This window comes from Silurus meridionalis, chromosome 1, assembly GCF_014805685.1.
Source record: "Silurus meridionalis isolate SWU-2019-XX chromosome 1, ASM1480568v1, whole genome shotgun sequence".
Classification (NCBI taxonomy): Eukaryota; Metazoa; Chordata; class Actinopteri; order Siluriformes; family Siluridae; genus Silurus; species Silurus meridionalis.
Window position 1 is genome coordinate 6488565 of NC_060884.1, and position 60559 is coordinate 6549123.

Consider the following 60559-nt stretch of genomic DNA (forward strand, 5'->3'; position numbering starts at 1 on the left):
AGTGACCAAGTATGTCTCCAAACCTAAACTGTATTGAGCACCTGTGGGGCATCTTCAAGTGGATGTTATTATGGAGGAGTGGAAGAGGATCCCACCAACAACCTGTGTAGCTCTGGTGAATTGTATGCCCAGGAGGATTAGGCCAGTGTAAGATAACAATGGTGCTCACACAAAATATTGACACTGTGTCACAAAACTGTGACAAACCTTTTTACACAGTTTTGACATGCTCACTTAGGGTGTACTCTCTTTTGTCATTAGTTATTTTGACAATAATGGCTGTACTATCTAGAAAATCTGTATTGCTATACAAGCTGCATATGGACTAAAATATATCCAATTTTCATTTTTCTTTATTTATTGTAAAATGAGAACATATAAAAAATGGTTTCTTAAATCAAGGGTGTACTCACTTTTGTGAGATACTGTATTTGAATTGCACTATAACAAAAAATTAACAAACACACACATACTAAGAGGGAAAGACTTTTATTTCTGTGGATACTCAAATTTGGATGCAAACGATGACACTGATCAAACCAACACGTTTATATTAAATAATTTTACCAGGTTTATGATTTTGTCTCTTATTTTGTATTCATTCTGTTACTATTCCTGTCAAATTATGTAAGGTGTAAAACTCATCAAAGCCAGTTTTAGTGTGAACGTATTCATTCTCTGAGATGACTCAGAAACCCACAGCATGGTGGCAATAAGCCTGTACAAAGACATAAATAAAGGATGAGGATTGCGATGGGACCTTTCAAATCATATGCACCTCGATATGCAAGAACGCTCAGTCATGCAATTTGACCACGATAAAAAAAAAAATAAAATAAAAAAATCTTGGAACGCCCTAAACGCAGAAGTCTGCAGGAGAGATTGTAACACTTTTCAGAGCACTGTGATATTACATGTTAAATGGAAAGCCCCAAATGTGCAAAACACTTGCTGATGCTCAGAATGTATCAAACATGAGTCGGATTATGCGTTCAGGTCTTCAAAAGTGTATTAGTAGCCATAGTCTAGGATGCAATTGTCATGCTAGGCTATGCTAGTGTTTAAATATGTTAAATATAGTTGTATTTTTTTCACCACTTGAGTGTGCTAGAGTGTAAGCAGAACTGTGAAACATGCACAAAAAAAAAGAATAGTTGATAGACTGGGGAAAGCTAAAAGAGCGTGACCCATCTTCTAAAATAAGTGGGGATGTTCTGGAGAACGAGCAATATGAGTGGTTTGGAAGTCCAAATGTCGACACTGAAAGGTTTGCTCGGTGAGGCATGCAGTTCTGACACTTGTCCATTTTTGGCCAAACAGAGCTCACTGGCTGATGATTCTCTGAACCCAAGCACAGGCTGGAATGTCTTTGATCTTGCTGAGCGCTCACACACGATCACACACAATCACACACACACACACACACACACACACACACACACACACACACACACACACATTAAAAACAGTCCGTACTTTTTTACCATTGCTCTGTAAAGAAAAGCGCATGAATGTTTGCATCGGTGTAAGACAGTCTGTTTTCACAACAAAAGCAGCAAAGAAAGAAGAGATTTAAGAGATTCGAAGCTCCCACAGGATTCAGTCTTCCATCTGTTTCTCAACTCGTCCCTTCTCGTCGTCATTTCCTCATCTGCCGTGTTGCTCACTCCTCTTCTTCCTCCTCTTCCTCCCCATCACCTTCCTCCCCCTGCATGAACTCCACCATCAGTTCAGCTGTGCAGCTGGCTTCTCCCAGGCTGTTCACCGCTTTGCAGGTGTATTTGGCGTCGTCGTCGGGACACACCTCGGATATCACCAGGCTGCAGTGGCCGTCCTCTTCATAGTCGATCTGGAAGTGACGTGTCTCCTTGATGGGCTGGTCGTCCTTGTACCATACCACCTCAGGATCTGGGTAGCCTGATGGAAATACAAATATATTTTCTTTAAGCTGAGTCAGCTCACATTTCTCAGTTCAACTCCTATTAATAGAGAATAAAGAAAAAAAAGCCTAAGATTTGTATTTTTGTTGTTGTGCTAGGAAAGATATGTTCTTACAGTATATTCACGGTATGTGTCAAAGACCCCCTTTAACAGAGCAACTTACATTTATCTCATTCATACAAATGAGCAGCTATAAGATAAAGAGCTATTCTCAAGGGCCCAGGAGTGGCAACCTGGTGTGGCTGATATTTCAACTCATGACCTTCAGAGCTAATGTCCACTGCCTTAACCGCTAAGCTACAGTACCACCCATCCTTTTCTATGAATATAAAAATAGTTACTGAGCAAAACCCCTCACTGCCTCACTTGTAAGTGAGATGTAGCACAGTGGTTAAGATCTTGGACTTCTGATCAGAAACCCATGAGTTCAAATCCGACCACCACTAAGCGGCCACTGCTGGACCCTTAACCCTCAACTGCTCAATTGTATGATTTACATATGTTTCTCTGGAAACGGGCGTCTGAAAAAAGCCGTAAATGCACATTTGTATCCTATTTGAAAAAAATATGTAGATATGAATGAAAGTTAATACATAATATAGCTTATCATTATATCAATAATTGCATGCTTGGGGATCGTGCTCACTAGATGGAGTAAAGCTTGCTGTTCCCAGCACAAAAAGCCTATGAGATGATTCATGTAATGATTTTTTCCTATAATAAGGAATAATAATGTGCTACACATAGATTTCTGGAGGTGGCAGCCTCAGTGTAGAACTGTTTCAAATAAGGGTGTGAGGGTATATTAAATTAAATAAAAGTCACGGTTTGGTTAACGCAAGTACATTATTTTGGTTAAGTCAGTACATTAACGCAGTTTTTTATTATTTTTAACATATTTGATCATCAACCTTTGAACAGTTTTTAAACAATTTTAAATAAAATGCCTGATTGTTTAAATAATATAAAAAATAATATTTTATACAAATCAAATAGAATAAATCAAATGAATACAATATACTTTTTATTATATTGATGAAATTGAGTCAATGAAATTGGCACAAATTAAATTGATTAAATAAAATCAAATAAATGGAAATAGTTATTAAATAGTTTACAATAGATTAAATAGTTTACATTTGTTTAACTCCATTTGGGTAATACAAATGTGTGTGTGTGTGTGTGTGTGTGTGTGTGTGTGTGTGTGTGTGTGTGTGTGTGTTTTACATTTAATATTTAATTTTCTAAAGATATGTTCTGCTTAACTGTTCTACTTAATTTAGCATACTTTTAGCATTCACTTCCTGGATATGGAATTTGGGATTTGTCTCGAATTTTAACAGAAATTCTTGAAGCTGGACTTAAAACACTAAAGCGTTAGCTGTTAGCCACTTTCCTGTAAGCGCTAACGCTAGTGCTATATATTCTTTAATGTTTTCATGCATGTGCAAAACAAATCTTATTTCCGGTACAGATTGAGTAGCCACAGTAATGCTAACTCTAGTTTTTTTTTTTATACTCCTGGCATTGTGTATGTTTTTAAGTTTAATAATAATAAAAAGGTGCGAGATGGAGACAAAACAAACTTGCGGTCCGCCACTCAATACATTCCTGAGGGAACTCAGGTTTTAACTAGGTTCCGTGTAAAAAGAATTGCTAGAATTAACAAAATTTAGAATTAGAAGAAAATTAGAATTACCCCTAGTTTTGAATGTAGAGATCCAAATCAATATATTTAAGTAAAATGTTAAATGTGAACCAAAATGTGGTATTATGTTTAAATAAAGAAATTAATAACCATATGTAATTATTTACAATTCAAGTATAGAAAGTAAATTAAGTGAATTAAAGGTGGCACCCCAATGTAACTGTACATCTAATATATGAGAATTAAAATACATAATTCATATTTAAATACAAATCTTCTTTTGCATTACTGTGTGAATCCTACTGGATCACCAGTAAATGTGATTACATTTAAACATTCCCAATAGACCCAGACTCAGACCTGGAGACAATTATGGGTTGAGTTTTAATTACCCTCAATCTTGCAGTCGAAGCGGGCGGCACTACCCTCCACCACCTCCACGTCCTGGATGACGAGGGAGAAAGTGGGAGCAGCAGGGGTGTGGTTTTCTTCTTCTGTAGTCTCTAGGAATGGTGCAGGTGGTGCTTCTGATTGCACATAGAAACATGCTCCCTGTTATACCCTTGGCACATTCACTTTCTCAGTTACTATCGCTTTGAGATTATACAGTATGTGTTTGGTGGCTATGTTAGCCTGATACATTACCTTCAGTTGGCGAGCTTTTTTTTAGTCCGATTCCTCCTAACATTCCCATGGAGCTGAATCTGGAGATGGCTCGCACTGCGTTTCCTGTTTTCTGTAGAGCAGAGGTAGGAATGTGAGTTTCATGAACACAAGTGAATAATCAAAAAATACTTTCTCTTGATTAAGGTGTTCCACTTTCTATTCTTGTGTCATCAATCGTAAAATTGAGACATCGAACCTGCCATCGGCGTCTCAGTATGTACTTCTTCATACGTTCTTTGGAGAGCTGCTTAGCTTCCATGTTCTTGGTGTCCTGTTTAAGCCATTTGTGCTCCATGCACTGTGCGCACGTCAATCTGGCTCTGTAGCATGAAAGATGATTTCATAAATGCAAATACACCAAAAGCACTTTCCGTGAAGAAATCAGACAATTAAGAGACATTCTTGCCACCATTACAGCATGTTTAGCTAACGAGATTATACTTTTGACTTTACTTCAGATTTTTCTTCAAGAGGTTGCTGATGAAGTCCTTGGCTTCCTCTGAGATCTCATCAAAAGCCTCATCTTCAAAGTCCCAGGTTGCTGAGGTAACATTTGCAAGCGTTTCATTATCGTTGTCCCCCATGAATGGAGAAAGACCACTGAGGCTAAAATGAGGAAACAGAAGGATGGGTGCAGGTAGTTACGTTTCTCTAGTGTGATAATGGACCAAATGGAATTAGTTCTCATGAAGTTCTCATTTATTCCTGTTCAGTACACAGCATACAGTTTCCTTTAAATATAATTAAATGCTTTTCAACACAGTGTTTCAAAATGTTTTGAAAATAGCTTAAAAATTGAAGAAGTCTGTTTCACATACAGGATGTAGCAGATCACCCCAATGCTCCACATATCCGTTGGATAGCTAATCTCCTCATAGTTAATAACCTCAGGAGCTACAAACTCAGGTGTCCCAAAGAGAACCTTGAGGGAACCGGAGTTCACTATGACAGAAGAAAACCACCACAATCAGCTCATCTCAAATGACAAGTAAGAACGTTAAGAATTCTACATCACATTTAATGGTTTCATGGGATATGCCTTAATACACAGTTTGCACTTGACTGACAGACTGGAACACCTTTCCCACTAAGCCAACTGGTTTATATTAAAGGCGATACATTTTCACCAGGTTTGAAAGCAGATGAATACCTAGCCTTCGCGCAAGGCCAAAGTCGATGAGTTTTATCTTGCTGCCCGTCTTGTTGACACACATAATGTTCTCCGGCTTGAGATCCAGGTGCACGATGCCTTGCTTGTGGATGAACTGAACGCCATCGATAATCTGGAGCATGTACTTAATGACCTCACGCTCGGACAGCTCGAAATCTTCATCCACGATTCGCTCAAACAGCTCGCCACCAGAGATTCTACAACACAACAAAAGAGACAGACTGATTATCAATCAGAGAATACCAGAAACACAATTGGTTGTAGAGACACCACTTTTATCAGTACTTTCCATTAAACAAGTGAGGCTCATTTCTGCTTATGGTACAGTAAACAAATCCCACACTCTAACCGAGATTCAAATCGGGGCCCTTTTTTCCATTATGGCTGCCAAGCTAAGGTTGTGCATATTGTGCTTTCACTCCTCCCTCACTCAGGCTTGTTAACACTATATAAGGAGAACAAGCACTTCTCGAATCATACACCACTGTCTCTGCTGCTCTCTCCATAAAAAGCCAAACTGGTGATTTAAGGGTGTTGGGGAAAGAAAGAAAAGGGATAAGGCCTTCTAATGAGTTCAGAAGCACCTGAGAAGAGAACAAAATGAGAAACAAGAGTGGCTTTTAACCACAGAATGTGATGAGTCAGGGAGACAATAATAAAGAGTTATATTACATTCGATAGAGTAACAGGTTCATTAAATTTGACTTATATAGTAACCTATAATGGGCATTTAAGAGTCATGTATATATTGCACAGCTATTTATTCTTTTTGTAATATATATTTTTGGTTAACAATGTATTAGTATAGGCATCTTTTATTTGTACTAGATTTTATTTTATTGCAAGTGTTTGGGGTTCTAAGAAAAATCATTTCACTACATGTATACACTGTAATATGTATCTGACAAATTGGAACACACACATACACCCAGTTACAAATATAAATACTAACATGGACCCAATTTACCTTTGCAGGTAGGTTTCCACATGCATGTCTTCCACTGTACACTTTATCCATGCACATGCTTCTGTTTCCTGTATTATAACTTTGAAAGTTGTAATTTACTGTATGTATTGTGCCTTACTTACGTCTGTCTTAAGCTGCTGAGGGATACATAGAGTAAGAATATGATAGCATAGAGCTTGTTTTGAATGGTATTATATACTGTATATCTTGTATATGTATCTCGTGTTTCTTTGTTCAAGTAAAAATTCTCTGGTGCCCTGTCTGCTGTTTCTCCTGGTCTAAAAATGTTATAATGGGGCAGCATGATTCCTACCCCAATGGATGTTTACTAGCACTTGCTAGCACTTGCTAAGTATATTCCTTTCACATAAATATCCTTGACTAACTAACAAAAAAATTTCTTTCTTCAACCTAACATACTTGTTGTACCCTGTTTTTGTACTGGTCTTACATTTCCATAACCATCACGATGTCTGATTTGCCCTCGAAGGCATCCACACACTGCACAAGTTTGGGATGGTGGAGGCTGTTCATGATGCCGATTTCCTGTCGCACATTCTCCTTCTCCTTCTGCGAGAAGGCTTTAATGAACTTGCCGGCCCACACCTTTTTGGTCGACTTCTCCACCAGTTTGAAGACCTGACCGAATTTGCCACTGACAAAGAAGAGGCAGAGAAGGAAAGTTAAAAAGAAGTGCAAAGAGAAGAGATACAGATTTTTTTATTTGGGAGGAAAGTGCAGTTATGTCTTACGTTCCCAAGCGGTCCTCTACGTTGTAAAAATCTTTAACAGTGCAGTCTTTCTTTATGACCACATCTCTGTATTCTGGCTCTTTATCTGAATCTGAACAATCAGGAGAAGAAACAACTGAGTTTTGCTCTCTGAAAGAGGGATACAGTATAGCAGTAAATTCCATGGTTTACATTTGTAGAAAGTATATGGATGTAGAGATGCATGGATTAGTGGAAGGGTTGAAAGTTTACTGGAAAATAAATGTAAACATCTGGCAGACTGACTGGATTGCATACCGTCATCTGAAGCTGCAGCCTCGGCTTCTTCTTCTTTTTTTTCTACGGAGAAAAAAAAACGTCAGTACACATTCCCATATCTACATAACCCATGTTTCTCTTTTATTATACCATAAAACTCTAAAAGCAATGCTCACTAGCTGTCACTCCCTCTTACCTGACACCACAGGTTCTCCCACAGTGACGGGTTCTGACTCCGCGCTGGGTTCACCAATGCCGTACATGTTAACGGCACTCACACGGAACTTGTACTGGCGGTCAGGGAGCAGCTGCTGAACATGGTAAGAGGTGCTGTTGCAGGACGTGAGGTCACTCCAGGTGTTGTCCAGGGAGTTCCAAATTTCCAAGTTGTACGATTTGACAATACTGCCCCCATCATATGTGGGTCCATACCAGGAGAGGGTGAGTGAGGAACGGCGGATGTCTGATGCAGCTGGGACACCCGCTGGTGGATCAGGTTTGTCTAACATAGAGATATGCAATGAGAAGAACATTTCAAGCTAAGTCCATAATTTAATGTCTGCTTCCTGGAAGAACATCTGCCAGGAAGCTATGGGAAACAGAATAGCTTTGAATTAGCAGCAATATGACTTTGTGACTTATGAACTTTATGTGATGCTCTGTTTTCTGATCTCAGAATTTACCCTTCCCATCCCTTAATGTCTAATCTCAAATACTGTCAGCGGTGTTTTGGCTATTTTGCTACTAATTCACTTTGCCCTGGGCAATGTTTTCTATATTCTTTCAGTTTGGTGCCATTGGAAAAAAAAAATCACAAATTAAATTGAGTTTGTATGTATGTATGTTATTTCTGTTGCACAGACCAAGTACAGGAAAAGAACTCTTGAGAAAGGACTCCTGTTTAAACTGCTGTTTGTATTATTATCAGTTACAGGTCAAACACAGTTCTCAAAAAAACATTCCACTTAAAGGCTTGTTTATGGGAGGAAACTAGAAGACCCGAAGAAATCTTAATTCTAGCTGGCTCCCTGGTGTATTTAAAACCGAAACCAGGTGTAAAACTCCTTACAAACATCAAAATGTCTCTAGTTGATGTGCCTTTATTGCAATGTCTGATTCAGAAGTTAAAAGAAAACATGTCAAATATTGGAAATCTGATTCAACTTGTCCTCTTCATCCTTCTCCACCATCACAAATAGTTGAGTCTCTTACCTACAATAGTCAGGTTGAGTGAGGTTTGCTTGGTGCCATATTTATTCTGCAGCTCGAGTGTGTAGCAGCCACAGTGGTCCTGGTCACTCGCTGCAATTGTCAATTGACTGCTGTTCTCTGTGGTCTCTATAGTGATGCCGCTACTTCCTGTCAGGATCTTGAGTGTAAATAAAGAGGCAAGATGATCAACGAGTCAAAAACCAGAGAGACGAAAATAACAGTGTATTCAGTATATTCTGCTATTGTAAGCAAATCATAATCATTCAAAAGACCATATAAAGTCACTGCAGCAAGTGATGACTAATTCCACTGTAACTGGAATGCTGAATATTTGATAGACAATAATATTTACTACTTTTAATAGATCAGTTTGTTCTACAATCTCCATATTTATTCCTTATTCATTCCATTCTTCATTCTTACCGGTTTTTTGAATTTGAGCCAGTTGCAGGTGATGGGTGGAGTGCCTCCAAAGTTACAAAGTAGCACCACTTTCTCTCCTGCTCTGATCTTAAGATCCCCAGGGAACTGAAGAACCTGAGGAGGAGAGGCTGCATGCACAAATGGGTTTTAATAAATCTGTTGCATTAAATTCAGACCTACCTTACATGAACATACTACATACTCCACATAATATTTTCAAGTATGCTTATTACACTTAATATGTATGTATATACTGTATGGTCTGAATATTGTACATGGTAACGCTATGTGGCATATGCTAACGGATTACGTTATGTTTCGCATTCATGTGATTCAGTGAGAAATGGAGAAAAACTTTCACCTTGTTTGGTGGGAGACTTTGGGGCTGGTTTCTTCTTTATCCTGGCTTCATCTGGATAATGCACACAATGTCGCAGATGTTATGATAAATAAGCGCTACAAATGATCACTTTGGTTTATTTTAGACATGAGTATCACCTCACAATATGTAGCCAGTTCATTTGTTTAAAGCCCAGGAAAAAAAAATCCATCTATCTCCAAGAAACATTCTTAATGAGGGAGTCCTCTCTCAGGAACTGCTTCTAAACATGGTGGACTAATGGAAGATTAATGCCATTCTGGAGGTCATACCGGAGTATGTCTACTTGAGCTGCATATGTACTAGTCAGCATTTATTAGAGATCGGAGAAAGGCTTTCCTCTGCCGCTTAGCATCCGACTGAGAAGACTTGCCTTACGGATACTGCCTGCTGGAATTCTCCTATTATGGGCATGCTAAAAATAGGGGCCCCAGGATCCAGGAAATGGTGCTGGCGCACTCCCCAATATTTATTCTAGCTTTGATAGACGTCAAGAAACAATGCAACATATAAACCTCACTAATGCTTAGGCGTAGTGTGAAGACATAGACCGAGGAAGCATTTAAAGAGGCACTGAGCAAAGAGAAAAATCTAGTTCTAATCCATTTCAGAGTATTATGTTCCACTTTCAATTGCAAATACTTCTTTTCTGATTAAAAGCACCCCTCACATTCCCTTTTTTCATTTCCCATGTAATCAGGTTATTTTGTTGTGAAACTCGTCCACGAGTTATACAGTTGAATCATAAGCATCTTGGATTTCATCTCTTTCACAACAAATGAACCTGACTGGAAATCAGGCTCCAATCAAATCTGCTTGTTATGTTTCCGGGCCTAGATTTCTCTTGTGGTTGAAACCAAAAAGTATGAGGATTTAATAAGTATTTTAAACCAAGATTAAACCAAGTAGACCAAAATACTTTCAATGCTGTCTCTTTTTAAACAAGCAACCTGACATTTCAACAGACCAAATACCTCTTCAAGTGGCATCATACAGCCATCTTGACCTGCCATGGCACTGTCCCTTTCCTGGGTTTAGAGTATCATAGAAACGTATTTAAATACATCCTGCTTCCCACAAGCTCCCCACATATCCCTCAATAGAAGAGAACAGCATCAAGTGTACATTGGATATTCTATATTTGTAACCATGGAGCATCATAGTTATGTTCATATTCCATGTTTGGGTCCAAGAAGAACATGAAATTCATGATACCAGGAGGACTGCCATGAAAGCCTTTAAAACCAATAAAAAATTATTCACACCATGTAGTGTTTTTCAGAACCTACTCTCTGTTGTTGGTATCGAAGAGGAGCTTTTCTTGTTTTTCTTCTCTGCAGATGGATCTGTTGGATCTATAAAAACACACAATGATCATGTTAATATTCCTGCCAGTGGTGGTGCAGCAGCTGTAAAATGAATGCCGTAAATTGAAAGCAAAATGTAGATAAAAAAACATAAAAAATATATTTTTTTGAGACACTGACCATCCACCTGAACCATGCAGTAGCATTCGGCTTTTCCTTCGCCATTCTCTGCTTTGCACATAAAGCGCCCCTCGTCCTCAGGAAGGGCTTTGTCTATGGTGAGTGAACACTTGCCTCCTAATATATATTTAAAAAAAAGAAAATTAATAAAAAAGAGATACATTTCATAGCTACTTTGCTATTCTAGTTAGGAAATGTATTATTATATTATTATTAAGAACATTTTCAGTTGAATTGGATAAAAGGGCTATGCCAAATGTTATTTTTATGGTGTTTACACTGGCTTTTAAAGTGTTTATACAGTTTATACTTTTATGGTGTTTAACTATAGTAGATGTCTGCTAGTTCCTCTTAGTAGGTCAACTCTTGTTCAGTCAAAACAAGCCTCTCAGTACATTTTTCAAGTCAAATCAAGAACCCTTTAATCCACTTAAAGCTGGCGCAGTACACAGTGAAATGAGACAACGTTCCAAAACCTTGGTGCTACGTTATATAACATAAAACAACATAGAGCTACATCACAGAACACAGAGCTAAGGACTAAAGTAAGTTGTCAAGACAGTGCAAACAGACTACACAAGACAATGTGGGCCAGTAAACCTACTGTATGTTATACAATGGATAATTCGAGATAATATTTATACACAAAGTTGGTTAAAAAGAAAGGGCTATCCTAACTTCTGGATAAAGCAGCAATGCAGGATGTCTCTAATCTCTTGGCATGCCCCAGACTTGGGGAATCCTGCATTGCTATTTCTAAACCTCCTAGCTGTGCCAGAGTGCCTGAGAACATTGGCTTCTTTGTGTTTGCAAAGAGTGTCAGTCGTTATTGAGCCCCCATATCAAATGGCTCAATAGAGATGAGCTAAAAGATCTGAAATAGCTGCACTAATTTGAAGTCACCCATGTGTAGCCTAATCCCTGATTTATGACTTTGTTGATTTACAGCCTGTTGAGTATCTGTAGGGATTATTTGAAAGCACATTTTAAGCTTCATAATTCTTTTTCGAGTAACTTACATCAGAAGCATAAAGCCTAAGTGTGAAAAAGTCTGAAATATTGAGCATAAGAAGTCTGATTTAAAATTAGCTTTTTGCCCAATAACCAATGATTCTTACTCACACGAAACTTGAACTGTAGACAATGACAATGAACTGTAGCTGAATCAGTAAATATGTAGTAAGCTAGTAAGAAGTCATAATTTATTACCCCATACCTTCATTGGACAAGACAATAAACTTCGACGGCTTCACAACTTTCCCGTCAAGTGTCCAGGTGATGACAGCCGGAGGGTCAGAGATCACTGTGCACTCTAACCTCAGCCGCTCTCCATCCATCACGGTTAAATCACTCAGAGGCTGCGTGAACACCGGTGCTTTGCCTGTGCCTCGCTTCTTACCATCCTCTCCATCCACGGAATTGACTACGCTCTTCTTTTCTTCTGAAATACCATCCACATCATTATCTTTCTTCTGACTGATGCTCCCATTTTTGTTCTTTGGTTCCACTATCACATTCTCAGTTTTCTTTTCTGGGCTTGGAATGATCTCTTTTTTTGTAGTCCCTGCATCATTTTGTTTGGGAGTTTCTTCTTTTTCGGCTAAACTGTTCTTTTTGATGTCTGGTGCAAAATTTACACCATTGATGTTTGTTTGTTTGTCCTTGGTGATTGCTGCTGTAAAAGCTGGGTCTTTCACGCTTGGCTTCTCTGATTCAATATTCTTCTTCTTAGAGAGAACAGACCTGAAGTCGGCAGGTGCACTGCTGTTATCCAGCTCTTGCGGAGGTGGTTTGGGCGAGCCCCCTTCTTTCTTCCCCAACACTGACCTAAAGTCTACTTTGGCAGGAGTATTCGTCTTGATATCTGACCCCAGCTTAGGCCCTGCACGGGGCTTAAGGGCTGCCCTGAAGTCCATCTGTCCTCCTTAACCAATAGTTTTTTTAAATGTTTATTTTATAGTTAGAGTTTCCAAGGGAACGTCCACAGACGTATCCTTTTTTGTGATGAGTTCTGGGGAGATCCTGGTCGTTAAAGAACTGTGTGGAGGTCCTGCTCCGTCCGTGGCTTCCTGCCGCTCTGTTTGAGCCACTGTTGGCTCAGATGCCCTGGAATAGAGTGAGGGAGGAGAGAGTGGACAAAAAGAGAGAGAATGATATTGAGCAAGAGGGATATACAGAGGGAGGGAGAGGGTTGTTGGGTGAGGGGGGGTGAATGGTTTGAAAGCTTAGTCTCCATTCTATAATAGGTTAATTGGAGATGGGGACATGTTTTCTAGTCTGTATGGCATCATTGGGGACCTCTGTTGCCATATTAGGAAAACACTTCCAGTACAAAGGCTCCCATGCAGCAAGACAGCAAATCAGAGATAAATAGTTCAAGAAAGAGCATATACTACTGACTCAGGATCAGCATATCAGAGATGATGTGAAGAGATGTGGCTGGAGGGTAAAGTTTCCAGTTCTGACCAAAGATCAGAGGTTACTTTTTTTTTCTTTGAGGGGGGTTTAAAGGCGGAGCCTGAAGAATCTCTAAGACACAAGTTTAAAAGTGTGGGCGATGTTTTTTGATAGAGATGAGAATCAACATGTTTATTCAGCAGACACTAACAAATGCACACTAATATGGAAATTTTTGTACAAGCCCGAGCACTGGGATCACAACCTACAAAAATACTCAAATAGGGAGAAACCAAGCAAGAGGAAAGTGAATTGAGTTGAAGGGTTACTGAAACAACATATAATTGTCATTAGAGTAAGAAGGAGACAGATAAAAAAGGATTGAATGATTTGATTTCGTGTTCTCTCTAAACTTGGACAGAAACCAGAAGAGAAGTGTTCTGGGTTTTCCATGGGCATTTGTTTGGATGTGCTTAACCTGTTGACCTCTCCATTAACGGGAGCCTTATTGGACTATTCGGCAATGCATTCCACCAATCAGGACTGTGTCACATGTCTCCCACAGTTTATGTTAAAATGTTGCATTGGCTGCCTTATATGGCCATAAACATCTGTGTTACACTGCTTGGTGTATGCAGCTGAATATGTGTGTGTGTGAGAGTGTGTGTGTACTCAAAGAATGGTTTAGGGAGGACACTTAAAGATCATTTGCTAGAATTAATATCTTAGGTCAGTGGTGTTATTACTTTGACAAGATGTTAGTAAATCTTCACTGTTGCAGAAAAGTAAAGGAATTCCTCATTGCTCACATGGCAAATGTCAGGGATTTAAAACCATTCAACGCTAAAGTAGAGCTCTCTTTTTATAGCTGCAGATCTTTTTTTTATTATAGATCAGAATTCCCCTAATTTAGAGAAGACTAAAGGTGATTAGTACTAAACAGTTTTACTCTTTAGTACTAGTATTTACTAGTTTAGTTTCTCACAAATTGTATATATGGAAGATGAATCTCAGTATTGGACGTTGGAATTTTAATCAGAATGTCATAAGTTCCAATCCCACCACCACTAAACTGCCACTGCTGGGCCCTTAAACAAGGCCGTTAACCCTCAACTGCTCAGTTGTATAAATGAGATAATTATAAGTCACCCTGGATAAGAAACCCTTCCTAATGCTGTAAATGTAAATGTAAATATATAGATATCAATAGACTGACCAAAATTAAAGAGCCCCCTAGAAAGCTGTTTATGTAAATAAACCTAAAACACAAGGTATAGTATGAAATAAGAAGGAAGATCTAACTGGCATATAACATTATGAGTCTAATTCAATTTTAATTCAGGAAACCATGCAAGCTAACCATGATAGATACAAGTTAGCATAGAGCAGGTACACAGCAACAATATGCAGATTAGCATCTACTGGAAGTGCAAAAAGTAGCATTGTGCAATGACAATATGGAATAAAGGATAAATGCAATAGAAATTTGCTATAAATAAGCTGAAAGAAGGCCTTCCCTGTTGTTCAAGAAAAAAAAAAAAAAGTAAATATTTGGTCATTTTAGTATTTGCTGCTAAGACGCAGTCTGTATTTGATTAGTTCTGGTCACTTTCTTTTGGATAACCAATATAAATGGCACCATTAGCGTTTATAGAGAAATAATGGTCAAAATGCATTACATAGTCAAACATAGTCAACATAGACACCTGTCCATCAAAGTCATATATGTCTTACCCCAAATTGTTGGAAAAGTAGGCAGCACAAAATTATAATATCAGTATTCCTTTCCAGTGGTGGACAATAACAAAGTAAATGTAATTTGTTACTGTACATAAGAAGCTTTTTCACATATGTGTACTTTACTGAAGTATTTCCATTTGAGAATATTTTTACTTTAACTTCACTACATTACAAAATCAAATATCATACTTTTTACTCAACTACATTTTGTGAAATCAGTCATTCCTTTTTTTGTATAAGTGAATACAAACTTGGTCAAGCACACACTCTTTTTTAAAGTTGTTTTGATTGGTGCTTGGTGGTATCTACTTAGCACAAACATACAGTTCAGCATCAGTTCAACAGCAAGCAGAACATTTTGAGAGGAATAAATGATAGAAGAAACTCCTGACTCGAACTTACCACAGCACCCGTTGCCTTATTTGCATGATTTTTTAAAGAGTAGTTTTTGGGCTCATGATCATTTCAATAGATATTAATGTGTGTTTGACTAAATAATATTATTCTATTAAAAGATTGGTGTGCTAAGAGTAACATTGCAGTTTTTTCACTTAAACTGAGTTGATTAAGCGAAGAGTCTTATGACAAAAAATATAATAAGACATTAAAGCTATAAAAATCATAGTACTTTGGATACTGAAGTACATTTGAAGACACATACTTTTGTACTTTTACTCAGTAAAGTAAGTAAAAGTTTAACGGGAGCAATTTCACTTTTCCTGGAGTAACATTTTACCTACTGTATTTCTATTTTAACTCAAGTACAAGGTTTGTGAACTTTATCCAAAACTGTTCCTTTCATTACAAATGGAAGTGGCCTAAACAGAGCGCTGACCCCAATTCCACTGAACATTCTTCTGAATTCTTTGGAATGTACTGGAACTCTGACTGTACGCCAGAAATTCTAGCGTGACATCAGTACAAAAACTCACTGATTCTCTTGTGTGTGAATGGACTTAATCACCATACCCATGGTCCAAAATCTAGGAGGAAATCCTTCCCTGAAGAGTGGAGGCAGTAATAACAGCACAGAAGAAGCCAACTACATGCAAGACTTTGTCAGCATGCACATAAGGCTGTGATGGGTAGAAGGCTGTTTGACTATATAGTGTATGAAGTAGAGACTGAGGCTGACTTCTTTTTAACCTCCTACTGCTACGGCAGACTACTGCAACCTGTTCCTGACAGTCGCATCAACAGTTTTAGTGTGCATTAGAAGTCATTTATTTAAGCCTGAATTGCTGATGCATTTAAAATAGTGTGTCATCAAACATTCAGAAGGTGCATGACAATATAATGATACAATATAATAAACATGAGGACTGCTTTCTCAAACAATTAATAGAAAAAAAGCTACATGACTTTCTTTTCCTAAATGCTTTTGGAATATAAACTATAGGGTCAACAGAAGGAGACCTTATGTTATGTGAATTGTAACAGAATTGAAAGCAAAATTATTCCATACTTTTAATGACATTTGTCAAATCTGAAACAAAAGTGGCCATGTGTCTATTTTGTATTCATATATACAAAATATGAATTATGTGTTTAATGCACATTATTAATTAATTAGTGTGGTTAAAATTATTTAATTTGCGTTTACGTGTTAAATTTAACAGTCATATATATATATATATATATATATATATATATATGACTTTCATATATATGAATTGGGGTCAGCGCATATATATATGTATATATATATATATATATATATATATATATATATATATATATATATATATATGACTTTCATATATATGAATTGGGGTCAGCGCATATATATATGTATATATACATATATATATACATATATATATGACTGTTAAAATTAACACGTAAACGCAAATTAAATAATTTTAACCACACTAATTAATTAATAATGTGCATTAAACACGCATTAAACACGCATTCTGTTTAAATATTTTTTTTGTTTAAATATTTTTTTATTAAAAATACTATATAAATAAAGAAATATACAAGGGACGAAATTAAAACCTTCAACGCATCACATTTATTTACGGCATTTCTTTACTCAGATATATGAAAAAAAAAACCTCCACGAAAAAAATATTTTAGTCAGAAAACTTTTTTTATTTACTGATGCCAAGTCCCAAATCAATCCCCAAAATTGCCAATGGTGCACACATCCGGCAATTAAAACCATCCGTGTGGAAACATAGCCAAAGTTCCGTTTGGTGTCCTGATGATTTACGTAAAATCGTTTACGTTTTAAATGCCATAATTTCTTTCAAACATTTACAAGAAAAATTTGTCTCTATGTTGAGTATGGTTTCACTAATATTAAGCATACTTTGGAATAAAGCATCCATATTTGCCCATGTCCATGTTGAGTCGAGAATTAAAAACTATTTATTCATTTTTCTGAACAGAGACTGTATGTGATTGGTTTAGTATTTCAATTGCCAAGAACAGCACGTCAGAGAAGTAATTCTCAGAATGATAAACAGAAAAATGAAAGGAGTTCAAGCCAAGGAAACAGCACAGATCTGTTACATCACTAGAAAAAGCACTGGTTGTTTGAAAGTCCAGTCCAGTGTTTAAATAATTTGTGTGTGAATGGATCCAGTTTGCTTTCAATTAGAAATGTTAAATGTTAGAACTGTATATTTATTATCTCTAGCATTTAGATGTTTTGGCTACTATTTCATATCACTGAATTAGTTATAGATACTCCATTAATCATCGACAGGACTCCTCAGTCAAATGTCTGGCAATTCAGGCATATACAAAATGCCTGAGGTGGTTGGCCATCTGGGTGCTGTTAGTTAGTAACAGTTAGTAAATTATCAGGCAGGTACATGGCCTGAACCCAGACACTCTACTTAAACCTTCAATCCATAAAGTTTCCATTGTTCTAAATTCTCCCAGTCTCTTTTTAGTAGAGTCCATTGCTGCCGTAGTGCAGAACATTAACCAGACGTAAGCGAGTAAGCAGACAGTGTGCGTCTCATTTTTCTCTGTCAGACAATACACCTTTTCCTGAGTTTTTTTTTGCAGAGCCACTCTACTGTTCGTGTCCCTCTTGGCCACTGATCTGAGCCCACGCAAGTGCACTTCTATTCCCCTGCATTCAGTATATAACACAGTTTTAAACAGACTCATACTTTGTCTTAAACAAGAGCAAAGCTTTGGAAAGCATGGCATATTAACTCTGACAGGTTACGATTAATTCCTCCCTGACCCATGCTCTATATCTCCCAGCCCCCCTTGACAACTTATAAGAACAATCATATTAAACTAGTGCTTGGATTAATTTCAGTCTCAGGATGCACACTGGGCCAAGACAAAAAACTTTGTGTTTAATCTGTTGAAGCAAAATATTTTCAACAAATCTCACTTCCTTGTCATTCCAGATATCGCACACTTAATAGCATTTGCATACTGTTTCCTTTTTTTCATTTGAACTTTATTAAAGTTCATCAAAGCTGACTGAAAGCTGATTACATGATGTTCTCAGACAGATCCCTGGAAAAGTACAAGTATAGAAATAATAAAAACAAAAAAAAAGGAATGTTCCAGATGAGAGGGCAGGCAGTTAATACACAGTTAATGTGATTAGAGTAGCCTGCAGGAATGATTACTAGCAAAGTGTGTGTGTTTGCATTAGTATACAAGTATGTTTATTCTGGAAACTTCTGACTTTATTTCAAGATGTTCCTACTTGTGTTCTTTCGCTTTACTTGTAAGTTTGTGTAAAGCATTTGCGAAGTGAATGTAAATTGCAACTGTATTAACACTTTGTTAATACACACATCTCACCATTAAAGATCTGGTCTTCATCCCAGATTTAGCACTGCAAACATAGTCCTGGTTTGAAATGTTTTAAGATTCAAGATTTTCAAAAAGTGACCATAACATTATAAACTAATGCCAAATAGTCTGCTAAACATGCATAATGGAAAGCAATATCTATCGATCGTGAGGATAAAGGAGTAAGTTCCTTTTGAAATGTAGAGTTCGACATTTACTCACATACTAACAAGAAACACACCTTGGCAAATGCTTCGAGCTGTGCAAGCAGCACAATTTAATAAGCAAACGAGTAGAAACGTTCTTTTGTGCACATGCATGCCAAGACATTTGACAAAGTCATTGTATAACATAATTGTTAACAAATAGCATTATAAAATAGTCATGGTTTTAACCCCATTGCTTTTGTTAGATGTAGACAGGGTGAACAGAGAGTTTGTTAATGTGTGGTTCCCACTGTGAAGCATGGAGGAGGAAGTGTGGTGATGCTTTGCTGATGACACTGTTGGTGAAAATTGAGGGCACACTTGTTACCAGTAAGGCTACCATAGCATTTAGCAGCGAGAACCACCCCATCTGCACTTAGTGGGACCAACATTAGTTTTCTCACAGGACAATGACCCTAAGCATGTCACTAAGTTATGTAAGAGCTATTTGTCCAAGAATGAGAGTGATAGGGCGTCTACAATCACCCGATCTAAATCCAGTTGAGATGATTTTGCATGAGTTGGATCGGAGCGTGAAGGAAAAACATATCTGGGTTATATAACTCATTTTTGTTCCATATATGTTCATAAATGCCTTTAATATTACCATACACTCTTGGTAACAGGGTGCAGTTAAACTTGCAAGATCTGTGGTAAAGAGTATGTTATGGTAAAGAAGAGACACATTCTAACAGGACATATGCAAAGGTCTGATGGGATATAAAGGGATCCAGACGATAGACACTGGTTTGAGCATTACAGTATATTATTTAATACTATGAAAGCAATATTAATCTGAAGAAGCAACAATAAACTCTATTTTCACTTAGCAGGTAATACTAGGCTATGTTAAATTTCTCCAATACTCAGTGCTGCATAAAAGAGATGGTGGGATAAAGATTAGGAGGGAATGCCCAAATATGTACCATAACCCATAGTGTATAACTTATGTCAGAAGTGTAATGAAGGAAATGATCCACTAGGTTTAAGATAGAAGAGTTTCTATCCTGGGAGAGACTAGTGTGGGGGTACAGTGTTTAGACAACATCATGTGTGGTCTTTTAGGTTTTGACACCAGCACCATATATGTCCATAGACAGACCTGTACCTTTTGATCAATCATGGTTGTGCAGCCTGCGATATGTATGCATATCAGAGATGGAAAGTAATGAATACAAATACTTTGTTACTGTACTTAAGTACATTTTTCTGGTATCAGTACTGCTTATTCATTTTTTGGACCAGTTATTGCTTTTACACAAAATGTTTTACACAAATATCTGTATTCTTACATTTACAAAAAAGGTTCGGTACTTTAGTTTTAATCTATTTGGTGAAAAATTTTTCTCATTGCGCACTGTTTTCAGCCCATCAACTTATTTCTTGTCATTGCTCGTTTTTTTCAGTCTACCACTGGTGTATCATTTCCTGGCTCTCACACACCACAGATGTAGGCTAGTTTACACATAATCTAGATAACAATAAGCCAGGCAAAAGGCAACAAGTATGGATACCATGCATGAGACAGAGGGAGTCAGCGATGTAAACATGACTGAGAACAGAAACATTCCTGATCACCTGATCATCATCTTTTCTCTGTTTGTGTTCTATATGGTGGTTGTTCATCCTGGATACATTCATTAGATAACAAAATTTAAAACAATGTGAAAAGGTCCAGTTACCAGTGTGACACTGAAACAGTTAGCAAGTTGGCTAGTTTTTACTTAAGTACATGTCAGAGTCCAACCTTCTTTACTTTAACTTGAGTAAAAAGTGTAGTCAGTAGTTCAACTTTTACTAGAGTCTTTTAAAACATGAGTATCTGCACTTCTACTTGAGTGGAGGATGTGTGTACTTTCGCCACCTCTGATGAGTATGTACAGTATGCGTATGAGTCAGCATTACCTAGATTTCCACCTGGAGATGAAAATATAATGCACTATAATGTTGAAGCTTATCACAGATTTTCTCAAATCAATAAAATACTTGATTTAAACTCAAAAACCTGGAGTGGATCCAAAAATATCAAATTCAGAATATTTAAACAATATAAAAGTATTGTGTTATAGTATTAAATGTGAAATTTAAAATGTATATAATAATAACAACAATGTAATTCATAACCTTCTCTCACAATGTTTCTTATTTGGGTTAGCATTTAATTTTTTTGTTTGCTTCTTAATTTCTTTCTTTCATTCTGTGTTTGGGACATTTGCTGGGGGTGAGCAAGGAACAATTACAGAAAGGGATGTTTTTTTGCCATTTCTTCAGGCACCTTGGGTCCAAGGGAGACCTTGACTAGCATAGACTGACCAGGCCACATACAACAATATATATAAAACACGGACCAATGAAATTTCAGAATTCTAAAATAAAACTCAAAGGTTTTCAGTTGTGTGGATCTGAAAGGTAAACAGTGAGCAGGCAGTTTGATTTGTTTGTAGTTGGAGCAAGACATTTAAACATTAACCATAACCATAAATCCACAGTAAATATTTGTGTGATTAAAACAAAAATCAAAAATGCCTTTTCCCCTCCAGTTTGTGCAATATTTAAAAATGATATTTTAGTCCTGATGTTACTGTATATATCATCAGCACACCCAAAGCATGTGCAGAAACATACTTGTTGCTACTACCAATCAACATCATAACAGCTTGAATTGTTATGAATGATGTTCTCTGATTTTAAAACATATATTAGGAAGAAAATAACATACAATTGTTGAAAAAAAAATCACCCACAGTTACAAGATTAGACAATTTCCTCGTTCTGGGCGAAAATGTAAATTGGAAACAGACATGCTTTATGATTAGTTATGTGTATTACATAGAAAGATTTTTTTTTTCTCATTCTATGCAAAAATGTTGCTGTTCTTTTGATATTTTTTTACTTATTTTAAATGATATCTTTCTTGCATTTCTTAAATTATATTTTTCTTACATACTTTAGAATTAGTTGAGTTCTTTCATGCATGAAAAGGTTTCTTGGACATATACTACCATTAGTACTGTATTTATTTTTCTTATTTACTTCTTCAGCAATTTTTATTATTATAATAATAATAATAATAATAATAATAATAATAATAATAATAATAATGAACAGATCTGTACTCTCACATTTCAAACATTAACTAATATCGCCTTAAGGGGGCGCCGGAGAGCTGTAAAGTCATGATGGGCGGGATCAAATCATACTACTGTTATGATTGGTGTAGAAGGTCAGGGTGGGCGGAGAATCTGGGCGTGCTTTTAATTACTGTAGTATCCAAACTTCCGCATTCGGGGATTTTTACTGGATTGAATGAAATCAAGAATTCTGTACTGGGTTTTTACTAAATCGAACTTAAAAACAAGATCGTGTCTGGTAGAACAAATACAGATATTTAATACGCTCCAGCTTGGCTACTAGGTATAAATATATATCTATAAAAACAACACGAGACAAGGAATATATTTGAAATAATCGTCGCATCTATTGAGGTTATCTGCGTCTATACCATAATGATGTTAAAGGCAATTATTCTGATCGGCGGCCCTCAGAAAGGTGAGTCGTGTTTGTGAGACCTGGATAACATTTTGCTGTGCACCTGTCGTGTGAATGGAAATGTGGAATACGGAGTTTACGATGACGTGGCGCTGAGAAATAAATGACACGTGACGTCACTGTTTATAAAGCAAGCACTATTGTGTCAAGAAATATTACAATATAGAAATAGAATAACATACAAATAAGTAAAGGAAATAGCACTTTTCGTTAATATATCAGACCATGAGCCATGTTCCAGTACTGTCACTATTATATATATTAATATCTATATCTATATCTATCTATATCTATCTATCTATCTATCTATCTATCTATCTATCTATCTATATATATATATATATATACATACAAACACATTACCCGTCAAAAGTTTGAACACACCGTCTCCTTCGGTGTCTTTTTTTTTTCTTTTTTAATACTGAAAACATCCAACATCCAAACTATGACAGAACACGTACGGAATTATGCAGCAAACAAAAACGTGTTAAATCCCGAATATCTTTTATATTTTAAATTCTTCAAAATAACCACCTTTTGTCTTATCTTGAATCTTGAAGAAGGTGTCGAGTGCTTGTTTGCTGCTTTTCATTCACTCTCCGGTCCAAAACCATCTTACCTGGATATAGATTGGGTGATTGAGGAGGTCAAGTGTTCTGACACAGCACTCCATCACTCTCCTTCTTGACTGATAATCTCATACACAACATGGAAGAATGTTTGGGGTCATTGTCCTGTTGGAAAACAAATGATGGTCCCACAAAGTGCAAATCAGATCGAATTGTAAGTCGCTGCAAAATTCTGTGGTAGCAATGCTGGTTAGGTGTGCCCTCAATTTTGACTAAATCACCAACAGTGTCACTACTTAAAGCACTTATAGGGCTATTGATTCTCTACTCACCCTGTCCTCTGCACAGGACATCTGATGCTCTAAAGCAAATGTCACAAATGATTACTTGACAAAACCAAACTGAAAACCATTCCAAGTGACTACCTTGTAAATCTTATGAAAGGATGCCATGAGTGTGCCAAGCCATGATGAAAGTTAATTGTAATTATTTTAGAAAATCTGAAATATAAAACATATTCTGTGTTGGTAAACCCTTTTTTTCCCTGTAACTACATTAGACTGGTGACATTATTTACAGCATGTGTGCAAGACCGAGGAATATGTCCTTATTATTTTCTGATGCTTATTTCTAAGTTTCTTTGACTAACCTGTAACGCTGCTGCCAAGAAAAATAAAAAAGCATGAGTTTTGGAAACCAGTCTGTGCTTATATGATTTCTGTTGCAACTGGAGTTAGCGAGTGGCAGGTGAGCGGCAGGTCAAACGTCAGAGGAACCTCATCCATATTTATGATGGTTCCCAAACATTTCACAACTCTCCGAATGATTACAGCGCACATTGTCTCAGGTCAGTGGAGTGTTGACAGGCTGAACACAGAGATGTTAAGATCCATAACTACAAAAGCTGGATTAAGAGTGCTCACCATAGCAGATCTATACATGTGCTGCTGTGGAGGCGGAGGGTAGAATGGAAATCCATGTAGCACACATAGAAGGTAGATATTTAATCAGAGTTACATAGATGGAGAAGCACGCCAGGTGTGAAAGAGCTGAACTAGACATGTAGCTTATAAGTAAATATTCTGTAACTTTGACACAGCTGGTTGCATGGCTGTGCACATTATTGGAATATAAATTTGTGCCTATTTCTAGGAACTCGGTTCCGGCCTTTGTCGTTTGAAGTGCCCAAACCTCTCTTTCCCGTGGCTGGTGTGCCCATGCTCCAACATCACATCGAAGCTTGTGCCAAGGTAAGAAATCTTAAGCACTCTGAAGCCCTCTATCATTAATGCATTATCACAGCCTGTTAAAGAAAGCAGCACATTAAGACTCTTTATTAGATTATCCCACCATTTCATTCAGATATTTGTCTCATTATATGACTATGAACTATTGAACCAATCCAATAAACTTAAATGCAGCTTTAAAAGAGAGGGAATAGAAGTAAAGCCACTGATGGCGTCTGGAATTTGAAATTCCCAATGGTGTTGAAAAAAAAATGCAAAAGCTTGTGTGAAACAATTTCAATATAATTGGCTGCTCTTCCTCAACAGGTGCCCAATATGAAGGAAATCATCCTGATTGGGTTTTACCAGCCTAATGAGGAGCTGAACCGCTTCATAGCCTCTGCCCAGCAAGAGTATAAACTCTCAGTAAGGTAGGCAATCGGGATAAACCTGTTACTTGTTATATGTAGGAAACATAACTTCACAGACATGCTGTTATAGGAAAAGACTCATCAACATGCTAGTATGATGTAGCCGAATGCACAGCAAACACCCTGAATTGGATTATTTTCCAATAACTGCATGTAGCAATGTGTTTTATTCACCTTATACCACAGTGATCTGATTTGGACAATAATGGCTGTAGGTTGAGTTATTTTCAGGGGACAGTAAATCTATACTGCTATACAAGCTGCACAATTATATTGCCAAAAGTATTGGGTCACCTGACCTTTCCTGCTATTTGTGGTTCTATAACTGTTACCACAAAGCTGAAGGCACTCAATTGTACAGGACGTCTTTAGATGCTCTATAATAAAATTTTTAATTCACTTGAACTTGGAAATCCAAACCTGTTCCAGCATGGCAATGCCCCTGTGCACAAAGTGAGTTCCTTATAGACATGGTTTACATGCTGTGGAGGGGAGGATCTTGAGTGGCCTGCTATAGAGCTCTGATCTCATCCCTACTGAACACCTTTTGGATGAATTGGAACACTGACTGCACACCAGGTCTCCTCACCTACATCAGCACCTGCCTTTTGTAATACCCTTGTGGCCGAACACAACTATCCGTAAGCACACTCCAAAATGTAGTGGAACAGCTTCTTGGATGAGTGGAAGGAATTATAAGAGCAATTTGGGACAAAATGTGGAATGCAATGCTCAAAAATCACATACCGTGCTTATGACCAGGTGACCCAATACTTTTGGCAATATAGTTTATATATATAGTTTTCCTTAATGTAAACCAAATTACATTTCCAAGGCTACAAATGCCAATGTATTTATGCTGATGAAATATAAAAAGGTTGGGAACCCCCTAAAACTATAGCAGCTATAAAGTCTCATCTTCTCACCAGATCCTCCTAGCAAGTAAATTCTATTTAGATCATTTAATTTCTATCTTTATTTAAATATTTGGAACCATCTGAGTATATTTGATTTTGTTTTGTTGCAACATGTTTAGATACCTACAGGAGTTTGCAGCACTGGGCACAGGTGGTGGCATTTACCATTTCCGAGACCAGATCCTGTCTGGGGGACCGTCTGCGTTCTTCCTTATGAATGCTGACGTTTGCTCCGAGTTCCCTCTGCAGGACATGCTCCGTTTCCACCACCAGCGTGGAAACTCTCACTGTGGAATTATTTTAGGCACTACGGTAAGTAGTGAATGATTAAGTGAGGTTGTGCTGAGGTTGTACATCAGGTATAGGCATCATACACTTTTGTTGTCTGTTCCTCCAGGCTAACAGAAAGCAGTCTATGAACTATGGATGTATTGTGGAGAATCAGGAAACAAATGAGGTATAAGGAATATATCTATCTATCTATCTATCTATCTATCTATCTGTCTGTCTGTCTGTCTGTCTGTCTGTCTGTCTGTCTGTCTGTCTGTCTGTCTATCTATCTATCTATCTATCTATCTATCTATCTATCTATCTATCTATAGGTATACATGCATACATGTTATTATACAATATTGTGTTAAAGATAGAGATATTGAGTTCCTCTTGTACTTCTTGGGCAGGTGCTTCATTTTGTGGAAAAACCCAGTACATTCATAAGTGATATTATCAACTGTGGCATCTATTTGTTCACCCCTGAGATTTTTGCCCACATCGGAACAGTGTTTCAGAGAAATCAAGAAGACCGACTGCTGTAAGTATCGTTCAAAGCAGCGGTTCATAAAAAAAAAAAAATTAAAAAAGTCAAACAAAAATAAAATACTCCTTATCTCTCCATAGAGATTTGTTGTCCATATTCAAACTCATTTCTAACCAGCCATTACAAACGTTACATTTCCACAGAGAGGAGCCTCCTTGTGGCAGGCAGTTGCGAGAACTCATCCGCTTGGAGCAGGACGTCTTTACAATGCTGGCCGCACAGAAACAACTGTACGTCTACAAAACGCAGCACTTCTGGAGCCAGATTAAATCGGCAGGGTATGCACGTTAGCGTTCGGTCTTTTCCTTCATGTCAAACTGGAACATTTCTAACACTGTACATGATTTGATTGACAGCTCAGCGATATATGCAAGCCGTTTGTACCTGAAGCGGTATAATGAGACGCATCCGGAAAGACTGGCCAAAAACCAAGATGGAGGCCCAAAAATAATGGGTATTATTATTATTAGTATTACTACCATTATTCTTATTACAATACACCTTGTGTAGAACCAAATAAGAGAATACCTTCCACCTACAGGGGACGTATATATCCATCAGACTGCTTATATCGACCCCACAGCTGTTGTAAGTATATTATGGCAATCTTCAAACATCAGGCTGAAGAGTGTCCAAGGAGTTTTATGTTATTGCATAACCTGTTTTTAATACCTCTTCAGCTGGGTCCTAACGTCTCAATAGGGAAAGGTGTAATAATTGGCGCAGGAGTTCGAGTGAGAGAATCAATTGTCCTACACGGCGCTACGCTGCAGGTACAGAAGCCTAGTATTCCTCAGATGCAGAGTGTACCTACACGATCTGATTTTTGTTTTTATTAGTTTTGTGTTGTCCTGCTGTTATGTTTCGTGAGCGCATTTCCACAGATTTTGCAGTATTACAGGTCCCAAAAGAAAACGACTGAGGCAATGTGTTGTGAAAGCCGGAACGGGGGGGAAAAAACATGCATGATGAATAGGATGTGCATAAAAAGTCTTGCATTCTCTTGTTCCAGGACCACTGTTGTGTACTTAACAGCATCGTAGGCTGGGACAGTACGGTCGGAAGGTGGGCGAGAGTGGAAGGGACGCCAAGTGACCCCAACCCCAATGATCCCTACGCTAAAATTGACAGCGAGACTCTGTTCAGGGATGGAGGTTTGACTCCATCAATCACAATACTGGGTAACGTTTCTACTTATCAAGCTAAACGTGCAAGTTAAGGGTTTTAGGCTTTAAATTAGTTGCGTTTTGTTACCATAGTCAATAACAGTGGATGAAAGAGCGGCGTGATGCGACGAAGATGTCATCGAAAGCGATCAGTCGTTCATGAACTGCGTCAGATCAGAGAGCGATTTTTCTCATTTTGTGTTCGCCACGCATCATTCCCTCGTAAAGTGAAACCCGCAATAGCACAGTACAGGAAACAGAAGTGATTAGTTCACCGCCTGAGTCTTTTATTTGTCATATGACAGCCACATAGGCTCTGTGCAGAAAAACAGAAATGATTAGTTCACCTCATCTTCTGGTCCGAGTTTTTCGTTCATTTGTCACCTAAAAGCCATACAGTCTCTCTACAGGAAACAGAAATGAATGATTTGGACTGGAGACGAAATGGAGGTGAACTAATCATTTCTTCTTCCTGTACAGAGACTGAACAAATTTGCCCTCGGCCACTATATCATTTTTTCCTGTTTCAGAATATGATCAAAGTTACCTTAAGTAGAGCTTAAGTAGAACTTGCCTATTGAAAATGAAACATAAATTTTATTTTGCTCAAATGAATTAAATGAACAAAGTAACCATTTTTTTCCCCCTAAGTTTAAGGAAACACGACCATAAGATTTGTGTGTTTTTTGAACATCAAATTCTCATTTAGTTTCCATTTTCTGATATAATAATCACATTTCTGGTAAGATGAACAACTAGATTTGAAAGTGTACTTGTGGAGATTTGTGCTCATTAAGTGACATAGATGGTCTAGTAGTTAGGATGCGGCGCTCTCACTGCTCCGGCCCGGGTTCAATCCCCGGTCAACCCCAGCCATTAGGGTTGCACAAGCCAGTGCACGCTTAGTGCCGGTCCCAAGCCCGGATAAATGGGGAGGGTTGCGTTAGGAAGGGCATCCAGCGTAAAAACGTGCCAAATCAAATATGCGGATCATGAATATGGATAATCCGCTGTGGTGTCCCCTAATGGGAGAAGCCGAAAGAAAGTGAAAAGATTTAAGTCAAATAAGGTACCGATGTAGGATGTGGAGGCATGGGTTCATCCCAAAGATGTTCAGTAGGGTTGAGGTCAGGGTTCTATAGCAGTCTACTGAAGATCTTCCACTCGAAACCATGCAAACCATTGCCATGCTGGAACCGATTTGAGTGTCCTAGCTCAAGTGAAGGGAAAATGTACTGCATCCAAACACAATTGTGTGCCCTCAACCCTCATACTGTATATATAATCTCACATCACATTTATATATAAGCATGTGTATTAGCATGCATAAAGATTGCTCAACATTTAATATATGTACTGTTTCTTATTGGGACTCCATCATTTGTTTCCATTTGATACACACGCTTAACAACTGGACAGGTTTATGGTGGGGGGGTTTCTATTTAGATTGATGTAATTTTTATGTAAGGAATAAAACACCACCGAGCATATTGTCATTGGAAAATCACCAGGGAAAATCTTTCAGCAACATCATGTCCTGTAGTGTTTTATTTCTCTTATACTACAGCATTTTCCCACCTTTTTTTTATTTTACATGAACTAATAATTAATTAATATAAATTACATTTAATTACATACAATTTTGTTGAATTTAGTTGCATCTTTAGCTGACACGAGACTCCTTAGAAATGTGATCCATATAGAAATTAATACACGCATTTTAAAATCGTTTATATTGTGTGCTAGTTGTTCCTAGTGTATGCAAATTTTTTTGCTAAAGAAAAATATTGTAAATTATGGATCAGTCTTCAAATGCAGGAATAAACTAAGACTTACAAAGTAAAACTAATATCTATGAAGACTAATAATGGGAGTGTTTCCACTAGATGGAGCTGTTGCTTTCAGGCACTCAGCATCCATCCAGGTACCACACTGCAGTCAGAGCCGTTTGATGGTCAGAAAGAAATCTGAGAGAAAAGGCAGTCCAGTCAAGCGTTTCATCAGCGATCTGCATTTATATGACATTAATTTAAACCTCTGATGTAGTGTTTTTTCTTCCTCTTTTTTTCCCCCCTCAGGTTGCAATGTGAATATTCCATCAGAAGTCATCATTCGTAACTCGATCGTACTTCCTCACAAGGATCTCAACAGGAGCTTCCAGAACCAAATCATCCTCTAGAGAACCCTCTTGTCTTAAACTTGCGAACAGTAAATTAGAAACAATATAGTGATTAGACAGAAACATATGCAGTATTTGTTGTCTACTGTTTTAGGTGTTTGTTAACCGCTCTGATGGGTTTTTTGTTCTTTTTCTTTATTCTTTATTCTCTGTTTTTTTGTATGGAAATGTATTGGTATAAAGCACATTAATAAGGTGGTCTTATGAATCTACATGGTAAATGAATGTAAGTATTGTAAGTAATAAATTTCCTTCCCTAACATTTAAAAGCCTATGAGTTATTTTTAACATGGTGGTCCCATCTTGGATGCTGAAGGTCCTTGATTCTGCATGTTTACATGAAGTAAAATGACTTTTGTGAGACTTGTGCCCTGTGTTCCCATACTGATATTTAACAAGTGAGCAGAGTGAGAATGCATTTGAATGTATGTGGTTTTGACTGAAGCATTAATCATTGTATACAATGATTTCCTAAAGGTTTGTGGAATAATAATGTATTCCTAACCATTACCAATAAGTACAGAAGAAAGAGTGACAATAACTTTACCAGTTAATACAGTGCCATTAACTTTACTAATAAGTATAGAGTAACATTAATATTACCAATGAATACAAAGTGAAGAGTGTCAGTCACATAAACAAGTCACATTAATAAGAACAATGTTCACTGCATATAGCCTTTACATTTATTTGTTATACATAAATATTTACAGTACAGACCAAAAGTTTGGACACACCTTCTCATTCAAAGAGTTTTTTTTATTTTCATGACTATGAAAATTGTAGAGTCACACTGAAGGCATCAAGGGCTATTTGAACAAAAAGGAGAGTGATGGGGTGCTGCGCCAGATGACCTGGCCTTCACAGTCACCGGACCTGAACCCAATCGAGATGGTTTAGGGGTGAGCTGGACCACAGAGTGAAGGCAAAAGGGCCAACAAGTGCCAAGCATCTCTCGGGGAACTCCTTCAAGACTGTTGGAAGACCATTTCAGGTGACTACCTCTTGAAGCTCATCAAGAGAATGCCAAGAGTGTGCAAAGCAGTAATCAAAGCAAAAGGTGGCTACTTTGAAGAACCTAGAATATGACATTTTTCAGTTGTTTCACACTTTTTTGTTATGTATATAATTCATATATAATTCCACATGTGTTAATTCATAGTTTTGATGCCTTCAGTGTGAATCTACAATTTTCATAGTCATGAAAATAAAGAAAACTCTTTGAATGAGAGGGTGTGTCCAAACTTTTGGTCTGTACTGTACATATTTAAACCTATTTACACTTGTCAGTTTGCACAATGCTACTATTTGCACTTCTGGTAGATACTAAGCTGCATTTCGTTGCTGTGTACCTGTCCTATGCAATGACACTAAAGTTGTGTATATCTGTCTAACATTACCATTAACAATAACAATGAGTACAGAGTGAAGTGTCATTGACTTTACCAAAGATTAAAGAGTGTCATTATTATTACCAATGAGTTCAGAATGAAGTGTTCTTAACATTACTAATGAGTCCAGAGTGAAGAGTAGCACTGATATTACCAACGAGTATAGAGTGAATGAAGATTGTCATTAGTACACAGTAGCATTAACATTAACAATGAATACAGAGTAACATTCACATTTTTTACTGCCTAGAGCAATTATAATTTATTTATTGTAGTTGCTCAACAGCGTCCTCACATTTTCACTGCCTATAGCCTTTATTTTTATTTGTTATATATATTTACATATTTATCTGCACTTGTCATTTTGCACAATGCTACTATTTGCACTTCTGGTAGATGCTGCAAACTGCATTTCGTTGCTGCGTGTCTGTACTATGCGATGACAAAGTTGTATCTGTCTATCTTTAACATTACCAATGAGTACAGAGTAACATTAACATTAACATTTTCACTGCCCAAAGCATTTCTAATTGATTTATTGCACTTGCGTAACAGCTTCCGCGCATTTTCACTGCCCATAGCATTTATGTTTATTTGTTGAATATATATTTACATATTTATCTGCATTTTTTAGTTTGCACAATGCTACTCTTTGCACTTCTGGTAGATGCTTAACTGCATTTTGTTGCTGTGTACCTGTACAATGCAATGACACTAAAGTTAGCATTAACAATGGCATTAGCATTAACAATGAGCACAGAGTGAAGTGTCATTAACTTTACCGAAGAATGAAGAGCGTCATTAATATTACCAATGAGTTCAGAATGAAGTGTTATTAACATTACTAATGAGTACAGAGTGAAGAGTGTCATTAACATTAACATACAAATGAGTACATAGTAGCATTAGCATTACCAATGAGTACAGAGTAACATTAACATTCACATTTTGCACTGCCCAGAACATTTATAATTTATTTATTGTACTTGCTTAACAGCTTCCGCACATTTTCACTGCCTATAGTCTTTATTTTTATTTGTTGTACACATATTTACATATTTATCTGCACTTGTCAGTTTGCACAATGCTACTATTTGCACTTCTGGTAGATGCTTAACTGCATTTTGTTGCTGTGTACCTGTACAAAGCTGGTGTTGAATCTGCGATGATCGCAAATGTTGAGCTATTTTGAGTTGCTCAGTAGCTCCTAGTTTTATAACCACAAATGACTGTAAACGACTGTAGAAAGAACATTACTTATAATCTTACATTCCAGTGCTCATGTTAGTTCTCACTCTCCAGTGTTCTGTGTTCTTGTTCAAAGATTTATGATCACACTCTTGATGTCACCCAAATGAGGATGGGTTCCCCTTTTGAGTCTGGTTCCTCTCAAGGTTTCTTCCTCATAACATCTAAGGGGTTTTTCCTTGCTACAGTCGTCATGGCTGCTCATCAGGGATAAATACACACCATTCACCTTAACTGTTAAACTCTGTAAAGCTGCTTTGAGATAATGTGTTGTGAAAAGTGCTATAAAAATAAAATTTACTTGACTTGACTTGACTTGACTTACTATGCAATGACAAAGTTGTATCTTTCTGTCAGTAATCTTACCAATGAGTTCCGAATCAAGAGTGTTATATACAATACTAATGAGCAGGGATGAGCAGTATTTATGATACATTTATTTCAAATGCCTCTGATTGGTGCCTGCTCATTTGTTTTCCCAGACATGTTGGGATCAGAACACAAAACTGATCCATATGGAAGAAGGTGGTGAAGGTAAGAAACGTGCAGGCTGACAGCTTTTAAATAGGAGTCCAATGGTCGATAAATAAATATTTGATTGCCGAATATTGTACCCTAATTAAAGTAGCTGTTTGGTAGGATCATGATTTTGCATACCATTGCATGAATGACTTCCTGACCCATAATATATTATTATATTTATGATTAACAATCAAACGATTTATTATTTAAAAATGAGTTGCAATGAATACAGGTTCCATCAGTCCAACTCGTGCTTTTTTATTTTTCTTGGCAACAGCGTTACGGGTTAGTCAAAGAAACTTAGAACTGAGCATCAGAAAATAATAATGAAATATTCCTCGGTCTTGCACACATGCAGTAATACTGGAAAAATGCGGGGGCAGGCTATTCCCAAAATGCCGCTCTGCTCTTAAAGAAACCACAAAATATTTCACCCGTTACACCGTGTAACAGACACTGTCTTTCGTTAAAGCCTGTGTAAAGTTCATTAGTTTCAGTGTAGACACCTGCGGCTTATAGACAGATGCCGCTTATTTATGTTCAAAATAAAAATCTTTGTCAAATTCAGTGGGTGAGGCTTATATATGGGTGCACTTTATAGTCCAGAAATTACGGTACTTAATCATCTAATTCAGTGTAATGGTGAAGAACAGATCAAATAGGCCAATCAAAGGAAAGTATTTTTTTTGTATCTTTAAAATACAAAATACAGTAGTTTATTTTGATACATGGTGTGGCTGCTGTATTTTGTTTTAATACACTTAAAGTTAAGGTATTTTGGTTTTTTTTTAAATACATTTTGATTTATCTTTGCCCAAACCTGCCAATCAGTACAGAGTGAACAGTGCTATTAACATTACCAATGAGTACAGAATGAACGTATAATTAACACTGACAATAAGTACAAAGTGAGGAATTTGAGGGGAGCAATATGAAAACCATAGCCATATGACTAACAGATTGTCGTGCCTGATGTTTGTTCCTTTTCCTACTTTTTTAATGAATAAATAGAACATACAGGAGGCAAACGCACCGCTGCTTCTTCATGTCGCTGGTTTGTTCAAAGTTTACATTATTCAAGTTCTGTCATGGATTCAAGATGGCAGAGCCATATGGGTGAACAGATTTTAAAGACAGTTTTTCAGAGTACCAGTCAACAACGTCGACATCGCTGGCTGAGAATTGGACTGCTGTTTTTGCCTGAATGAAACAAGTACATATGGAAACGTTTTAGTATAGGTCTCAAAGTTAGACCTGATCTCGGAACAAGTTGCACTGCTATTGCTAATTGATCTTTCCTTTGGTATGGCTGAGGGCTGTTACACCAACCTGAACTCTGCCAACTTCGTTTTCTTTGGGTTTAATACAATCCAATTATCATGTAAAGCCTGAAGCTCACCAACCTGAAACACTGTGTATCTGAATCGGAAAGACAGAAAGAGTGTGTGTATGTGTGTGTGTGTGTGTGTGTGTGTGTGTGTGTGTGTGTGTGTGTGTGTGTGTGTGTCAGAGAGAGAGAGAGAGAGAGAGAGAGAGAGAGAGAGAGAGAGAAAGAGAGAGAGAGACAGAGAAGACTGCCTAAGACATTAACTTCTCAAAATCCATTTGTGTGGGTGGCAGAATGAAGAAGAAACTCCACAAAGTTTAGTGAAGAAGAGGAGATTAAGTGGATTTCTTTTGCCTTGATGCGTCAAAGCGACAGCCGCATCCAGAGCCCTGTACACTTCACACCACAGGCTAAATAATACACAGCCATGCTTCCAAAAATTCACCTCATTAGCAAAAAAAATAAATAAAAAATGGGTGATGCAACCAACTTTACTTGCGTATTTTCATATACATGCGTATTAGCTTAAGCACGTATTCTGGATACACACAGCATTCTTGATGGCTGTTTGGAGAGTTCGGTTTGGGTGATGGTTCAGCAGATAGCATAGATTTTTAGCAACCACCTAGTGGACATTCATTGATTGGTAAATGCAATTAAGATACTGTTTGCTCCTTTTCCCAAATACTAGAGTTTGCTCTTGATTAAAGTGCTTAAAAAGGTATATCTTCAAAAAGAAACAGTTTTAATTAAATCTCATTATACCTTATAGCATAAAAGAAAGAAATTAATTAAATATTATTATTATAATAGAAAGGGTTTAGATATAAATATAGCTTGGAAATAAACTCCCAGCCTTACAGGTCATCTACCACACACAAGGCCTGAGAAAGGCTGAAAATCACAGCTGATCGCAGTCACCCAGCACACAGCCTTTTCAACAAACTGCCTTCGGCCAGGCGGTACTTCATTCATTCATTCCAGAACCAATAAGCTGAAGAATAGTTTTTACCCTCAGGCTATCAGAATCATCAACAAACTGTAATACACTCTCAACGCAGACCACAACGTCCAACTGACTTTGTTATACATTTCATTCATATTTGCACCTGTTTGACACACCGGAACGGCACAATTCTTAATTCTCAGAATTCTTAAAACACTGTTCTTTGCACCTTACTTGCAAACTACGTATATTTGCGTATTTTTGCCCACCTACTGTATTATATATATACATTCTACTTGTTATCCTCTCTTTTCCATATTTCTATAAAAAAATACCTCAGGCTAATATGTCATATATGTAAATATTCATATCATTTATTTAATGTAAATTGACACTTTTGTACTCACTTGTAAATAATTATAACTTTCTTATGCCTCATTATTACTGGATATTACATGGATATAAAGAGGGGTTACTGGATTTACCTTAGCCTTTCTCTCAGATTGAACAACCTTCAAACACCTCTGACATCATTTCATCGATGCCATTTTTTGGAACTATTTTTTTGCACCGTTATTTGCAAACTGCATCGACACTGCGTGAAAATCGCTGGAGATCAGCAGTTTGTAAAATACTCAAATCAGCACATCTGGCACCAACATACATGCCATGGTCTATTTCTTTCCCCATTCATGATGGATGTGAAGGTTAACTGAAGGTCTTAAACTGTACCTACATAATTGTGAAAGCGTTAGATAATTGCAGCAATGAGCGAGTCTATGAAGCGGCCTGTTCCTAATAAAGTGGGACATTAAGTACTAAATTGTTCAGCCTAAATAAACATACAAAAATCATTTCCTGGTTGAGCAGTAAAAAATAAAAGGAAAGGAAAACATTTGAAAATATATTCACGCATTTATGGTCAAAATGAAGCGAGTGCACGTAGACAAGGAAAAAAGAAAAAAGATTGGAGAACTTTTCATGTGGCATTTACCAATACAGAATTGTGAATCTCGAACACAAAGATAGTTTGCAACCTACTTATATTAAAACAGGCATTCAGAGCAGGAGATTGGATATTACAATTTTTTCGGGTTCTCTCTTAATCCCAGCGAGTTCCTCCTAAACAGGAAATAATGCATTCTTACCAGGCAGATAATATGTCATTCTGTGAGATGAAAACCTCCCACTCGCTCTCTGTAAACATGGTTGCTATTCACCGTGTAGATTGGAGCCGAAGAGGGTTTAATGGCCCCCTTTGTCCGAGGCCTCTGAGCAAGTTTGCCTTCCTTACACAACATTCAAAATCCCAGTGTGAAAAAAATTAAATGATGTAGACAGTGCCTTTTGAATTTGTTAAAAAAAAAAAATACACAATTCTGTTGGTGACCAATGTCTGTGAGTGTTTTGGTGTGTGTGTTTGTGTGTGTGCATGCAAGAGAGAGAAGGAGAGAAAATAGATGAATACATAATAGCTCCGCCAAGAGACCATTGCAACCTTTTGGACAAAGTAAAGAAAAAGATTCAACACACACATTTCAAAAGGATTAATTCAATCTATATTGGTTTTAATGTTAATAATTGAGTTTTATGAAGTTGCGATGTTTTTTTTTTATTGTCATATTTTTGGAAAAATCGAAACAATAAATCTTTGCTACCAGTGTACAAGCACGCTAAAATGAAATTTGGTAGATAGGCAAAGTATATGAATATGAAAATGCATTTATTTATTGATAACATGGTTTCGGTTATCTCAGTCTTTGCATTCACGTGTTATCAGTGTGGTTATTATCAGTGGAAAGGTTTGTGAATTCCTTTGCCACTTTCATAGAACCTTGTTTGCCGTCAGTAACTGGATTTTGTCTGTCGAGAGAAATCTTCTGTGAACATATTGGCAGTCGGTGATGCGTGTGCTGTGGATCAAAGTGCTTAACATGTTTACGCACATACACGCTGTCTAGACCCCTGGCAAAGATAATGCTGAGTGTATCTCGGAATGTTTTTTTTTTCATGTTTACGTTTGTTCGATATCCAAACCAACTGTGCATCCCATCCAGGTTCTGTCCCTGTCTCCGAGATGGTCCTAGGAAATACAGCTAGCCTGAACAATACTTATTAAACATAAATTATTGGTTGGATGTCCTCAGGATTTTTCTTAAATAATAATAAAAAACTCTTAGTTAATATTAAAAAGTTAATATAAAATAAAACAAAATGTATATTTACAGAATAACAGAACACACAGTATACTGTATATAAGATCACTATATAATGTAGCTACACACACATAATGCAATTAATACTGGAAGACTAAAAGTCTAAACTCAAAGTTTTCCAAATTTTTAAATAATTGAATTTTACGACCTAGTCAATATCAAACATGCTTGAAGGCTACACTTCAAATGCCAAATCTGTAGAGAGAAATAAACATCCCTGGCAAATTTTTAATCAGCTTTCTTTACTTAATGCTTTGTAGGAAACTGTGTGATACTGATTTGCACATTTTGCTAACCAAAGCCCATAGAGCTATCAGCATTTCACAGATCAATACCTGACCTGTGGAAAATCTGCAGGTAAGCCATTAGACAGGTGAAAGAACTAGGAGCATCTTTACTAAATAACTATATATCTTGAAACACACATTAACATAAGCTAATAAACCTAGAAAGATACTGAAACCCAAACAACATTTGACTAGCCAGCTATCTTGCATTTCTTTATGTAATGGTAATAACCAGGTTGGTGTTTGCTTTAACATAGCTCACTTTTTTGTTTTGTCAAAGCATATTTGCAAAAATTCTGAACTGAGATTAAGAGCATTTTCAGATTAGAGTATGTTTTGGATCAGATCTGAAAGGGAGCTTTCCTTTTGAACGGAGTTCATAAACAAACCTCTTGGAATTAGGAACATCAAGATAGCACTGTTTTATTAACAAGAAACATTAAAGTAACACAGTCTCTTTGGTATCAGTGGAGCTGATGGAAATACTTTTAGAATTTTCTTAGCATTAACATTCTATCATCCTGTCTGCATCAACGTAGTTCAATTTTGAGGGCTCAGCACACCTTCTTATCCTTTTCCCTTCTGTGAACTCCATTTGATCTAAAGAGTTTGAGCCCATTTATGAGAAGTGATCCTCATTTAGATTCGGTGTTGTTTTGATGAGCTAGCTCTTTTTTCCATGTGCTATCAGATACGATTGCACATCATGTCCACATCAATCCTATAGTCCTAAGGGTTTCTGAATAATGTAAGAGAATCTCCCTTCATGAGTATATTTATAATTGTCTTTGCTCTGATTTGAGATTAGAAGCTGTCAGACTCGATGAACCCCACTCTTTGGCGCAAACTAAGCTTAGTGCTTAGCCCACCCTCGCTGTGCTAGCACCTGTCAGGCCTCTGGGCTGTGAAGACATTTTATCTCCTACAGCCAAGTTGGAAATTTAATTAAAAGTCTCCTGGCTTTGTAGTGCTGTGTGTGTGTAGAGGGAGTTCTAATCATCCAGCCATGTTTTGCTGATAAAACCTGGGTCTGATGTTGCATTAAAATCCATCAACAGATGGATGCATTTGATACATTTAGCTGAAGGTTAGCTAAGTGACCTGAAAGGGTTACGCCCAAGTAAATGGGAAATGACAGGAAAGGAAATCAGAAATGCATTGCCCTACTAATTAATTCATCACACTACATTATTTATGGCTTAACACAATTAAGACAAATAGCACAATACAATAAATGCATTACAGTATACAGTTTTTCACACTTTTTTCATTTTTTTACACAGACAAAAATTGTAAAAGAAATTGTTTATGATTTGAGATCGGCTATCTTCTATCTAGAACATATAATGTGAAGTTCTTTCCAGCAAGACAGACAGTGACAAACCTCTGGTTTGGGTAGTTGCATAGTAAATGATAGATGAGCACCAACACCAACAGGTCACTCTCCAAGTTTGTTGACCTGGAACTTTGGTTTTTCCTCCAAATGCTGATTGAGAGAGTTCACTTGTTTGAGAGAGATCACTTGTGAGGGATTCTTCTTCCTTTTTATAATTGAAAAATAAGATTTTTTTCCCCTTCTGCAAACCCTGGATCTTTTTAGACAGCATGTTGCTGATTAACATAATAAAATGATTATTGTTATTCGTTGTACACCTTTGGAGACAAGGTGAGAAAGGCACGATTGAGATGATTTGGACATGTGCAGAGGAGGGACATGGAATATATTGGTGGATGAATGCTGAGAATGAAGCCACCAGGAAGGAGGAAAAGTGAGAGGCCAAGAAGGAGGTTTATGACTGTGGTGAGGGAGGACTTGCAGGTAGTTGGTTTGAAAGAGGCAGATGTAAAGGACAGAGAGGTATGCAGAAGGATGATCCACTGTGGCGACCCCTAATGGGAGAAGCTGAAAGAAGAAGAAAAAGTTATTTATGTACACCGAACAGGCATTTCATTATGGCATTATAACATTATGACCAGTAAAGTGCATAACACTGATTATCTCTTCATCATGGCATCCCTTAGTGGGTGGGATATATCAGGCAGCAAGTGAACTTGTGTGTTAGAAGCAGGAAAAATAGGCAAGTGTAAGGATTTGAGCGAGTTTGACAAGGGCCAAATTATGATGGCTAGACGACTAAGGCAGAGCATCTCCAACACTGCAGCTCTTGTAGGGTGGTCCTGGTCTGCAGAGGTCAGTATCTATTAAAAGTGGTCCATGGAAGGAACAGTGGTGATCTGGTGACAGGGTTATGAGCAGCTAAGGTGCATTGATGCACATGGGGAGCGAAAGCTGACCCTTGTGGTCTGATCCAATAGACGAGCTACTGTAGCCCAAATTGCTGTATTTAATGCTGTTAATGCTCAATGGGTCAAGATTGTTTTGCCAGCAAAAGGGGGACCAACACAATATTAGGCAGGTGGTCATAATGTTATGCCTGATTGGTGGACATAATGTTATGCCTGATCAGTGTAAGAGAACACAGCAATTTCCTTTTTTTTCAGGTTCTTCAGGATCTTCAACATATTCACTGACATAAAGAACACGCATTATCACACACGCTATTATAAAATATGTTGTACAATTTAGCATGTAATAATGTTGGAAGTCCTTGAGTCCTTGAGCATAATGGGAGTCCATCAACCAGTGTGTACAATAATTTCAAACTATTTTATGAATCATTTAAACCTTCTTCTTCTAGCTTACTGTATCATGTGATCTTGTGTTCTACCTAATGGTTGTTTTTCATGACCGTTATACAATAGTTGGTTTGTTAGTATGGATCTGATTTTGTTGACTTGGTCCTTTCAAGTGGTAATTGTGGGTGAGTCAGAAAGAGACATTTGACCACTCTAATAGTATCCTTTTAAATGCACGGGCCATTAAAAGATCCTATTGCTAAAGATCATGCTCTTTATGATGCTTTTTTGACCAGGACCCAGATTTGTCCTGTGAACAAGAACCTTAAGAGGCTGTAGTAGAAGTGCCATCCATTCTAAAAGCACAATTCAATTCTATCTTACAGAGTGGGAACCTAAGCTCATAACTCCTAGTTGCTTGTATATCTCATCCCACATACAGGTCTATGCCTGTATCTCTGAATGCTTGTAAGCCTTAGCATTTGGTCCTGGTTGCTTAGGGACTGTTTCAGGCCATCCTCCAAGATACTTGATCTATGACTGGCTTTTGAGATCCCTGATCTATTAGCAGTTCCTGCCTGGACAATGCCTTCTGCCAAACCCTGCTTTGCTAATGCCATCTGAACCGTCTGCTCCACCATGATTCTCTGGACTCAGCAATATTCACTTTAGTCCCTTGTATTAACAACAATTCTTCTTATTCTTCAATTCAAATTTTGCCTCAGTTCTACCGCTCTCTTTCTTATTCCTGTACAAAAAAATAACTAAGGAAATATAAAGCAGGCATCTTGATTATTCAAAAGCTCCATGCAGAGCGGAACCCATTTATCACAGTGAGTCCATCAAGTTTAATATCTGTAACCTTATGGAGATAACCATATTATATTATATTGTTAATTTTGCTGTTAAGAATGGTGTGGTGGAGCAGTGACAAGCTTTGTTGCCTAATAGATCTACGGTCCCTTGTTTGACCCTGAGCTTAGTTGCTGTCTCTGTAGAGTTTCTCTAACTGATATGTTTTAATGTATAGGTGAACTTGTGTGAGAGTGTATGTTCAATGATCTTTTATCCAAACACCATTTCTGCCTCATGCCCAGTGTTCTAGGGATAGCTACTGCATCCACAGTGACGCCAAAGTTAAAGTGGTGAATGAAGGATGAGTGAACTTTGCTGTTATTGGGTGGCGAAATGTACTGTACATCGTGTTGTGCAGAGGAGAGCTGTGCTATTTAAGGAAGCCATGCTTGCAAATTAGTAAATAATATAACCTAATGTTGTTTACACTGCACTACTCAGACTTTTTATACAGTAATTTATTCCAAATACATCCAAAAACAATCCATCCAAATTTCTTTTTTTACTGTAAACAGCGAATCCACACCTACTTTATGAGCACAAAATAGGATAAATAAGAAGTCTTTCAGTCTTTGAAAAATACCTCTTGTTATTCAATGTCAATACTGCACTGAAAAACATGTTTATGAACCAATCTCAATAACAAGGGTGCTCTACATACAGATAATCACAGCTGTTCAGCAATGTTTGAAATGGAGAATAAAGTAAAGTACTTCCTTATTACATTTAATGGTAAGCTTTTTTTGGATGGAGAGATGCCAAAGGCCTTGGGTACTATATTTGAGTTAAAAAAAACCTTTGCAAGCATTTTTTTAACTGTGTTTTGAATAAAAGTAATTAAAAAAAACCCTTGACAAATGTTTGCATCTATGTTTGGAAAAACAGCAATATAACAACATTGTTGTTAACACGATATATAAAATGATATAGTGTAAAAAAAAAAAATGTATCAAAAACAAAAAACCCAAAGTTACACTTCAGATCAAAGATACTGCAAGTCAGAAAGACAGAATAGAGTGAAACAAATGGGTCATATCAGAGACCAGGAAAGCATGAAGGCAATTGTAGAATTGGCGACTGCACAAAATCCTAACACCGTTCCACAATCCTTTTCTTTTCAATTGATTTTAAATGACAGCACCTTACATTGGGCAAAATCTATTTCCCTTTACAAATAGGCAGGGTCTTGATAATTTGTCCGAATGCGTCAGTTTATAAAATAAAGGTGCAAGAACAGGCTGGGTTTCCTTCCCTAACCTTTCTGAAACCGGTGGACAGGATCAAAGAAATGCAGCATGGGCTTAATGAGGAGTTGTTACTAGTATTTCACTCACAGCCAGTGCATGGAGTGACCAATGAGGTCATTAAGGCAATGTATAAGCCATCAGTCTGGAAGAAACAGTTTCCTCACTAATTTGGAAGCTTGTTTTTCATTTTTTTTCCCATTGTCTTTTCCACCATGCCAAGATGAAATGTGAGGAGAGACCTTTGTTTGCATTGCGGTGCAACACACAGTTTCGAGTAGCCTTACAGTAAAATTAGCTCCCTGATCACTGTTTAGTTTCAGTGCAAACATAGGGCAAGCGTACTGTACCAGTGTATTAGCTAGACTTAACTTTCTAAGTGGAAAAAGCTTTAGTTGAATGTGATCTAATCAGCTGACCACATTAGTAAGAATTCATGCCTTCAAATCTGCTATGCTACCTTGTATGTAACATGAAAAATCACTTTTGTTCACCCATTAGTGCATTATTTCATTTGTGATTATTTATACTATATAGCTGAAGTTTTGCGGACGCTTGACTATCACAACCAGATGTGCTTCTTGAAAAATCATGGGTTTAATATGGAGTAGTCCCACCTTTGCTGCTATAACAGCTTTTAATCTTCTAAGAGAGTATTTAACAACCCAAACATTATTGAGGTTGGGTACTGATGTGGGGCAAGAAGGCCTGGTTTGCAGTTGGCACTCTAATTAATCCCAAAGGTGTTCCATGAGGTTCAAGTAAAGACAAGATTGGCAAACCATGTTTCAATGGCCCTTGCATTAGGCAACTGGCAGTGGTTGGTCAGTTGTTAAGATTTTGGTTTACATTCAAAGGGTTGTTGCCATGCTGGGACAGGTTTGGGTGTATAATTTAGTTTCATTTAGAGCAAATCATTCTACAGTATAAAAAGCCACTCTCCTTTGTGAGCTTCCAATGTCACTTCAAGAGACAAACCAAAAGAGATATGTGCAACTTGTCACTAGCTAGGGTGAACCCAAGGTTACCAGGATGATAAGATTCACCGATTCGCTTCGGAGCATCAGCATAAAAGTTAACGATGTGATGCATCGGTTTTAAAAAGTGTGGCATGCGGAAGTTGGCATTTGTATTGTGATGTATAATTTTTTAACAATTTTTTATAGATAAACAATGAAGTATCAATATATATTTAGTAGTAGATTTGTTGTACTTTGATTATTTAGAAAGTGACAATTTGTGATTGATTTCTTCTCGCTAAACTGTTTCTCAAGTGCATTCTCTCAGCTCCACTGCTGCTACGTGAATGTGACGTATCACAAAACTACTGAGACCGAGGCATGTTCTGAGAGTTACATAGAATATCTTTTTTGTGAAATTTTAGAATTCAGAAGGCACGTAAATACCGTATTTTTCGGACTATAAGCCGCTTCTTTTGTCTTAAACAACGAAGCGGCTTATTTATGAATTTTTCCTGGTTTTTTCCCGGTTTCACAAACTTCAAGCCAAAAAACTGAACCCCATAACATTAGACCAATGAAATTTCCAAACGGAAACGAAAAAAACGCACCTCACCTGTGTTCTGAGCTGCACGACATCGGGAGAAAAAATCTTTTTTTTAAACCCACGACGATGCCAAAAGATAAACTCCTGAGAGAAATAGTTGTAAATGGAAGGAGGAAGACAGTGAACAATGACTTTCTTGGTCGGCTACTGTTTAGATACAAGCCGTTGTAACGCATTGAGTCTGGGTTAAGGGAGAGCTCGCTAACTCCAGTTGCAACAGAAATCATATAAGCACAGACAGGTTTCCAAAACGCATGCTTTTTTATTTTTCTTGGCAACAGCGTTACGGGTTAGTAAAAAAACTTAGAAATGAGCATCAGAAAATAATAAGGACATAATCCTCGTCTTGCACACATGCAGTAATAGCGGAAAAGTGCAGTGCCGGGCTATTCCCAAAATACCGCTATGCTCCTAAAGGAAGCGCAACATATTTCAACTGTTACACCATGTGTAACGTGTCTTTCGTTAAATCCTATGTAAAGTACATTAGTTTCAGTGTAGATGGCTTATTTATGTTCAAAATAAAAATATTTGTGAAATTCAGTGGGTGCGCCTTATATATGGGTGCGCTTTATAGTCTGGAAATTACGGTAAATTTATGATTTGCTATCTGTTTGAACCAAAAAAATAAAAGCAAACTATCTGTTATATATTAGATTGCATAACATCATATTTTTTTCCATTGCATTGTTTTGCATTAAATCGCATCGTGTTAAATTTAAATCGAAATTAGATTGCACTGCATTGTAATAGGGGTGAATCGTATTGCATCGCATCAGTACTTTACATGTATGTTTAATGTATAGTATTGTTGGCTATGCATCAAAATGCGAATTGCATCAGCTTTAGTTATGGAGACGCACATTCCTACAAGGTTTTACAGTATGTGCAGCTTCTCATATATTGCACTAAAGCTTGGTGCATGTTAGTCTTTCCTGAGTTCATCTCCACTTTGCTCTGTATGACACATTCTTAAAAGTGTCTATTGTTACCACAGTCCATAAGTGTAACCTACTGTCATTACCTGCCAAATCCCACTTCCCTTGGTTGTCAATGTTATCTTGAAAAAAGTCATTAAGAGACTTGTTCAGCTTTGGCAGGCAAATCTGTTCTCTTGCATTGCCCTGGGAGACAGAATCAAGAGATTTGGTGTGGGTTTTGCATTTTACAGCTAGCTGAAAAGTCAGCTGAATATGTTTAGTAGCCTTGGAATGTCCTACACATGTATATTTTTACATATATAATGTTTTAAACCGCACATATTTTCCTGGTTGTATATTGTGTTCTCTTTTTGTCACAAGCAAAGTTTGGTAAGCAGATCACTCAAAGACACAGACACATTGAGCATCTAAAATAAAATGCTATTTATTTATTTATTTAAGTTGCATTTTATTTAATATATGACAAATGAAACATAAAAGTAATAAACGCGATCATAAAAACAATCTCTGATTTTATACCCGCCTTTATTCATAGCCCACAGACTAAAAGGCTATTCAGAAAACCGGCCCATCCATCAGTCATTCCATTTTTAATAATATGCTTTATTCGATAGGAAAAAAAAAGGCAGCCAAATATTATCACATTTGAAATGATCATAACCTAATTTTACATTATATTGAGCATATTATTCTGTGGCTTGTCTCAGGAGCCCTGTTTTAGAGAGTTTGAAAGAGCTTAGTGCCTCTGGGGAGGAAGTGAATGCTTGAAGAGTGTTTTCTAATATGTAGGATATGTGTAGGCCAGCAGAGCAGCATTTCAAGTCAGGTCAAGAAGCTTTTTTAATTGTAATTTTTATCATATATAGCTGACGCAGTAACATCTTGCGTTAGACGGGCAATTAAGATGTAAATCACTAGGGTTATAGTATAGACAGCAATAGAGAAGGGTAATACAAAAAAGCAAAGTCCATTAAAAGTAACTTTAAAAGTCCAAATTAAATGTTCGGGTTGAATGTAGTAGTAGTGAAATGTAGTAAAAGTTACTCCAGCAAAAGTAAGTTAAGTGTAAGGAGGTCTGAATAGGTAGGATGTCAAGAGACGAAAAGTAACTCTGGATGAGATGGAGGGGTGGAGGGAGGAGCAAGTCAGATACGAGAAGCGGTTAACAGGATAAACATAGCACAATGATAAATAAAGCTGAGTATAATTGAAAGCTGGTGAAAAGAAAGCTAGAAAAAATGGCACATGTTGTGGAGAAGGTTCTCTGGTTTGTTGAGGCAAAAAAGAGTGACAAACTCTCCTGAGGCTCTCAGTAAAGCATGTCGGTGGCAGCGTCACATTGGGAAAAAGCTCAGAGTTGAGGACAAAAACAAGCCAAAGCATACTGCCAAAGCTACACTAGAGAGGTTCAAAACCAAGAACCTGCTTGTGTTCGAATGGCCCAGTCTCAATCCAATTAAGAATCTGGACCAAGACTTCCCTCACAAAATTGACTCTCTTATCTGACAGTGTTTGAGTCATGCTGTCAAGAACAATGGGCCCCATAAGGCATACAGCTGCAATTTCAGCTCAATATGGTCCTACCATGTTTCTGAAGACTTTTGGTTTACAGTTAATTAACATTAGTTTAAAAATTGAGAAATAATTTACTTTAAAATTTGATACATATAATAAGAATTGGAAATGATACCAATTTATTTCATTTGAATTTCAAATCGTTGAAAGGTAAAAAAAAAGGTGAATATTTAATCCAGGGCACAATATTAAGTCAGTCACCACATCTAGTCTTACTTGTACTCCTGCAGTATTATAAGGCAGTTGAATGCACTTGAGAGATAGAGAGAAACAAGTTCAAACTTAAGAGCAGTCTCAGTTACGCTCTCTTGGACTCCTTTTTACAAGATGGTTGCGGTGTTATCAAAATTCATTCCCCAGCTGAAACAATCTTGCAATCAGAGCCAAACTCTTGACCAAAAGTCAATTGTCCAGGCAAATTTTCTTACAAATGAATGATGGGAGTTTTACATGGGCTATTAAAGCAACTAGGATATCATGTTTTTCAGAGAGGGAACAGACACAATCCTTGTTAGAGCTTCACAGCTGACTGGGCACTGACTAATTTGGGGAGAGGTTTAGAAGGGTTCACTTCAGAGTGGAAGTGGCTATACAACCTACAGTACTATAATAAGAAGCCCATAGGTGATGTCTGAGAGATCAAAGCAGGAAGGAGGAGCAGAGAGAGATGAGAACCGAGAAAAGGAAAAAGACATTTGGAGCAAGGAAAATGGCTTTTGCTTGAAAACGAATTTCATCCATTTTACCAAGAACAATCACAAACTAAAAGATTCCTTTTTGTTGTCCTGTGGGATAAAGAGGTGGTGCTAAAAAAAAAACAAACAGGACAGTTGTAAATATTTGACAGGAAACACAAGCAGAATTGCTACAGACTGGTGCTCCATCTGTGTGTACAATACACAAAAAAGGATGTAACCTGTCAGTGGTATGATTTCCTTTATTTAAAAAAATCACCATGAGATTTTTAGTTTAGTCTTACAAATGTAAATAAATAAAAAAAATTACAGAGAAGCCAGATAAGTATTATACCCACACTCATAAATTACATAAAAGAGTCCCATTTAACACAGTTGCACATTTTGACTGTACAGTATTCAGCAGTGGTGGGCCGTGCATTTGGTACCTGGGCCACCTCTTAATATCACCACTATCACGTCGCAATTATAGAAATCATCAATACTATACAAAAACGCAAAAAAAAAACACGTGGCATTACAGTATTTGTCAAATAACATGACACAAACATAAACATTTTATTAAAATACAACCCACTCACCAGATATGCATACTTATAATTTGCATGCTCCTCAGAGGTTTTAATCCAGTGGTACCGCTCGTATTCACTGGTCTGGAAGTGGTAACCAAACCCTTTCCCGGGTTGAGTCAAGCTAGCTAGCTTTGGGGTTGGCCGACCTCTCCTCAAAAGTCTAGCTTTGCTTGGAATTTTTTTTTAAGTATGTCCGAAACCAAATCAATTTCTCTTTTTTAGTAGGCATAAATAAAGTCTAACTCCGATGTATTAATGTGTGAAGAGCACTATAAACGTGTTTTGCCAGTTTAACTCGTCTGTAACAGTTTCCCTCTGACCAACCAATCAGAGGATGGAAAAATGCTGATGCTATTCTGGGCCAGATTGCTGAAATCTGAATATGAAATCTGATTGGTTAAAGAAACAGAGCTATTTCTTAGGAAGACTATGGTAAAAAAAAAAAAAAGGCCTGACTTTGCAGGCCCTGGGCAGATTAGATTGACATGGCAGGACATAGAGGCTAAAAATACACGTACTGGATGCAGAGCAGCCAAGAGAAACACTATGAAATGAAGAGAATAAACTGTTGGGAATAAATTAAAACAATTTGATGGAACAAATATTCGAATTTAGGTCATAAATGTAGTTCAGTGCTTCTAATAGTGTTTAGGCCAGCAGAGAAGGCTTTGCTGGACCTTGAACGCCTGCCACTGGTATTCAGTTATAGACGGAAAATGATCAACCAACTGTAGATGAGGATGGGTTTCTTTCTGATTCTGGTTCCTTCCTAGTGTAGTATGGCAGTCTAGGTACCGCCCTAGTAAACGTGACTATCGCCTGAATAACTGGTGTGACAGCCTATTGGCTGCCATTCCCCGCATATTTAAGACGTTGTTTATGCCACCTAAGTGTGCATGATCCAATCATTGTCGTTTGTGGGCGGGTGCACGCAGCTTTGTGTTTAGGATTGGCGCCACTTTGCTGTTGGGTACAGGCTGTCTTTCACTCCAGTCTGTGTATGCACTGATGGAACATCTGCATATTTGCAGCTCGTTGCTTTTGGATAAAACTGCGAGTAACTGAACCTGTGTGTTTAACAATCTACTTCTGGTGGGGGTAATTGTTCGTGAGCATTTCATCATTGTGGACTGCAGGGCAAATAGGTTACTCCTTTTACCACATTAAGACTGCACTGTTTGTTCTGCTGCTATTTTTTTTATTTTATTACTCTGTGATCATCTGTATTGGATTTGTCTGTTTTTGTTTCGTTGCCCCACGCTCATGTTGGTGGCTTAAAGGAAGGCTAGTTCGTGGAAGAACACTCAATATCTGGTACCTGGGAAGATTAATTTTTTGTTTCCTGTTTGACTGTATTGATTTAAGTATTTATTGAGATCTTTCAGTTTCCTACTTGATTAAAGTTGCTGTTTTTCGTAATTTGATTTGAACCCTGATTTTTCGTTTGTTTGTTTTCAATTGTTTCCCTTTTGGTTTTATTCTTCTCTTGAACTCTTTGTTGAGTCATTGTGACTAGGTTTATGAGCTTGTGGTTCCAACCTAGCGGAGTTCCTGCCTCTCTGAACCTTTGTGGCCAGTAAATGGTCCATACTTGTCACTCATGGTTTAAACTTAATCCAATGCAAATTGTTAAATTGTATGTGTGTTTTGATTAATTGTGTTTTTATATTCTTGTTTGTTTTTGTTTATTTCAGGAGCTGAAGGCGTCCAGTGAGGAAAGCTAGCTGTTTTGACCCTGTGGTGGTGGTGTTTCTCTCACAGAGTGTTTTTGCCGTGACCATTGCATCCCTCTCACTTAGTGTGTGTGTGTGTGTGTGTGTGTGTGTGTGTGTGTGTGTGTGTGTGTGTGTGTGTGTGTGGCGTGACTGTGTGTGTGTTTGTGCGGAGCATACTTGGGTGAGTGGGATGTCTTAAGATACTCACTGTGCAGCTAGCCACCCTACTGGTAAGCCTCAGCCTGAAAGTATTTTATTTCCTTTATTTCATTTCTGCCTGGTCAACAGTCTTCTAGATTTTAGCTAATTATTCTTATTGAGAAATAAAAGCATTTTTGTATTTATATACACGTCTCCTGTGTTTAGTGGAAACAAACCTACTGTGCTCTATTTTGGGTCTAAATTTCCCCGTTCATAGAAACGGGGTGGCGTAGTCAGCTTTTCGTTCTAGTTGTATACTAGTGTCAATTCTTACAATCACCGCCCCACCACACTTTGGCGAACTCGGCAGGATTCCACATTTGACAGAGACGTGAGTGTATATAGAGTTGTTGTTTTTGTTTTTCCTTGTTTTTTTTTTTGTTTTTGAGTATTGCAGGATTGTTTTTTTTCCTTGGTGTAGAGTGGCAGCAGGACAGCAGTGCACGTCTTGTATTAAACCTAGCCCTTATTGTGGGCGTATTTTTCACCTTTCATTGGTAAGTGCCTCTATCGTTCAAGTATGGAAGAGGAGTTACAAGAGTTAAGGGAGATGATTGCTCAGTTAAGAGCAGACAATGAGAGGTTGCGTCAGGAGCGTACTCCTGTGCCCCCAAGTCCCAATGACTTATCTGCTTCTGACCCTGAGCCTTCTGTTTTATCACAACCCAGTAATGTAGATGTCACTAGACTAGAACGATTTGTTTTTGTACCACGAGACAAAAAGTGTCCAAAATTTAATGGCAGGGTCGGCCTTAGTATTGAGGAGTGGGTTGAGGAGGCCCAGGCTTGTATGCGTGCCCGTCACCTTTCTGATACTGACAAGGCATTCTATCTATTTGACCACTTAAAAGGGGAAGCAAGGGAAGAGATTAAGTATCGCCCAGAGGTAGAGCGTAAAGACCCAGACAAAATTATTTCGGCTTTGCGGGAACTGTATGGTTGCTCGCAGTCATATGTTTCTTTGCAGGAGACCTTTTTCTCGAGAAAGCAACAGGAGCGTGAGAGCCTGTTGGAGTTTTCCCTCGTCCTGATGGGTCTCCTTGAGCAAGTGAAACAACGATCACCTCATGGTATGCCAAATTCAGGTGTTACTACGGGACCAATTCGTTGAACATGTTTTTGATAGCGCCCTGCGTCGTGAATTAAACCAGTTGATACGTCGTCAACCTACGTTAACTTTGTTAGCGGTGCGTAGCAAAGCCATTAGATGGGAGCGGGAGGGCATGCCAGGAAGTACAAGGACCAGAAGTGAAGTCATTCTGTTCCATCAGTTCATGGGCTTCAATATGGAGTACAAGGGGATCCATTTGTTGGGATGAGTAGGTCATCTGGGAATTCAGAGATGGCTGAATTGAGGGATATGCTCAAATGCCATCAAGCACAGTTGACTGAACTTACACAAAGTTTTGCCCGTATACAGGCTCCCTCGTTTCGGGGTCAATCTTCCCGACAGGGACCAGTTATCTGTAGAAGGTGTCAAAAACCTGGGCATTTTGCCAGAGACTGTGACGAGGAACGTGTCCCTTCTCGCCCTCAGCTTTCCTCACCCTCTATCCCGTCGAGAGCTGGAGGTAGACGGCCTGGCCCATCAGCAACGTCGGAAAACTAGCCCCCATCGTGCTTCAGGGCCATAGCACGAGGTAACTGGCTCAAACGTTTCAAATATGTCGCACTTAATGTCATCGTGCCCACACCTTGTCGTTTCAGTTGGCAGGGTTCGAGTGCCCTGTCTGGTGGATACTGGCTCTATGGTAACTACGATTACTGAGATTACGAAAACGATTACTGTTTTCGTAAACATTTCGAACCATGGGGCCAGGATCGACTTAAATCGTGCCAGTGGTTGCAGCTTAGAGCCGCTAATGGTCTTTCAATTCCCTATATTGGGTATATGGAGTTGAATATCGAACTGTGCGAACAAGTAATGCCAAAATGTGGCGTGCTTGTTGTGTGGGATCCTCCTGGTGGCTTGTGTACACGGGTCCCAGGTGTTCTGGGAATGAATGTCCTTAGTCGATGCTACCAGGGGCTTTTCGGACAACATGGCCCGGCCTTGTTTAAATCACTCTCAACTACAGATGTTCCAAATTCTGTTTTACAGGCACTGCAACATTGTCGTCGAGTTGATAATCAGTCGCCTGTGGTACGTTCAGGAAGGGTTAGAGTATGAAGACCATGTCGCATCCCAGGTGGCATGATGAGGTTTGTGGCAGCAACTTGTTCCAAGCAATATGCCAAAAGTACTGTTCTTTTTGAACCCCCTGACGCCGGGTTACCAGCTGGTCTGTTGGCTTCTCCTGTACTAGTGCAGGTTACACGAGGTACTGTTTATTTACCTGTGGTAAATGTGGGAACCACTGATGTGTTGCTCTATGCTAACACTGTCCTTGGTACCCTGACTAATGTTTGTGTGGTTAGTTTGCCTTCAGGAGTTAGTGAGGTCCGGTCGGGGGCGGCCACAGTGCACTCTCCAGCTGGTGAAGTCATCCCCGGCGTTAAAGAACAAATTGACGCACTCGACTTGTCTGTTTTATCAGAAACAAAACAGGGTCAGGTAAGGGACCAGCTTTATAGGTTTTAGTCAGTGCTTTCTACTCATGAGGGTGATCTAGGATGTACCGGCCTGATTTCGCATGATATTCCCCTGCTAGATAACGTCCCCGTCCAGCAGCGGTGCAGGCGTATACCTCGGTCGGAATATGAAGTGGTGAAGTCCCACATTAATCAGCTGTTGGAGGCTAACGTTATAAGAGAAAACTGTAGCCCATATGCATCCCCAATTGTTCTTGTTAAAAAGAAAGACGGTAGTCTGCGTATGTGCGTTGACTACCCCCAACTGAACGCAAAGACCCGCAAGGACGCTTTCCCTTTGCCGCGCATCGAGGAGTCGTTAGACTCTTTGATGGGGGCCTGCTGGTTTTCCACCATGGACTTGGCCAGTGGGTACAATCAGGTCCCCATTACTAAAGGAGACAAGCCCAAGGCCGCATTTTGCACTTCTTTTGGATTGTTCGAATGTAATCGTATGCCCTTTGGGCTTTGCAATGCTCCAAGCACGTTCCAACGTCTAATGGAACGGATGTTTGGGGACCAGCAATGTAGGTCTGTACTTTTGTACCTTGATGACATCATAGTCTTCTCTTCCTCGGTGTCGCAGCAGTTAGAGCAGTTGGAGGTGGTTCTAAGTCGTTTAGAGCATGAGGGTCTGAAAGCTAAATTGGGTAAATGTGCATTTTTCCAACAGGAGGTAAAGTATCTGGGCCATGTTATCTCAGCTCAGGGAGTATCCACGGACCCCAGTAAAAATTGAGGCCGTAGTCAATTGGCAACGCCCCACTAGTGTGCAGGTGTTGCGTTCATTTCAAGGCTTTGCAAGCTATTACTGGCACTTTGTTGAGGGGTTCGCAAAGTTGGCAGCCCCTCTGCATAGGTTGGTAGCTGAATGGGCTGCTGCTAAGCCTAGAACACAAACTGGGCAGGGTTTCTCTAGTGCCTGTACTGAGCAATGCCAGCAGTGTTTTGATGAGCTGAAGAGGAGGCTCACTTCTGCCCCAGTACTTGCCTATGCTGACTTTTCCTTGCCTTTTATCCTGGAGGTAGATGCTAGCCATGGGGGCTTAGGAGCTGTCCTCTCGCAGGAACAGGGAGGTAAAGTACGGCCAATTTCTTATGCTAGCCGCAGTCTTAGGCCCACTGAGCGCAATATGTCCAACTATAGCTCCATGAAGTTGGAGTTCTTGGCGCTCAAGTGGGCCTTGACTGAGAAATTTAGGGAGTACTTGTTAGGGCAGAAGTGTGTTGTGTACACGGATAACAACTCTCTCAGCCACCTGACCACTGCAAAGCTTGGGGCTACCGAGCAGCGCTGGGCTGCTCAACTTGCAGCATTTGATTTTAGTATCTGGTATTGGCCTGGGAGAAGTAACCGGAATGCTGATGCCCTTTGCAGACAGGACCCTGCTAATCATAGTGAGGTGAGTGGTTTGTTACCAGGGACTGAGGTTCCAGAGGTCCTGGCACAAGCATCAGGGGTAGATCTAGTGATGCCAGCTACCCAGGCTGTAGTCTCTGTGTTTCCTAGTCTGGTGGGTGATATGGCAGATCTGGTGATTGGGGAGATTTTGGTGTTCTGGAGACTGGGAGTGCCTCCCAGCTCTGAAGAGCGACGCCAGCTGTCCAAAGAAGAAGGGGTTCTGCATCGCCGTGTGTTTCGTTCTAACGGTAGTGAAGAGATTCTCCAGGTAGTCTTGCCAGCTGTTTTGTATAGGGAAGTTTTGACACAAGTGCACCAGGGACATGGACACCAAGGGGTTGAACGGACCACTGAGCTAGTGCGACAGCGTTACTATTGGCCAGGACTGACATCCGATGTAGCCCAGTGGTTTTAGGAGTGCGAAAGGTGTCAGATCGCCAAGGATATGCAGCCAGTAGCTTGTAGTTTTTGTTGGCCTCTAGGCCAAATGAAATCTTGGCCATTGATTTTACACTGCTGGAACCATCTCGCTCCAGGTTGGAAAATGTTTTGGTGATGACCGATGTCTTCACAAAATACACCCTGGCGGTCCCCACTCGGGATCAGCGAGCCGAAACTGTGACCCGCACGTTGGTGGGGGAGTGGTTCTATAAGTTTGGTGTCCCTGGACGCATTCACTCTGATAAGGGCCGCGGCTTGGTGGCAGGTGGGGTGAATGAGTGGGTGTTGGAGCACCAAACACGCTTACAGGTGGCCTTTGAGGGGGCTTGAGAACATTTGAAGGTGACGGCCGAGCGTCGTAAGAAGCAGCATGACCTGCAAGTTCGGATACACTATTGGGGGAGGGTCAGCTGGTTTACCTTCGCAATTATGGCATGAGAGGGCGCCATAAGATCCAGGACCTGTGGAGCCCAGTGGTGTATCAGGTTGTGAGAGCGCCTCTGGTAGGTGGGTCAGTATACACAATTGCGCCAGTAGATGATTTGAGTAAGGTAAAACGGGTTCACCGCTTTTTGTTGAAGCCCTGCATACAAGGAGATTCTCCTGTTATCAGTCCTGCAGATGATTCCGTAGTAGTGGAGGTTCCACCATCGGAGGACTCTCCATCTGAGGAGGTCGATCTGTGGGTCTTGGTACCTGAAACTCCACAGGGTGTTGGTGGGTCAACACTAAGGGACCCAGTGTCTTCACCTGCCCTTGTGCCTAGACGCCTAACCGAAAATACTGCCCGTACAACTTCAGTGGCTCCTGGACCATCTGGTGTGGTATCTTCGGATTTGGAGTCAGTAAGGGAACCTTCACCTGTAAGTCAGTCTGGTAATGGTGAACTTGCCTTGCGGCGGACGAGGCGAGCCCTCAGGCAGTGGAAACAGGGAGGGGCGGTGTTTCCTGGCCGTAGTGGGGTTTCGTCCATCGTTGGGGCGACGATGCAAGAGCCAGGGGTAGATTGTAGTAGGGCAGTCTAGGTACCGCCCTAGTAAACGTGACTGTCGCCTAAATGACTAGTGTGACCGTTCCCGGCATATTTAAGACATCTTTTATGCCACCTGAGTGTGCATGATCCAATCATTGTCGTTTGTGGGCGGGTGCATGCAGCTTTGCGAGAGCCAGGTTGTGTTTAGGATTGGCGCAACGTTGCCAATTTAGGTTGTTTTTCACTCCAGTCTGTGTATGCGCTGATGGAACACCTGCATATTTGCAGCTTGTTGCTTTTGGATAAAACTGCGAGTAACTGAACCTGTGTGTTTAACAATCTTCTGGTGGGGGTAATTGCTCGCAAACATTTTGTCATTGTGGACTGCAGCGTAAATAAGTTACTCCTTATACCACATTAAGACTGCACTGTTTGTTCTGCTGCTATTTTTTTTATTTTATTACTCTGTGACCATCTGTATTGGATTTGTCGGTTTTTGTTTCGTTGCCCCACGCTCATGTTGGTGGCTTAAAGGAAGGCTAGTTCGTGGAAGAACACTCAATATCTGGTACCTGGGAAGATTAAGTTTTTGTTCCCTGTTTGACTGTATTGATTTGAGTATTTATTGAGATCTTTCAGTTTCCTCCTTGATTAAAGTTGCTGTTTTTCGTGATTTGATTTGAACCCTGATTTTTCGTTTGTTTGTTTTCATTTTTTTCCATTTTGGTTTTGTTCTTCTCTTGAACTCTTTGTTGAGTCATTGTGACAAGGTTTATGAGCTTGTAGTTCCAACCTAGCGGAGTTCCTGCCTCTCTGAACCTTTGTGGCCAGTAAATGGTCCATACTTGTCACTCATAGTTTGAACTTAATCCAATGCAAATTGTTAAATTGTATGTGTGTTTTGATTAATTGTGTTTTTATATTGTTTGTTTTTGTTTATTTCAGGAGCTGAAGGCCTGCAGTGAAGGATTGCATCCCTCTCACTTAGTGTGTGTGTGTGTGGCGTGAGTGTGTGTGTTTGTGCGGAGCATACTTGGGTGAGTGGGGTGTCTTAAGATACTCACTGTGCAGCTAGCCACCCTACTGGTAAGCCTCAGCCTGAAAGTATTTTTTTTTCCTTTATTTCATTTCTGCCTGGTCAACAGTCTTCTATATTTTAGCTAATTATTCTTATTGAGAAATAAAAGCATTTTTGTATTTATATTCACGTCTCCTGTGTTAAATGGAAACAAACCTGTGTGCTCTATTTTGGGTCTAAATTTCCCCGTTCATAGAAACGGGGTGGCGTAGTCTGCTTTTCGTTCTAGTTGTATACTAGTGTCAATTCTTACAATCACCACCCCGCCACACTTGGTCTTCTCATGGAGTTTTTTCCTGTCACTACTGCCTCTGGCTTTGCTCATTAGACATAAATACTTACATTTTAGACTTATATTTGGAACCTATACATTTCTGAAAGCTGCCTTGGTTTGTGACATGGTTCATACTTAAATGAACTACACATATAATTGAATTAAATTAGGTTTAAATTCAAGGAACTGGAAAGCACTTATTTAGTAAGTATACAGAAACCCAAGATTGGACATAAATGGCAATAATGCACAATAAGGCTCATAGGGTACATAAGAAACATAGGTACAAGGTTCAAGGCATAATAAACAAAAGCCATGCAGTGAATACGTGACATTTATTTACAATAAAACAGGCATTAACACCTAAAAGAGGCTTACTACTTTTGGCATAATAACACTTCCCCATCCTCTTTAACATTTTTGCCTTTGGGATGTGTTTTTTGCAGCTTGTTTTAATACTTAATAACTTAATATGTGTGTAATCCAATGAAGTCTTTCATGCATGTGAAAAGTCTTAAGTATATTATGTGAGACAGGATTTAGTAGTCTAGTTGCAAGCATAGCATTGAATCAGGTTTCTCCAGAATTTACTCAAGGAAAACATACATCTTATCCTTATCGCTATAAAACCTCAGTATATTTTCATTGCTTTGGTGAAATCCATAGCTTATGCATATTTTGCTCGCACTGAACTTTGATGCAAATTAGTTTTTTTTAGTAAAAAAAATATATTATATTATGTCCCTACAAATGACTTTTTGCATGATTGTTTTAATAGAGACCTTCATTGGCTATTTAAAACTGCAACAAGGACCAACGAAATGGGAACAACAAATGAAAGAGACACCATGGGCTGACTGAATTACCAGTGCAAGAAAAATCATAATGCATAAACGAAGGACTTTGTCACGTTTAGGAAACATTTCCCATGAATCCCTGCCCTGTGTCCATGGCAACACTGATGGCTGCCTTGCAGCACCGACTCCTGAAGTAATTGGGTCAAAGCAATGCATACTTCCACCAAATTAATACGACTACCGCTTCAGATCTCCCATCTGCCCTCTCTGAGATGCACTGGGACATGGGTGATGCAGTTTGCATGTAAGATACAGTTTTCTTAAAGGGTGCATTGGAGCATACCTAAGTGAGAAGAGTGCTGTATACAAATGTGAGCATGAATGGCATTAATCTGAAGCTCAGTGTTGAGGCTTTGTACATTTATTGATTCCTCTGTTGAGAACTGACATTGTTGTGTATCGACTATAGAAGTGAGATCCATTTCTTTCTTCCGAAAATCGTATTTGCAACATCCTGGTTTGCAGCACCTGCTGAGAAATTTATTTATTTATTTTTTTATAACAGTTTTAATGTATGTTCACTCACCACTCACTTTTAATGGGACATTTGTACCCATGCACATTCATGCGATCATCCAATTATTGGATCTCCTGGGATTTTCACAAACAGTCCACAGAGTTTACACTTTAGAATGGTGTAAAAACCAAAACAAATAAATCGTATGAGAACAGAACTGCCTTATTTAAGATAGAGGTTCAGAGGAGAATAGTCAAACTGATTTAAACTGACAGGAAGTCTACAATAACTCTACTTTAGGTGAGCCTGTGCCCACTGTAGCATCCCAGTGTGGCTTTCTGCTGTTCGAACCCATCTTTCTTAAGGTTCGAAGTGTTCTGAAATGGTTTTCTGCTCAACACAGATCTAAAGGGTGATTATTTGATTTTTTCTATAGCCCTCCTTTCAGGTCAAAACAGTCCGCCCATTCTCTTCTTTAATAAGCGAGGCACTCTTGAGCAAGGAACCTCTTTTTTTCTATTGTGTCTAAACTCTACATTAGATTTTTTGCTTTTGTCAGACGCCCTTATCCAGAGCGACTTACAATTATCTCATTCATACACCTAAGCAGTTAACGATTAAGGGCCTTGCTTAAGGGCCCAGCAGGGGCAGCTTCTTGGTGGTGGAAATTAAACTCACACCCTTCTGATCAGAAGTTCAAAATCTTAACCACTGATCCACCCCTCCCCCGAGAAGGGGAAACTCTAGAGACTGCCATCTATGAAAGTGTGAAAGGTTGAAAAAACACCAAATCCATGGTCGAAGTAACCAGGACCAAAGCATTCAGAATCTGTAAGGTTGATGATTGGCTGATTGGATAATTTCATGAATTTAGCGGGTGTATGTCCTGTCAAAGTGGCCTGTGCGTGTATATAGAAATCTGCTTTTAAACTGTATGTATTACTCAAAACTATTTGGTAAAATCTATGCTCTGGATCTTCATTATGCTAATGCATGACATGATTTTCACTTTTGTAAATAGGCAGGCATGCAATACTCGATATGATTAATATATTCAGAAACACCCCCAGGCTGATAACCCCTGCGTAATGTTTATTTTGACCCGTGCTTCTCATCTGCTCGCAGCGAGTTAATGTAGTATCGGGAGTAATTTAACACAATTTAACCGATTTCAGCCAGATTCCATCTTACTTTGCACGAAATGAAGAATCGTCACATCCCGAGGAGGCGAAGAGAATGAGCTTCCTCGCTCGATAGCTTTCGCTTGTCCTGATTCATCAGCATGCCATGTTAGTCAGACATTTTATCTTATCTGAAGGCATGTTTTACATCCACAGGCACATTTGTTAAACGCTCTGTCTGAGACGACCTGGTTGACAGGGGGTGTTTCACCATTTAAAAAAAATCAGCATAACATGCAGCTATAATTAATGAGAGCATCACACCCCTGGTCCCATCCCTGGGGTGCCATTTTGATTTGGGTCACAGCCTTGATTTGTTCTGTAAGTCAAATACTTAAACGTGTTAACCTAAAGCTATTTTTGTGCCATCCTGATGAGTCAAGGGGGCTTTAATTAGCTAAAACGAAAGTGTAATTCAATCTAATGAGCCATGCTGTGCCACTTTTGGCACCCCACTGCCGTACTCAGGCGGAGTGCTGATAGGTTAGGGGCTGTTTGAGCACTACCCCGCTACGTTTAATAGTGCGTTACTTTCAGCCACCATTTCACCTAAACATTACCATTAGTGGAACCAGCTCCAACATTTAAGTACGAAGGTAAATGTTAAGTGCAAATGAAACTCTAATTAATAACCTTCAAGAAGGATTGGTGGAAAATACAGTAGGTAAAAACAAAAGACCCCGTGTTCGGCGTTGCATAAGAGAACATCACCGAGAGATTTAAAAGTGAAGCGTTAAGTGCAGACGTTGCCCACTCACTAAACCTCGTAATGGCTTGAATGTTCACATTCGCAGTGGGGCTAAGATTCTGTTGGTCCGTCCTTCGACAGAATAATAATGTGCATTTAACATATTCGCAGCACTTCAAAAGGCAGATACGTGAAGGGTGAGACTTGTGCTGTCTGAAAGCTTATGATAAGTTGTCTTCGGCAGTGAGGACACTGTGATAGCATTTGATTGTTACACTTTTAAGCTCCATCTCACCAAACGCCTAAAACCTCGGCGATTCATCCATTAGTGACATCTTTCAGCACTCGCCAAGACCCGGGCCTGTGCTGTATGAAATATTAAAAAGTATCGACAAATTTATGCACATTACACATTAAAATTGCATTTATAGGAACGCAATAAATATGCTGTCCTCACCGAGAATCCTACCATGTCCGAGCAAACAGCTCACAAATGTTTTTTAGTGTCTGATGCAACACCCTTTTGTAGTTCTTTTTCAAAAAATCAGCCAGCCAGCCATGAAATTTTTCAATTTTTTGGTTTGATGACAGTTATGTACACAGGCAAAGCAAAGTGTGTTTCTGTAGCGACATGGTGAAACTCATATAGGCATGATTTATTTACATTTTGTTTCTGCAATCGATGGAAGGTTTGCATAGCAATTTTAATGCTCCCCTGCAAAAGTATTTTTTCGTATTTTTACAATATAAAAATACAGTAGATTATTTTGGTGTTTGGTGCGGCTGCTGTATTTTGTTGTTAACTTTGATACAATTTAAGGTAAAGTACTTGGTGTTTTATT

The 60559-nt window shown here is 38.6% G+C and overlaps 2 protein-coding genes across 2 annotated transcripts; one reads left to right on the plus strand and one right to left on the minus strand.

The window, feature by feature from the left end:
• Window positions 1–473: 473 nt before the first annotated feature.
• mylkb (myosin light chain kinase b) lies at window positions 474–13027 on the minus strand. The gene is made up of 17 exons (XM_046846907.1): window positions 12100–13027; window positions 10884–11000; window positions 10686–10751; window positions 9379–9429; window positions 9018–9145; window positions 8595–8751; window positions 7579–7884; window positions 7422–7463; window positions 7146–7236; window positions 6845–7048; window positions 5406–5623; window positions 5074–5197; window positions 4709–4861; window positions 4452–4575; window positions 4235–4325; window positions 3982–4116; window positions 474–1917 (listed from the first exon to the last, which is right to left on the minus strand). The coding sequence occupies exons 1-17, from the start codon at window positions 12797–12799 to the stop codon at window positions 1664–1666; spliced, it is 2961 nt and encodes a 986-aa protein (XP_046702863.1). The 5' UTR covers window positions 12800–13027; the 3' UTR covers window positions 474–1663.
• A 9237-nt stretch (window positions 13028–22264) lies between these two features.
• On the plus strand, window positions 22265–30117 carry gmppab (GDP-mannose pyrophosphorylase Ab). Its single transcript, XM_046847444.1, has 12 exons — window positions 22265–22552; window positions 24274–24371; window positions 24675–24778; window positions 25815–26007; window positions 26093–26152; window positions 26376–26506; window positions 26656–26790; window positions 26869–26966; window positions 27054–27100; window positions 27193–27285; window positions 27525–27693; window positions 29757–30117. Exons 1-12 carry the CDS (start codon window positions 22510–22512, stop codon window positions 29855–29857), a joined length of 1272 nt encoding a protein of 423 aa, XP_046703400.1. The 5' UTR covers window positions 22265–22509; the 3' UTR covers window positions 29858–30117.
• The last annotated feature ends 30442 nt before the right edge of the window (window positions 30118–60559 follow it).

What these genes read in the sequence shown, in the direction of transcription:
- mylkb (XM_046846907.1), bottom strand. Translation starts at nt 12,799, where the DNA reads ATGGACTTCAGGGCAGCCCTTAAGCCCCGTGCAGGGCCTAAGCTGGGG. An exon ending in CTCTTGAAGAAAAATCTGAA is followed by an intron (nt 4,576 to 4,708) that starts GTAAAGTCAAAA and finishes TTCATGCTACAG; the next exon opens with AGCCAGATTGACGTGCGCAC. An exon ending in TACTGAGACGCCGATGGCAG is followed by an intron (nt 4,326 to 4,451) that starts GTTCGATGTCTC and finishes TCTGCTCTACAG; the next exon opens with AAAACAGGAAACGCAGTGCG.
- gmppab (XM_046847444.1), top strand. Translation starts at nt 22,510, where the DNA reads ATGATGTTAAAGGCAATTATTCTGATCGGCGGCCCTCAGAAAG. An exon ending in GAATTATTTTAGGCACTACG is followed by an intron (nt 26,008 to 26,092) that starts GTAAGTAGTGAA and finishes CTGTTCCTCCAG; the next exon opens with GCTAACAGAAAGCAGTCTAT. An exon ending in ATATCGACCCCACAGCTGTT is followed by an intron (nt 27,101 to 27,192) that starts GTAAGTATATTA and finishes ATACCTCTTCAG; the next exon opens with CTGGGTCCTAACGTCTCAAT.